The sequence below is a fragment of the Monodelphis domestica genome, chromosome 5 (genome assembly GCF_027887165.1).
Source record: "Monodelphis domestica isolate mMonDom1 chromosome 5, mMonDom1.pri, whole genome shotgun sequence".
NCBI classification, from domain to species: Eukaryota; Metazoa; Chordata; class Mammalia; order Didelphimorphia; family Didelphidae; genus Monodelphis; species Monodelphis domestica.
The window spans coordinates 59433197-59505285 of NC_077231.1; the positions used below are offsets into that span (position 1 = coordinate 59433197).

At 37.0% G+C, this 72089-nt stretch overlaps 1 long non-coding RNA gene across 1 annotated transcript; it reads left to right on the forward strand.

The window, feature by feature from the left end:
* Window positions 1-25526: 25526 nt before the first annotated feature.
* Window positions 25527-51436, forward strand: LOC130454498 (uncharacterized). Its single transcript, XR_008912094.1, has 2 exons — window positions 25527-27432; window positions 48111-51436. It is a non-coding gene; the product is annotated as an uncharacterized LOC130454498 (long non-coding RNA).
* The last annotated feature ends 20653 nt before the right edge of the window (window positions 51437-72089 follow it).

A 72089-nucleotide genomic window follows, 5' to 3' on the forward strand; every position in this document is an offset into this window, starting at 1 on the left:
AATTCAGATACCAACAATGTGAAACTGCCTCTGATTTTCTCAGCTACTAGTACCCTCCCTGAAAATAACCAAAACAGTCATGTATTTATTTTATGTATATTGGCAGGTTGTCTCCTCTAGGAGAATATAATTTTCTTAAAGGTATGTTGTGTTTATTTATTCATTTCTCTCTCTCTCCTCTCTTTCTTTCTCTCTCTTTCCTTCTCTCTTTCCTTTTCTCTTTCTCTCTTTCTCCCTCTCTCTCTCCCTCTCTCTCTCTGTCTCTCTTTCTCTCTTTCTTTCTCTCTTTCTCTCTTTCTTTCTCTCTCTCTCTCTTTCTCTCTCTCTCTCTCTCTCTCTCTCTCTCTCTTCCTTCTTCCTTCCTTCCTTCCTTCCTTCCTTCCTTCCTTCCTTCCTTCCTTCCTTCCTTCCTTCCTTCCTTCCTTCCTTCCTTCCTTCCTTCCTTCCTTCCTTCCTTCCTTCCTTCCTTCTTCCTTCCTTCCTTCCTTCCTTCCTTCCTTCCTTCCTTCCTTCCTTCCTTCCTTCCTTCCTTCCTTCCTTCCTTCCTTCCTTCCTTCCTTCCTTCCTTCCTTCCTTCCTTCCTTCCTTCCTTCCTTCCTTCCTTCCTTCCTTCTTCCTTCCTTCCTTCCTTCCTTTCCTTTCTTTCTTCCTTCCTTTCTTCTTTCTTTCCTTTCTTTCTTTCTTTCTTTCTTTCTTTCTTTCTTTCTTTCTTTCTTTCTTTCTTTCTTTCTTTCTTTCTTTCTTTCTTTCTTTCTTTCTTTCTTTCTTTCTTTCTTTCTTTCTTTCTTTCTTTCTTTCTTTCTTTCTTTCTTTCTTTCTTTCTTTCTTTCTTTCTTTCTTTCTTTCTTTCTTTCTTTCTTTCTTTCTTTCTTTCTTTCTTTCTTTCTTTCTTTCTTTCTTTCTCCCCTCTCAAGTTTCACTTCAAAAAACAATTGTTCATGGAGCCCCCAAGTGGAAATTTTCTCTCCCTTTTAACATTTCTTTCTTTCTTATAGAAGTTCTGCTCTTTGAGTCCTACTCAGTCCCAGACTCCTCTCACAGTCCATACCTATACCTATCCTATCTCTAGCATCTTTATCTCCTGGTACATTCTGTTTTGAATTATAAAAATTCAGGTACATGTCTTATCTCTCTTACTGATTTTTAGTTTTTCAATTTTAAAATGTGGGGTTTGGATTCCAGTGATGGCCTCTGAGGTTCCTGTTGGTTGAATTTCTATGTTTTCCATCCCAGAGGGCAGGGGTTGTGTTATTTTCACCTCTGAATCTTTTATCAAATCTATTCCAATGCAAAGATATAATAGATGTCCCACAAGTGTTTGTGTTCTAGTGACATTGGCCTACGTAAAGTGCCTTGAACACTATCCTGTATTTTTACATTAGGCATCCCCAGTACCTACAATGCTCTGCTTTTCTCATTTTCATTTCAAGACTCAAATCCCACCTATTCTAGGAGGACTTTTCTGGATCCTCAGCTACTAATGCTTCTCCAATCAGATTACGTCCCATCTCCTCTGTAGATCTCTTCTGTCTACCTAGTTGTTTACATGTTGTTTATCCCTTTAGAATGTGAGCTCCTTGAGGACAAGGACCATGATGTTGTCTTTCTTTATATACCATATCTTAGCACTATGTGATTGGCATATGGAAGTGCTCTCATTTTTAAACGCTTATCTTCTGTCTTGGAATCAATATTTACAAATCAGTCCCAAGGCAGAAGAGCACTAAGGGTAGACAACAGCCTAGTATTATTGGGGTTAAGTGACTCATCCTATCAGGGGGCAGCTAGGTGGCTCAGTGGACAGAAAGCCATGCCCAGAAATGGAAAAATCTTAGGTCTCTATCTGGGATCAGACACTTCCTATCTGTGTGATCCTGGGCAAATTCATAAGTGTCTGAGGCTAGATTTTAATCCATGACCTCCCATCTCTAGGTCTGGCTCTCTAGCCACTGAGCTACCTACCTGCCCCACTGTAGTAAGCTCTTTTTTTTTTTTAAACCCTTACCTTCCATCTTGGAGTCAATACTGTGTATTGGCTCCAAGGCAGAAGAGTGGTAAGGGCTAGGCAATGGGGGTCAAGTGACTTGCCCAGGGTCACACAGCTAGGAAGTGTCTGAGGCCAGATTTGAACCTAGGACCTCCCGTCAGGACTGGCTCTTAATCCACTGAGCTACCCAGCTGCCCCCTGTAGTAAGCTCTTAATAAATGCTTGATGACTGATTTTGTTGTTGTTCAATCATTCAGTTGTGTTCAATTCTACATGACCCTATGGACACCATCCACATCATTTTCTTGGCAGAAGTACTGGAGTGATTTGCAATTTCCTTCTTCAGCTCATTTTACAGATGAGGAAACTGAGGCAAAATGATTTGGCCAGGGTCACACAAGTTATTAAGTGCCAGGGGATGAATTCAAAGTCAGATCTTCCTGACTGAGCTTAGAACTCTATCTCCTCTACCACCTAGCTACCAATGGACTCAATTTTTCTAACTAGTAAATGTTATATGACTGAATTCAGTATCTTTCCCCTGAAAACTAGTTTTGTTGAGTTTTTCCTAACTGGTTACAAACTTTTTATTTGATTGAATCAAACTATATTTCTCCCTCCCGACCATGGTTTGTGGTTGTGAAACATCCTTAGAATATTTAAGACAAAGTAACATTGGATGCTGTGGGTTGTGGTAGGGGAAGAGCTAGGGAGAATGATTCATTCTCTTTTCAGTTACTATAGAAAAGTCAAATAAAATTTTTCATTCTTTTGTTTTTCTATTCCGCCCTCTCATCCCAGCCCCTCCAAGGTCTCTTATTCATGGGAAGAAAATATTATTTTTTGAATGTTGATTTTATGCCTTTTCAATTAATAACCACTTATTATTACGATTTCTTGATTCTCTTCTGATAATCACAGTGCCCTTTATTCAGCTTTTCTCTAGCATGGCTTCTGCATATTCAAGCACCTTCCTGTTTTTTGGTTTTCTTTGGCTTGTTTTTTTTATTTTAACTTTGTATTTTTTAACTGTCTACATTCTGAATGCCCATTAGCCCTGCATGGGTGCTGGCCCAATGGCAAATGATCATAGACAGCATGGGGAGCAGTTGGTAATCCTGGCATGCTGGGGAGGAAAACATAATGAATCTGGAAAAAAGGCAGGCCAGTCCCTCAGATTTTCAGAGCCTCCTCCTGGGCGGCATGTGTTTGCTTTCAAAGCCCGGGGGAACCTTTCCTCCTAGCCTTCTTTGGATTGCTGCTTTTCCTCCTTGAAGGGTAGACCTTAGCACAATCGCTTAAATAAAAGTGTGTGGTACAAGTTCTCACCAGCTGCATGCTGGGAGCTTCTATTTGTGGTGGCAGGCGGGTGGGTGGATTCCAGTGGCAGTTTCTTTAACACAAAGAACTCTCAGCACTTCAGAACTTGTTGCAAAAACTGAAGGAGTCAGAAGATTTTTTCTCTGAAAAGTTCTTTCTCCTCCATTAAGGCTCAGTGGGCTGCCAAATCTCAAGAGCCCAGTGTAGGTTGGCTCTCCTCATTCCTCTGCTGATGCTTTTTGTCCACTTGAAAGTACAAAGGCAGGAGATAAGGTTAACATTAAGTGATTGAAATAATAATAAGGATAGCCAACATTTCCACGGCACTTATTATAGTCTAAGTACTGGGCTAAGCACTTTGCCATTTATGATCTCCTTTAATCCTAAACCCAACCTAGGAAGGTAGATACCATTACCATCTCAATATTTACAGAGGAAGAAACTGAGTCAAATAGAAACGAAGTGATTTGGCCAAGGTCACACAGTTTGGTAAGTGTCAGAGACCAGATTTGAACCCAGGTCTTCCTGATTCCAGGCTTGGTGCTCCATGCAGTGTATGAGTGGAGGTACGCCATATACTTTAACATAGTCATTTGAGGGCAACAATAAAAGACCATTTATGGGTAAAACAGCACAGTCATATCACCTTAGAAACACAGAATGGCAGATTTAGAAGGAAGCTCAGCATCATCTAATCTAAGCAGTGCCTGAACAGGGATTCATTCATTCACAATTCATAGAACAAGAGCTGCAAGGGACCTGAATCTGTCTAGTCTAACTCTCATTTGCTTGAGGAGGAAAGTGAAGTCTCGGAGTGTTAAGTAACTTGTCCAAGGTCATACAAGTAAAAAGTGACAGCTGCGATTTGAATGGGATTTCTCTGACTCAAAAGCCAACACTTTTCCCATTGGAAAAATCTGGACTCTATTCTACAAGCATCTATCAGTTATATGACAGGCACTGTGCTAGGCACTGGGGATACTTTCAAGGAAATGACATGGAAAAAGCAGAGAGAGAGAAAGAACCCAGTTAATTAAATGCAAAATCTTATCAAAGTAAATATAGGATATTTTCTGATGGACTCTAGCAGCTAATTAGACCAGGATAGGTCTTAGAGAGAAGGAAATCAAGGATCAAGTCTTTTTAAAAATAAAATCCTCATCTTTTGTCTGAGATTGGACATAAAAATATTGATTCTAAAACAGAAGAGTGGTAAGAGCTATGCAATTGGCATTAAGTGACTTGCCCAGGGGTCACATAGCTAGAAAGTGTCTGAGGTAAAATTTGAACCCAGGACCTCCTAACTACAGGCCTGACATTCTATGCACTTCGCTAACTCACGATCAGAATTGAGCCTCAAGAGATCCATAAGTTATACTTACTAAAATTCTGACTAAAGACCTCCACATTATTCCCTGAAGTAACTCATTATACTTTTCAACAATTCTATTTTTTTTTAACATTTTGTAGTTTAAATCTGACTCAAAAACTTCTGCTCTGAATTGAACGTATTCTAAGTTTGTAAAATCCAAGAATAAATAAGTTTGGAGGAGGAAGGAAGTTCAGAGGTCATAGATTCCCAATCATTCATTTTTTTAAAATGAGGAAACTGAGGTAGAGTGGTTACACAATTTGCCTCAGCCTTACTCATTGGGGTCACGTAGAATAAGTCTGACCTTTTTTATTCATATGGCAACCAACACAACATTATGTATTGGACTTTGGACTTGAAACTAAGAAGATGTAGGTTCAAATCCTACCTTAAACACTTTCGTAGGTGGGTGACCTTGGACAAGTTATTTGCCCTTTCTTTGACTCAGATGTAAAATAATAGGTTTGGATTCCATGATCTCTAAGATCCCTTTCAGCTTTGAATATATGACCCTACAATCCTTCAAATACTGAAAAAACATGATCCTGCCTTTCCCTTCTTTCTCCCACCAAATGTTTTCTTCTTCATTTTAAGAATCACTCTTTCCTCCAGATTGTTTTCATCCAGCCTGGTCTTTGGACCTTTCGACATTCTGATTGCTCTCCTACAGATGCATTTCAATTTGTTAATTCCCCTCCTTAAATATGTAGTTTTATTCTTTTTGTTGTTGGTGGTGATTCTCTTTGAACCTGCCAGTACATCTGACTTCTTCAAAGAGAGAGCATGATGTAATTCTATAAAACGAACCTCTTTCTTTGGAAGCTAAGATAGAGTAAATTCCAAATTTTTGGAGATATTAGGAAGTAATTAATGTGTCTAGATTCAATTAGAGTCAACTTCTGTCCGTCTTCTCTTCTGATTTCTTCTTTGTGGTTTCTTACTTAGAAATGAAATAATCACATCTAAGTGAAAGGTAATGTATAAAATGTGTTTCAAAGTACACATTCGTGCTAGTCCCTTTTGGTGAAAGAAAAAAAGTATTAATTACTTAACCAATTTTGAACTAATAATATGTTCTAGATAGAGCTCTGATGAGAGATTAATTTTTAAAGTGTCATGGATTTTTCATATCTGCCTCATAAATTTCTGAGCTTCTTTCAAATCACAGTTCAAATGGCACCTCCTACACATGATCTCTCCTACTTCCCCAACAGTTTAGCTCTTTCTTACTCAGCCCTGAAATTACTTAGGATTTGTAAAGAAATGTATCTTCTCAGTAGGATGTAAGTTCCTTGAGGCTAGAGACTTTTCTTTCAGTTTTATAACCTGAGCACCAAGGCACTTTTAAAGTGCCTTGTAAATAGTAGGCATTTAATAAATGCTTATTGGATTGAACTAGATGAATTTTAGCAGGAATTTTGTATCTTGATCCTAATAGGCAGTTACTTAGAAGGAGAATTGGTACTGGATGGAGCACTGGATTTGGCATCAGGAAGACCCAAGTTCAAATCTTACCTCAGACACTTACTAGCTGTGTGATCCTGGGCAAATCACTTAATCTCATTTGTCTAGCCCTTGCCATTCTGTCTTTGAATTGTTACTAAGACACAAAATAAAGAGTTTAAAAATATTTATTTTGAGGGTTACAAGAAAGTAAAGGAAATAACTGATCTGTGTATGACAAAATTGGGATCCAAAAAAGGGCTCAGCAGGACACACAAAGAGGCTATATGTAGTAAGACTTTTCATTTTCCGGATTTGATCTGAGATTTTATCTGTAAAGGAAATTTTTGACTAGGAAACTTCCTTTACCAATCCAAATGTTTCTAAATCTTCTGAAATATACAGTTTCAGAGTTGCCTGAGGCCATTAGTAGTTAAATGACTTACCCAAGGTCAGAGAGCCAAGAAATGCCAAAGGTAGGACTTGAATCTAGGTCTTTCTGACTCCTAAACTAGCCTCTCTAAGACAAAATTAAATTTGCATAAATGTAAAGACCTGAACTTGGATTAAAAAGTCAATGGCATTGGCATGATATATTCTTACTAACAAGAAATTTCTGAATATTTTAGAGATCAACAAATTCAGTGTAAGGCAACAATATGATGTGATAGTTAAACAAAGCACTCTAATCTTATCCTGGAGAAATAGAAACATAATATCTTAAATGAGGGAATTTTCATTCTCTGGTCAGAGCACAACTGTGTCTTGTGTCTAGTTCTCGGAGAAATCACATTTTAGCTTAGGGATACTAACAGGCAACATAACAAGGTCTGTTTTGCAGTTGCCATTCCAAACAGACCCTATACCCTGGCAGGTCTTGGCTCAAGTGTATGTGTTCTTTATGACTGTCCTTCAAACTCTGACCCAAGTAAAGAAGATCTTTAGATTTGTGATTCCACTTAAGGCAGAAAAGATATTGGCTATTGATAACAACCTTAAAAGCATGATTAAGCCTGTATTTGAGCAATTGATTAAGGAAAAAGGGCTACATCAGGTTGTGGGCAAGGAAAATGGGCAAACAGAGAGTGTACCTAAGCAAAATGAAGGTGACAATGAGAACAAGCCTGACTGTGAACCTGAAAAAATCTGTCCACTAAAAGAGGTCACCAAATTATCCAGTAATACTGGTGTGTTACACTCCAAAGCTCATAGACAATTCACCCCACAAGAACTTGACTCCATAAAGAGACATTTCCCAAAATTTGTAGAAAATCCTTTCAAGTCTCAAAAAGAGTTGAAACATGCTTTCAGGATCTTTGATCCTGATTTTGAAGATGCCGAGTTCCTACTGTCAGAAGTGTTCTGCCCCCATGAACAGAGACAATTCCTGGAGAAGACAAGATCTGATAGCAATTTAACTAGTTGGCCTACTGTGGAGCAAAGGGAAGATATGGACTTTGCTAACCCTACTTGCATGTCCTACCTTAGAAAATGCAGGGAGGATTTGCTACAAGCCATAAAATAATGCTGTTTATAGAATCTGCCTGCAGTTCCTATATAATTTATCTGTGGGTGGTGACCTGAGAAGGAAAATGGATGTGAGATAGATAAGGCAGTCAGGGTAAGAGACGCAGGAATAAAGACTCAGAGACCACAAGTTAAAACACCAGGGGAATTGTGAGCTTCTCCGTAGATACCTCTCTAGTGGAACATAACAGAGTGGAGAAATAGTATGAGAAACAAGAGCACCTGCGTGGAGCTGAGAATTCTGGGACATCCCCCATGGACCAGGTGATCAAGAGATTAATGGGAGATGTGTGGGGCAGCTGCCCTGAGTAAGTCAGTCAGACATGAGGAGGTCATTATAGGCTATAGCAAGATTAAGAAGTGCAAGGAGCAAGAGCAAGAGCAAGGACTTTGAGAGCAAGAGGTGTAAGAGAAGAGGAGAAGAGAGGACGAGGCTCGCACATGTTCCCCAGCTTTCATTGGGGACCTTAGGAATGTCAAGTGGTAGGTGATTAATGAATGTGTGACATGATTTAGGTTTTGACATTGGTTGAATTGACAATGACGGAATCAAAGAGGAGGAGATTAATCCAACCCATGCTTTGTAAGGGAATGTAGTCCTAGCCAGGACACTATGGCTGTCAACGCCCAGCCCAGGAATTTGCTAGTCCTTTGCTAGTCCTTTGGACTGTCCCTTTCCATACCATGAACATTTAGTGATCTGCCCATGTGTCTGGTAAATGAATATATAGGATACAATATCAATACATCAATTATACTTCCAAGATGTTAACATGCCTGGTATGCTACACTGTTCAAAACCAAATGCATGGGCTAGGTTTGACAAGATCTTGCAGAATAAAGGAGAACATCCTGCTACATACATAGATCATCTGTCAGAGATGGCAGATTCAATCTTAGGTTTAGAAGCTGATAGTGAAGAGTCTGCTAGCCATGTCCGTAGACAATTTCTAAGGGGTTGCACACCTACTTTGAAAAAAAATTTTCAAGCACTAGTTTCCTAAGTATGTATTCAGTCACCCTGATAGAATTGTGTGAGGCAACAACTTACTTGCATGAGAATGAGTCAGAACAAAGTAAACAAGTTCAAGACCTTAAAGAAAAATGAGAAATGACAGAGAATAATTTTAAACAAAAGGAAATTGAAGAAGTCAAGAGGCTAAACATGGTTAAGACTTACACAACATCTAGTTACAAGGAAAAACCAGTACAGAGAGAAACTAGGGAATATTTCTTTTGTCACAAGAAGGATCACTTGATTAGAAATTGTTTTTTAAAGAAGAAATATGAGATTAACAATAAGAACACACAAAATTCACAAACTAGGTACAAGAAGTCCACTTGTTGATCACATTGCATGTTAAAATACTCAAAGCAAGCTAAGGATTTATTTATGGCTGTTCTTCAAATTCTGACTCAAGTAAAGAAGATCTTTAGATTTGTGATTCCGAAATTCTTTCGATTTCTTCAATCTCCTCTTGTTTAAGATTATTCTCTATCATTTTTATCTTTTCTTTTAGATTCTGGACTTGTTTACTTTGTTCTGAATTACTATCATGTAAGTAAGTTGTTGCCTCATGCATTCTATTTGAAATGTTCTTTTTTGATTGACATCAGAGGTCCTTTACTCTCTTGCACGCATGAAATTCTCTCTTCCTTCATGCCTCTTCCACAGTAGTAAGATAAAGTACCAGCACCTTATGGATAGGGATTTAAACTCTGAATCTTGCCTAATGTTGTGCTGATTGAAATATCTAGTCAATTGTCTTATTTAGAAATCATTAAAATTATTTTGTTTAAACCAGCCAGAGCTCAGTCTTTGCTGACTCACACAACCATTAAAATGTTATAGATAAAGAAGTTGAGACCTAGAGAGATTAAATAAAATTCCCAGAGTTCCACAAACAGTAGATTTACTCCCAGAGAATGAATGTCTGCATCTGAGAGACAGTGACAGTCAATCCATCTATCCAGGCTATTAGAACTCAGAAAAGACTCTCCACAAACCTAAGCACATGCTCTCTGACCAATGAACATTCACAGACCTTCAAGAAAACTTGAAGGGTAGAGATTTCTCTCTGTATAAACAAGAGCAGTCCAACCTCAAATTACATTGCTGCCAAACACTTATCTTTAGAAACTCACATGGATACTAGTGTTCATTCTTGGCATGGAGAAGGCTGGTGGCAGAAAAGAATTGTACCGTCCTGGAAGAATGGACTCCTCATTTGGTAGTGCCTGGTGAAGTACACTTGGAAGCACTTGCACCTGTTATTCATCTAAGATCTGACTAACTATAAATCCTCTCCGACAATAACTTTTATCCTTCAACAAACCCTTCTGAATTAGATGTGAATCAGGCTTTGGGTTTTGCTTTCACATTTTAGTAGTTGAGGTTTAACATTTACCATGTAAATTAATTTGAAGGGCATTTTTTTGAAAATTCTATTTAGTCAATTTAGAACATTATTCCTTGGCTACAAGAATCATATTTCTTTCCCTCCCTCCTCTCCCCCAACCCTTCCCATAGCCAACGCGCAATTACACTGGGTTTTATGTATACCTTTGATCAGAACCTATTTCCATGTTGTTGGTGTTTGCATCAGGATGTTCATTTAGAGTCTACATCCCCAGTCATAATCCCCTCGACCCATGTAATCAAGCAGTTGTTTTTCTTAGGTGTTTCTACTCCCACTGTTTTTCCACTGAATGTGGATACTGTTCTTTCTCATAGATCCCTCCAGGTTGTTCAGGATCACTGCCTTGCCACTAATGGAGAAGTCCATTACATTTGATTGTACCACAGTGTATTAGTCTCTGTGTACAATGTTCTCCTGGTTCTGCTCCTTTCGCTTTGCATCACTTCTTGGAGGTTGTTCCAGTCTCCATGGAATTCTTCCACTTTATTATTCCTTTGACCACAATAGTATTCCATCACCAACAGATACCACAATTTGTTCAGCCATTCCCCAATCAAAGGGCATCCCCTCATTTTCCATTTTTTTTTGCCACCACAAAGAGGGCAGTTATGGATATTCTTGTACAAGTCTTTTTCCTTATTATCTCTTTGGGGTATAAACCCAGCAGTGCTATGGCTGGATCAAAGGGCAGGCAGTCTTTTAGCACCCTTTGGGAATAGTAATTTGAAGAACATTTGCTGCTAAATATTGGGCACTTTCAGAGCCTTTGGTATCAGCTTTATGACACTGTAATGCCAATCAAGAATGACAGAGATAAAGGAAAGTAGAGACAGATATTACAGAGAGAGAGACAGAGACAGAGACAAAGACACAGAGACAAAAAGAGAGAAATAGAGATGGAGATGGAGACAGACAGATTTTCCAAGAACCAGAGTCACTGCCCACTTATCAAGGGTGCGTTAGATGGCTCTTAGCAGCAAGGGAAGAAAGTCCAAAGCATTGGAAAGGAAAATCTAAATGAAAAATTCTTTAGAGAGAGGGCTTGGGAAGATGTAGAAAAGATGATTCTCATCAAAATAAATGAGATATACTTACTGGATAACATAAATCCAACGTAAGCTCTCTTCAGGCAAAGACTGATTTGTTTTTATATTTGTATCTTCAGTACTTAACATTCAGTCTGGCATTGAATTAATTTTTTTTGTACCGAATTCAATAAATAGCTTGGTCTCAAAAGGTACTGAAAGAGAGCATAGATCATCTGTAGATACCAAGAATATTGACAGCTTATGCTCTTATTGCTAATATTTTGGGTATGGTTAGAACTATTCACAGCTGGTTGCCACAGTGAATGGAATGCCAAGCCTGAAGACAGAAAGACTCCTCTTCTTAACTGTTGTCAGACACTTCCTAACCATGTGACCTTGAGCAAATCACATGACCTTGTTTGCCTCAGTTTCCTCATCTGTAAAGTGAACTGGAGAAGGAAATGTAAAACCACTCAAGTATCTTTGTCCAGAAACCCCTAAATGGGGTCAGGAGCAGTTGAACACACACACACACACACACACACACACACACACACTTGTAAGAACAAATCATCACCAGAACTGTATAGTTCATTGTGTTATTAGTGTGAAGATTTCATTCCATGAGACTTCCAGTTTCCATATTTTTTCCCCAAGATGGCAGTAAATAGGGAACATTAAATAGAGACATAATGGTGTAATGGAAATAGTGCAGGCCTCAGAATCAAGAGGCCTTTATTCTAGTCTTAAACTCTTGACGAACTCTATTTGTAGAATCATGAACAAGTCATTTAACATCTTTGAGCTTTAGTTTCCTCAGATAATAATGTTCACACTGTCTATTTCAGAGGCATATTATGAGGAAAGGATTTTTAAACACTGAATCAGTATATAAATGCAAGTTATTAATACTAAATTTTCATGTTTTGGGCACTGTTAATCCAAGATTAATTAGTTATTTATTAAATTGTCAACTCCAGGAGGATAGGAACCATATCTCATTCATCTTGTATCTCCTTAATACCTAGCACAGTGCTATGGAAACAGTTTATCTCAATTAGTGTTCATGGGAATTGGAATTGGATTTTTGTTCATGACTTGTGTCAAGAGTGGATATGGTAGCGAGCACAACATTTATTAATAAAATCTTCATTTAGCCTGGAGGAAAATGGCTGGTATTTTTTACCATGTACTTTGTCAATGCACTTTTTCATGTACTTTGGCAATCTACTTTTTATCATACGTTTGCGTCTCCTGTTTGTCTCTTACAATCCCTTATATTTTAACCCTCTGGAGGAAAGAAGAACGGTTTTGGATCCAGACACAAGTTTGAGTTCCAGCTCTGCTGGTGACTCTCTTTATGGTCTGATGCAAATTATTAACCTTTGTGTATCTGTAAAATTGAGGATTGAATGGTCCCCAAGATCCCCATGACTCTTTGGTATCTTATTTTTGTGTCCCTCACCATACTGTCTATATACATCACATGCCCTCCATTCATTTTTGTCAAATGGAATTTCCCAATGGGGATTTTAAGGTCAGAGTCTGAAGTCATCTGGTTTGGAAGTGGATGGCCTGAGATGCTTGGAACCTAGACCTCCTTTCATCAGATTAAAGTGGCCTTGGCAAGATCTTTTGAGTGAGTGAGGGAATGTGAATACGCATGCCAGTAATTGAGCTTATCACTCTTATGTTCTGACAATTTCCTGTAAATTTATGCAATAAATTTCAATTATTTAATCAATTAGTCAATGAATAAGGTCCCTCTTTCCTTCACATTTTCTTTCTGGCTTTTGGTTAAAGGGTTCAAACTAGTTTTGGACTATCAGTCCATGTTTTACTAACACTATACTTCTCACTCCAGATCTATTTGTTCTAAATTAATTTGAGACTCAGGGAGGTTAAATAAATTTCCCAGAGTCCCACAGATAGTAGATTTACTTCCTGACAATGAATTGGAGTTTTTCTTGCTTCTTCTTCATCGAGATCTTCAACTATACATATTTCTTTTTTCTCCTTTTCCTAACATGGAATGTAATTTATCTAGATAAATTATGCTTGGGAAGTAACCATATCATAAAAAAATGTGTAATTGCTTTAAAATTTATGGGCAAAAGAGTTTCACATCTGTAGAGAGTATCTACCTAAAACATTGTATAGATCTTTTAAAAAACTTTCATTTTTAGCTTGGGGGTTGTATAATATTCTTTCCTTTTATTGGTGTCTCTTATATGCTAGATACAGTGTTAGGCAGCAGGGACAAAGACAAACAAAATAGTACCTGTCCCCACAGATCTTATATTCTATTGATTCTAGATGATAAGAAAATTATATATTTAAGGAAAGGAATAAGCATTGATATAGCGCCTATTGCATGCCAGGCAGTGGGTAAGCATCTTAAAAATATGATGTTATTTTATTCTTAGAACAAACTTGAGGTGCCATCATTATCTCTATTTAACAGTTAATAAAACTGAGGCAAATAGAGATTAAATGATGTGTGAAGGATTACACAGCTAGTGAGTGTAAGAAACTCAGGTCTTTGAACTCAGGTCTTCTTCAGTTCCAGCATTCTATTTACCATACTATCTAGCTGTCTCTGATCTAGCATTAAAAAGTACTCAATAAGGTCATCATTTTACAGATAAGTAAACTGAGGATAAGAAAGGTTAAACTCGTTAGAAAACAGATCAAATGAGTGAAAATCCAGGGTTCTTTCCACTGTACCCAAAGCATAAATAACTATGTATTTTACCATAGCACTTTGAGCTCCTCAGAGAAAAGGCATTTTCTTCCCCATACAATGAGGGAGTTGGATTGAATATTTTCCAATGAACTTTCTATGTGTAAAATCTTGATTCTAACAGTCAAAAGATATGTAAAAGACAGTTTTTGGAAGAATAGATCAAAGATAGGCATATATATATATACATACATACATTCATAAATGTGTATATATATATATATATAACTATCTAAAATGTTCTAAATCATTATTGAATAGAGAAATGCAAATCAAAACAACTCCGAGGTACTATCTCATAGCTATCAGATTGGCTAAAGTGATAAAAGAGAAAAATAAATATTGGAGGGGGTTGTGGAAAAATGAGGACACCATTACATTGTTGGTAGAACAGTGAACTGATCTGACCATTCTGGAGAACAATCTGGAATAATGCCCGAAGAGTTATAAAACTGTGTGTACCTTTTCACCCAGTAATAGCATTATTAGGTTTTTTTCACTAAGGTATTCAGGGAAAAAGGAAATTTGTGTTCTAAAATATTTACAGCTGCTTTCTGTGATGACAAAAAGCTGGAAATTGAAAGGATGACCAATTGGGGAATGGCTAAACCAGTTGTGGTATATGCTTGTGATGGAATACTACTATGCCATAAGAAATGACAAGCAGCTTAATTTTGGAAAAACATGGAAAGACCTACATGAAATTATAAAGAGTTGTGACAAGGAAATCACTTTAAAAGACTGATATATATTAATTTAAGGTCACCAAGGAATTTAGCTATGTAATTCCTAAATGAAAACTCAAGTCAGCAGTCAATCCTTTTATGGAGTTTAATTACAACAGGAGGAAGAAAGGAATTAGAGATAGAGAAAGAGAAAAGGGAGAGAAGGGAATAGGGCTTAAATATCCCTTCTGTTTAGGCTGGGCCAAAAGGCCCAAGCCCTTAGATAGCTGGGGCAAAGAAAAGAGATCAGTCCCTATTACTCACATGACCAAAATGGAGAAACAGTCTCAGAGGCCCCCACCTTCAGCTTCCTTCAGAGCAAGCTTCTCAGAGCACACTCCAACCACTCAGACAAACTCCTCAACCACCACCCTGAGTCTTCAGAGCCCTCTATCTTTAAGGAAACCATCCAAGTTCCCTCCCCTCAGTTCTCACATCTACCAATCACTGTCCATCAATTTCCCTGTGCCAATGGAGGCTCTAGCTTAACCCAGGACCGCCCAGAGGTCTCTGGCTTTGCACATGTCTGTTGAAGGTCATATTTTCAAATAATTAAATCTTTGATCCTTTGCTACAGCCCTTCCTAAATCCTGTTAACCTGAGTAGGGTAGAGATTGGAATAATGAAATTTTGATCTATGCTGCAGCCCTTCCTCAATCCTGTTAGGACTGAGTAGGGTGGAGATTGATTCCAAGTATCTCCATTGTATCAATTCTAAAATCAATCATGACTCAAAGAAATTCCTGTTCTATCCTTAAGCATAGGTCAAAGTCCTTTCCATTGTTCAGCAAAAGGTTTCTGTCCTAAAGTAATCTTAAGAAGGGAGGAGGAGGAAACTCTCATGCCAATGGGGTTCACATTCCAATAGCCAAGACCCACTATCAATAGGAAATTTTTCAAGTATGAAATTTCCCAATGGCGAAATTTCCAACATTTATAAGTCTAAGAAATTTTGAGGTTTACAGAGTGAAATGAGCAGAATTAAAAGGACATTATATATAGCAAGAGAAATATTGTTCAAAGTATGACTTGTGTATATTCACAACTGATAAATAGAAATAAGTAAGACATAGTTTTATATATACATATATATTTTTGTCAAATAATACCTTACTATGTGGTAGATACTGTATTAAACACCTTACAATTTTAATATTATTCGATCTTCGCAGTAACTTTGGGAGGTGGGTGCTATTTTCATTCCCATTTTATAAATGAGCAAACCACAGCAAACAGAAGTTAAGTGACTTTCCCAGAATCATACAGTAAATGTCTAAGATGAGAACTCAGGTCTTCTTGATTCAAGCCTCAGTCCTTTATCGGATGTACCACTTAGCTGCCAAGAACTGTGTTGATCCCTTTTTCCTTTGACGATTTCCAGAAAGGTTCAGAGAAGCTCTGGATTATCTTGAAAAGGAGGAAAAAAAACCTCATCTGGATCCTCTCTGAGAACTCTGAGGTGCTTTTTCATTCTACTTATTGTCACAAAAGATCATCTTTGAAAATATTTCTTTGGAATGCCATATGGCAGGAAATCATGAAACACTATAATCTCAGGAGAATCAAAATTGCAAATGATCCAAAGAGTGTTGGGAAAGTGATTTGGATGTAGGCAGAATGCAGCATACCACCAAAGATGGCTTACACGTAAAAGGTGAGATGAAAGACTTTACATGAGTGCAGAAAATGAGGTGAGTGGGTCACATAATTGCCAAAGTGAGGTCAAACCACCAATAGGGAGCCTGAGTGTGGCAGTGGTACACCCCACTTTTTCGAAGAACCACAAGAAACCCTTTTCTGCATTGGGGATTATCTGTGAGAAGATAGAGATGAAATTCGATGAATGAGAATAAATCAATCAAGACATTTATTAAATGTTTACTATATTCTAGGGGCTAAGCTTAGTGCTGGAAAATACAAAGAAAAAGAAAAAACTCATTCCTTTCCTTGGAGAGGCATGAAAGGACTGTTCTCTGTAGGAAGGAGTACCTACACCAAGTAAGGAGAAAAAACTATATGTATGTACATGCATACACGTATATGTGTGAAAACAACATGAATTGAGTGAGAGTAAACAGCCTTTCTCATTTTTATTAGAATGAATGAATTTAGTATTACTAAGAAGGATGTTTTGGATGATTCAGCACAAAGAACACTGAAGAGATTGAGCTCGAAGTAGGCATGTGCTGGTAAAAATTTAACAATTGGCTCTCTCAAAAGAAAAATGTGCCCATGACACATTTTAAAGATTAATATGCATTATTAGTGTTTTCTCCATCACTTCTCAAATCTAGTCAATTGAAAAGACAATAAATCAAGCCCTGATTTGAGTCATTTGCCAATTCATGAACTATTAATGCTCACACCGAAAATTTAATAATCTGCTCAAATGATCAATTAATAAAAATTTATTAGGCACCTACTAAGTGCCAGGCACTGTGCCAAGTGCTCCTCAATCCAAATCCTTACTCTTCTACTTACTAGATGTCCTCTTTTGATCAAGAATTTTAACTTCTTTCAACTTCATTTCCTTTATTTGTAAAATGGAGATAATAAAGGCCATATCTTGCCAGCTAATTGAATAATTGTGACATGAGATAACAGGAGCAAAGATTAGGAAAGCTATGACCCCTCAAACAATTGATCACATGTATCCATCCTGAAGATCTTTCCTGACTCCTGTGACACTGATTTCTCCTGATTTTCCTTCTTCCTGTCTTATTGATGTGTATCTATTTTAATCCTTATTTCATCTTTTTCATGCCCCTACATATGGCTACCTCAAAGTTTTGTCCTGAGATAGCTTCTCTTCACTCTCTATACTTCTCAACTTTAGGTGATCTAATTTGCTTCAATGACTATCCAGCGCCTGTCTTCTCCTGAGCTACCTTCTCGCTTTTCTAACTGTCTCCTGGATATCTTCAATTCATTTGAATTCATTTCAGTTCAGGCAATGCTCATGAAGTGTTTAATGTATGTGAGGTATTTGGGAAAAAAAACAAACCAAAAAGTGAAAAAAGTTCTCAAAGAGCTTAAATTCTACTTGAGGATATCACATCCACTAGATAAATGTCATGCATATATTTATCCCTTTCTATGTTCTAGGGATCAGGGATCCAAAAATACACTTTTCTGTCCACAAGGAGATCACATCTACTAAGGGATATACTATGGTCCCAGATAAGATGTATGTAAAAGAAATTCAAAATTATTGGGGTGATCAAGACAGGTTTTTTGATAGTGTTTGAACCTGAAGGGAGCTAGAGAGAGTTCAAAGCACAGAGATGAGAAAGGAGAACATTACAGGATGGGAAAAGGCACAGAAATGGGAAATGGGATGTTGTGTATGGGTAACAGTATAATGAAGGAATTTGCATTTTAGTCTAAAGGCAATAGGGAGTCACTGAAATTTTTTGAGTAGCAAAGTGACATAATTAGATTTGTTCCATAGATATATCAATTGGACATTTGTCAAATCCAAAATGGATTGGATAGGATAAGATGATAACATGAAAGGTCCCAGAAGATGCCTGAGCAAATATCTAAAAGGGAATGAGAAAGATCAATGATCAAAAAAAAATCAAAGAAAAATAGCAGTAAATTCCTTCATCCATCTGAGCAAAAAGACAGCCTGAAGCTGTGGGCGCTTAAAGGAGGATTGCCAGAGGGAAGGAAGAAGCCAGTATGAGCTCTGGGAAATGACCTGAGGTTTGTGGGAACTCTGAGCAGGAATTCCCAGGGAGGCCTGAGCACAGCATGATCTCACAGAGCTGGAAGCCTGTGGGTTTTCTGAGTGAAGAAGTTTCAGGGGAGGTGGAAGTCAGCACAGCATCCAGTCTTTGGAGCCCAAAGGGGGGACAGCAGTGCTGGGCCACTGGAACCTGCATAGGGTTGGATTAGATGGCCTCCAAGGTCCCTAGATCTATGATTGTGCTTTCTGAACATGATCCCGCCACAAAACCAGGATTTCTTGACTTCTTTGTGTGTGTCATGGACCCTTTTGAGTCCAATGAAGCCTACGAACCCCTTCTCAGAATAGCATTTTAAATGCAGAAAACAAAAGAGAGAGGATTACCAAGGACAACAAAAGTTAGTGAACACATAGGTGTAAATTTTGTCTCCATCTGAGTTCACAGGCTGCCTGAAATCTAGGCACAGACCCCAGGTAAAGCCCCCCTGCTCTACTGTATAAGAAACAACATAGGAGAGAAGAGCGTTAGCCCAGCTTTACATGATAAAGTTGACTTCCCCCAACCTGAAGTAACCAAAGCACAGTTACATTTCCACATGCAACCTTCTGCATATTGTTTCTTTGACTAATGAACACTGGGCTGTTATCTACTCCTAGTGCCTGCTAGGATTGAGTTTCTTGCCTTTATTTCCCCTTTATTGTTGCCTTCCTACGTGTTTATCTCCTAATTTTCCCTTTGGTACCTGATGCCCAACTCACGTCTTTTGGGAGCCAAGGATTAGTGGGTCAGTGCTAGAATAATACTGACTATTATTATTATTATTAGTGAGACTGTACTAGAATATAGTATAATTCAGCCCAGTATGAGAGCCAGAACAGTCTTGGACCCATTGAGTGGGACAGGGACCAGCAAAGGGAAAAGGACAATGAACCTGATCCAGAAGGGTCTTGTTTCCTCTGCTCCTAGAGCTACTTAGACCCTCTCAGCCTTTGGGTATAGAAAGGTCTTTTCTTGGCACAGAATAAATAGTAAGTCAGCAATTCTTCAGGGACAAACAGGTGTAATGCCTACTAACATGAATAATCTGGAAGTACTCAGAGTAGGAGAAATGGACTAGAGAAGGAGTCTAAATGGCTCAGGAGGTCCTGTGGCTGTGCTTGTAAAGCTGGAGGGGGAAGATCAAGGCTGATCTACAAAAAAAGGAGAATTGCTAGTATAAATGAAGTAAGGACAGGGACTAGACTTATGATTTCGTCGATAAATGGAGCTTCTATTACCAATGCAGGTTAGTACATTCCTTGCAGTTTGTATGTAGCCTCAGAGAGTTACATAGGATACATAAAGGGAAAATAACTTGCCTAGGATCGTGTGATCCTAGTCAGTTGTTGTCAGAATCAGCATTTGAATCCTTATCTTCTCCTGGTTCCTCTGCCTAGCTCTCTATTCAGTATGGGGCACAATGACTCTCATAATATAAATCAATTATCCTAATCATTTTAACTAAAATTTGTATATCACCTAAAGGCTGACAAAGGCTGACAAATCACTATAGTTGATCTCATTTCACCTCGCAGAAATCTTGTGAAGCCAATAGCACTGCTATTATTCCATTGAATAGATGAGGACATAGTGGCTCAGATGAGCTAAGTAATTTACCTCTAGTCATACAGATGGTGACTGTTGGAGGCAGGACATAATGAGCCATGAATCTGTCTACTAATTCTAGTAGCTAATAGCTTTCATCACATTTTTGATTTGGTGGTCATTGGTACAATTATTGGCAATAGTATCATGGCAACCATTAAAACAAGACTCAACTTATTTGGACAGTTACTTTTGTTCCAAAACACTAATTAGACAGAAATAGCTAATACTGAACATAAAGTGACATTCTCTACTATGAAAACACATTTTGGTAAGTAATAGGCTAGAGACTGAGAATAGTAATTCTCCAAAGTTAACTTTATCAGGCAAGTTTTTGTTCAGATGGAGTCTCCTAATCTACTTATCTAAAAAGAACTTACTAGTGGATCCATTTAAAAAAACCTTTGTGTCAAAGAAGAGCAGAAATCCTTTTTTTTTAACTACTGCTTTTGGAAATTAATGCAGATTTTTAGTTTCAAAGTAAACAAAAGGTTTTTTTGTGTTTTTTTTGTTTTTTATTTTACAGTAAGCTTGCTTAAAAGGAGAGAACTTGAGAATTTTGGCTTTTTCCTTTGGAATTTAAAATCCCTTTCTGATGGGAATCTGAGTGTGTGACAGTTTATACCCAACGGGGAAAAGTAATGTAATGAATAAAAGAAAGCAAAACTTTTTGCCTTTGTGACTCAATGCAGGGTTCTTGCCTACACAAGGGATAATAATGATCATAAAAGGAAAAACAAATTATTTTTGATATATAAAATTGGAAAACTTCTAAACAAGCAACATAAAACAGTGAATTCAGAAGGAAAAGAATTGATTTGGAAAAAATCTTCACTGCAGCTATCAACTGAAGAAATAAAAGCTATTAACAACCATGTGAAAAAAAGCTCCAAGTTATTAACAATAAGATAATGCAAATTAAAATATGTCTGAGATTCTATCTCATAGCCATGGAAAAGCTGACTAAAGAGGAAAACATCAATTATTGGAGAGACTAAGGGTAGACACTCTTTGTAAGGTTGTAAATTAATTTAATCATTCTAGAAAACAATTTGGAACTTTACCCCAAAATTTACTAACTATATACATATTGATCTGACCTACATGAAGACTAAAGCCATAATGTGAATGGAAAGAAGAATTGGCCACAATATCAAAAGACTGGGGAAGAAACATACTTTCCAACTGTTGGGAAAAAGTGATGACGTGGAAGTGTCAAGCCAGATTTTTATTCTCCTAAATGGCCATGATGATTTGCTGTGCCTGGATATGTACAGTTGTTCTAAGAGACCACTGCAACTTAGAAGCCAGAGTAGGGAAAAGATGGCTTGTCTTGATAGTAATAGTTATGTGTTCCAATTTTGTCCCTAATTTTGCGTAGAGTTTCCTCATCCAGGGGTTCCCTTCACTAATGAAATCACAGGCCAGTTTCTTGTCCGTATCTTTTCTCTCAGTGGTTTGAAACATTTTTTTTCCCGATGAGATTGTTTAACTTTACTCTTTTTGAAAAAAATTGTTTTTTTGAAATGGTTCTTATGATTTTTATATCAATTTTCCATATATTTCTCATGTTAACATGAGAAATTTGCTGCAATGATTACTTCCTAGTAAACTATTTCTTTTGTAATTCTCAGAACAGATTTTATTTTTTCAATATTTTTCTACAAATTTATTTTTCAGTTTTATGGAACAAAAATTGTCCATTTTATGTCCTGTTACAAATAGTTTATGTATTAGTTGTTCTTTGATAAATTACTTACACATCTATCTTTCCCTATTTTTTTTCAAATAGTTTGTGTATTAGTTGCTCTTTGATAGATTACTTACACATCCATATTTCTTTTTCATTTAGGAGTTTATGATTTTTTAAATTTTATTTTTGTCTCATTATTTAAATTCTCAATATTTTTTGTCCCTGAATTTGAGTATTTTATATTTTATTAAAAATTCAGTCATTTCACTTAAATGTTTAGTTTTATTGGCCTATGATTGAGGAAAATATTTTCTATTTGTTTCCTTTATTTCATTTTCTGTTGAAAATGATCCCTTTCATTTTTGAAACTGGCAATTCAGTTTAATTTTTAAAAAATTTCCTTCATAGTGGTCCATAGTTTTATTCAATTCATTGGATTTTTTTTCAATTTATTTCTTTGATTATCATTACTATTTTTTCTGCTTTGTTGTTTAGTTTGTTTTTAGATTTTTGGAGTAGATTTTCTAGGTTTTTATAAAAGTACCTCACTAAGCTCATTGATCTGTTCTCTTTCTCTTTCAAAAAAATTGATAAATTTCTTTAAATGTATATTTTCCTGAAGAAACATTTTACCTTCATCACAAAAGTTTCGTCATGCTGTCTCATTGTTGTCATGGTTTCTATGAATTATTTGACTCACTTTCTTTAGGATTAAATTACTTAGTTTCAATTTAAGTTTGAATTATCTCTTCAAACATCTATATTTGTCATAAATTTTATTGAGTTGTGGTTAGTAAAGTATGGGTTTCACATTTTTCTTTTCTGTATTTCTTTATTCATTTACTATATACTCTCAAATTGAAGCTTGTTTTGCTTGTAACTATTCCTCTCCAAATCTACTATTCCTTTTAAACCCTTCTTCCTAATTTCCCTATCCCAGCCTATTTTTGTTTTGAATGTAATATATTTCTACAGTAAGCTCTTTGTCTGTTTTCAAACTTTTTTTGCCTACCTCAGATGAAAAATAAGATTCACAAGAAGTTTCCTTTTCTCTTTCCTCCTTCTATTTGTATGTATACTCTTCTTACCCACACCATTTATTTGAAATAGTAAATAACTCTTTCCTCTTTCTCATTTTTTCCTTCGTATATTGCTTCCTCCTCACTCCATATTTTTATCTCTCCTCCTAAAACTAGCAATAGAGAACAAAACCATCTCTACACTTTGTGTTTGTCATAACTCTTTCTGTGGCCCTTCAAATAATAAGACGAGAAATATTTTTTTCTTTTCATATTATAATACCAGGACTTTATCCTAATTTAACCCCATGAAATTTGTCAAAAGTATTTGCCCTTTTCTTTAGGTTTTTCTTGACTCCTCTGTTTTAATATTTCTGTCTGCTTAGCACTGATCTTTTCCTCAGGAATAGATCCACTATTGCTTTAAAGGTATTCCCCCACCCCCCCCCCCCATCTCCCATCATAAGAATATGCAATTATTTTCAAGTTATGCTATTTTTAGTTGAAAGCTTTTATCTTTTGCCTTCTGGAATATTATAATCCAAGATTTCCCCTCCTTTAGAGTTGGAGCATAATCTTGTGTGATCCTATTTTGGCCCTTTCATGTTTGAATTATTTATTTTTGACATTGTTTTTCTTTGACATTGAAGCCCTGGCTCATGGTTATTATGTTTTTAGATATTGTAACTAGGTTATCTTTCAGAAGATAATCATCCAATGTTTTCTATTTTTACCTTGTCTTCTGGTTCTAATAGATATGGGCAATTTTTATAATATTTTAAAATATAGTATCTAGATTTTTTTGACTTCTTGGGGTTTTCAGGGAGTCCTATTTTTTTTAAATGCTTATTTTCTTCCTTAGAATCTGGTTCTGATAGACCAGACCAAGCCAGGCCTGGGATCTGACCTCAGGCTTTTTGGTAACTTGTGGTGGCTTGTGATCTTCCCTGGTCAGAGAATAGAGAATCATCTGACTTCAGGAATTTTTCCAAGAGCTCCTGCTGGTTTCCATGGAATGTTCTCTCTTAGGATCCTCTAATTCGAATTCATTTACTAAAAATTACACTGACGTCCCTAGTTTGATCTCTGATCTAGCCTTTGTTAGCTACTGGCCCTCTTTTTGTAAAGTTTTGAGGTAGATGATGGAGCCTATGTCTTTTTCTCTTCTGTTATCTTTATTATACCTTTATCTAAAGTCCTTTACAGATACTTACTGGAGTTGGTATAGGAGAGGTGGGATCCTCAATTGTCCCTCAGATCTGAATCTTACAGTCAATCAATACATCTATGTATTTATTAAGCACATAATATGTGTGATATGTTAGATGTTGGGAAGAGAAAGAATCTTATGTTCTTAAATATTTTTTTAGGGTGCTTATAATTTATTAGTGGAGATACCATATAAATCTCTTTCTCCATATGTGTGTGTATGAATGACAAATATAGAGTAAATATAAAGTAGTTTTAAAGTTCTAGGGGTTATGGGTGCTGGTTATAGTGCTGGCTCTATCCACTGAGCAACCCAGATGCCCTATAAACGGAATATTAAAAGAATTGGAGGTAAGGAGAGAATACACTTTAGGCTTCAGGGACAGCCAATAAAAAGTTATTGATATGGAGGATTGTTTGTGAGTAATAATAAATAAGCCAGTATGGGTGTCCCATAGTATGAATAGAGAGGAATTGAGTGTTTAAAGACCAGGTCATGAAGAGCTTGAAGAGCTAAAGATCTTATATTTGGTCCTATAGAAGTTATTGGAGGTTATTGAGTAGAGAGTGATATGGTCACTTAAACTTTAGGAACATCACTTTGGCAGCTGGATGGAGCATGGATTGGAGAGGAAAGATTGGCTTGATACATAGAGACCAATTAGGTGATTATTTCAATAATTTAGAGATGAAAAGGTTTAGAACCAGAGTATTGTTGGTATGAATGGAGAGAAGAGAGAATATATAAAAGATACAGAGAAAGAAATGCCAAGAATTGGCAACTGGTTAGATACGTGGGATGTGAAGAACTTATAAACCTGGGTAACTAGAAGGACGATAGTGCTCTTGAAAGTAACAGAGAAGTACGGGAGAGGCATGGGTTTGGGGTGAAAGCCAAATTTTAGATTAGTTTTGTCATTATAATCCAAACCTCTTAATTCTTGCCAGGGAAGCAAAGAATATTATAAAGGTCAACAATGAGAAATGACTTTTGCTGTTTCTTCTTGGGGAATCATAAAATAGTACTGCTCAAAAACTCCTTTTTCCAATACCTGTTTTAGGTAATAGTAGTATCTTATACATTTGGAAGGATAAAATAATTAATATGGATAAGGCAACAATACGTAGTGGTACAAATGAAGGAAGGAAACATGAGAAATTGAATTTAAGATGGACTCTGGCTCACTGTATGACTTTAGCATCTAACTTGTCAGAGTCACCAATGTTGAACAAATGATAAAACTTTAGAATTAGAAAAGATTTTGGAGATTGCTGTTATAGTCCTTTTCCTCTCTTATATTGAATCTATCCTTATTATCTATTAATTTCTTCCCCCCACTGATTACACGTTCAGATCTTCTACATCTTCTCTTTCCTTTCCTGCTAAGCTTCATGCCATCTGACTTCCAATTTTTCACTACATTGAAATGTATTTCCATATTGCTATAAAGCCACTAAATGACTTAAGCTGCTAAATACAATAGTGTTTAAAATATTGTAGTTTTCTTTTTTAAATGTTAAATTACATTCACTTCCCAAGAACTCTAGCCTAATAGAATGCTTTCTTGAAACATAGATGCGTGGTTAGGGAAGACCCACTGATTCAATGAGCATGTCTAATGTTACCTTTCTACTATAATGAGGGAAGTATGTTTTATCAACAGGCCTTGTTGGTTAAAATTGACCATTGTTTAAAATCTGGGTTATGATGCCTTTTAGTGCTCTTTTCCTTTAAGTATTTAGAGTCATTATCCATATTGTCCTGGTTCTACTGGTTCTGCTTGCTTTGGTCTGAAGTGATTCATGTAAATCTTCCCAAATTTTTCTGAATTATTATTTGCCTTTTCTTAGTGCATAATAATACTCTAGTATATGTACCATAATTTTCTAAACCATTCTTCCAATTGCTGGACACCCACCTTATTTCCAATTTATCCTGGCACCAAAGAAAGTACTGCTAAGAAGATTCTGGTCTACAGGGGATCTTTCCTTTCTATTTCTGACCTTTTGGGGGTATATACTCAGGCATAGTATCTTTGAGTCAATGGGTATTAATACTTTAGTGATTTTTTTCTAGAATAGATCTAAATCATTTCCCAGAAAGTTCACCCAAATTCACAGAGACACAAACAATTAATGTGTAATTCTTTGCCCACAGTTTCATTAAATACTGGCTTTCTATTTTCAGTTATCAGCTGGTTTATAGAGTATGAAGTAAAAGCTCAGAGATTTACAAATTTGCATTTCTCTTAATTTTAGTGTGCTGGAACATCTTTTTCTATAATTAGACAATTACTTTTCCTAGATAATCTTTCCTTCATTGATATCTGTTATACTCTTGGCTCCCCAAGTATTTGACACAAGTATATGGTTTTGTGAGTTGCTACTGCCAGAAAAAAATGCCTGGTGATGAGTCTTTGCAAATTGTGTTAATTTTGTCCTCAGATGGATAAGGATTAGAACTGTGATTTCATTGGTTTAGGAAACTCTATGGTGAGGATTTTTCTTCCACTAATGCCAATCTGTATTTTCTCTTACTTATATTCTCAATTTCCCAGAACACTGAGTGATTTTTGTCCAGAGTCACACAGACAAGGTATGTCAGAAGTAAGACATTGATAGAGGTCATCCTGACTTTGAGACCAACTCTCTAGCCACTTTTTTAGTCCTCCAACACATAATCTGGATATATTCCTGAAGCTGTAAAAAAGCTTACACTCTGTTAGGACAGTAAGATATATATACAAAAATAATTAAGAAGGTGGATTGTGGTAAGACTGAAAGAAACAGTCAGTTGTCAAATCATTGTTAACCTACCTCCGACTTTTGTAGCCGTGTCGCCTTCTCTAATCATATTCTTTCTAGGTTACTTGAAGCCACCATCACTTGTTTTCTTAACTTTTTAAATAACTTCCAAATAGATCTCTTTGCTTCCACTCTCTCAACTCTCTGTCTCATCCTTTACATAGTTACCAAAATAGTCTTCTAATGCATAGGTCCCATCATGTCATCTCTCTGCCCCAAAGCCTTCACAGAAACCAGTCTCCAAACTTCCTTTCCAGTCATTTCACATTACTATCTTTTGTTAACCTTATATTCCAACTAGACTGACTTTTAGTATTTTCTATGGTAAGATAATAGTCTATGCCATTTTTAGGAGTAACGACATGGATGAAATCCCAGATTTTTTGGAGTTTGAGTGTTGGTATTTTAAATGAAAAAGTCTTGATGAGATAGTCATTTAAGACTGTGAATCTTAAAGAGATTCACCTATAATCACGCCAGAAGAAATTAATTCAGTGACATGACAACACCTTCATAAATTTTAGTGTCTCTCTGCTCCCTTTTGTAGATTTCATCATCACAACCTGAAGAATTCAAGAGTTCTACAAGAATAAGAAAATAGCTGGGAAGGAAATTTGGGAGAAAAATGAAACTCATTACCCAAATGCAAGATTCTTTTAAAATTAATTATTGGCATCATTGTTGAATGGAAGAGGGGAAAATTCTCCTTATTGGTCAGGATGTGACAGGAGAAAATCCAGACACATATCCAAGAGATAATTTCTTTGCTGGAGTGCTGACTATGTTTACAGAAGCAAATGTCAAGGTAAGGTTGGCAGCGAACAAAAGAGATGAGTCATATTTCTCCAACCTCATTCCAGAGATGATATCTTTTGCCTTTTTGAGCATGCATAAATTGGATACTAGGTTTCTCCTTCTTTATGGGAAACAGTTTGCAAGGGCTTCACAAAGCCAGGAAAGCCATTTTCCACATACCCCTTGTTTTCATGATCAGATCTGGGAAGTCCCTTAAGATGCTGACATCAATACAATACTCCAGAAGTTTCTGCTTGCACATGAAACTTTTTGGATGGAGAGTGAAAGCTCTGAATTAAAACCTCTTTCCCCAGTAGATTGACCTTACTATAAACAAAACCAGAGTTCATTTGGAAAGAGCAGAATGCTGTGGACAAGGCTGCATAGTCACATAACCTGCTGAAGATCCAGATATATGACAGTGCTTAAAGTGTTGGACCTGGGTTTGGAACTTATCTACCATAACACTGGCAGCCAGCAGATGGAGGGGGTAAGAAATAGTGCCAGCCCATTTTAGAAGATTTCTCATTAAAGGGTGAAAATGCTGTCTCATCAGGAGTTATAAAATACTGTTTGGTTTGTGCAACTTAATGGTAGTTTACTGGTTAGTGTGAAAGGATCTTAATTACATCATCCTATCTTCTTTTGCCATTGTTCTACTTGTTTATTCTACCAAACGATTTAAAAAGCTTGACGCTGTTTTTTTTTTTTAGGACACACACATCTTTCAGATCTTGTAATGTGGTATATGTCTATTGAAACTGAATTCTCTCTCAGAGGATGCTAGTGACCCCTTAATACAAAGTACTACAAAGAATCCCTTTTTAAAATCATCATTCTCCTTGACCTGATACTGTCAGTTACTTCCTTTTTTATTTTTAAATAGTTAATTATTTTTATTTTTTAAGTAATAATTATTTTTTAAATTAACACTTCCATCCCCTAACCCACCAATGAACAAAATAAAAATCAACAGACTTACTCATTCTTTGGGGTTTGATTATTTAGTTTCCAATTAGCTTTAAATTTATGCTTTTTGTTGTTTTATTAAATGCCATTTTTATTGCATTATTTTATGAAAAGGATACATTTAATATTTCTGATTTTCTGCATTTGGACATGAAGTTTTTATGCCCTAATATATGGTAAATTTTTATGAAGGTCCCATATCCAGCTGAAAAAAAAAAGAAGCCAGGATACCTTCCATTCCCGTCAGTTTTCTCCAGAATTCTATCAGATCTGACTTTTGTAAGATTATGTAACTCTCCTTAGCTTTATGGGTAGGTTTACATAATTCTGAAGGGAGAAAGTTACAGATCACCACCAGTATAGCTTATTCTCTATTTCCTCCTGTATTTCATTTAAATTTTCCTTTAAGAATCTGGATATTCTGCCCTTTGGTGCATATATGCTTAGTACTGATATTACTTCATTGTCTATGGTTCCTTTTAGGAAGACAGTTTCCTCTCTTATTCCCTTTAATTAAGTCTACTTTGCTTTGCCCAAGATTATTACTATTACCTCTCCCTTTTTTTACTTCAGCTAATGCATAATAGACTCTGCTCAAGTTCCTTATTTTATTTCTCTCTGTTTCAAGTGTGATTCTTGTAAACAACATAATGTTGGATTCTGATTTCAAGTCTGTTCTGCTATCTGCTTTTATTATATTGATGAATTCATCCCATTCACATTCAGTTATCATTACTAAAGGTGCATTTCTCTCCATCTGCTTTTCCTCTGATTGTCCTTTTCTCTTTTTTATCCTGTCCCTCCTCTAAAGTGTATTTTGTTTCTGATCATTACCTTCTTTTAACTGCCCTCCCTTTTATCACCACCTCTTTTCTCCTATCTCCTTCCCCTCCTACACCCTGTGGGTAAGATAGATTTCTATTACTAATTGAGTGTGTATTTATATTTTCCCTTTTGTTGATGTGAGGGAAGTTCTGGTATTACCTGACACCCTTCATTTCCCCCTCCACTATAAAAGCTCTTCATTGTACACTTTTTTATGTGAGATTATTTGTCCCAGTCATCCTTTCCCATCTCTATTCACCCAGGGCATCCCTCTTTCTCTGCTTTCCATTTTTTATTTTATTCTAACATAATTGATTTACTCTTGCATCCCCTTTATTCCTTTTAAATGCTCTAATAATGATAACATTCTTAGAAGATACATAAAAAATCTTCTCATATAGAAAGGTTTATAGTTTAACTTTATTGAGCCCTCTATGATTTCTCATTCATGTTTATCTTTTTATGCTTCTCCTGAGTTTCATATTTGAAAATCAAGTTTCCTCCTTAGCTTTGGTCTTTTCAATAGGAATGCTTGAAAGTCCTCTATTTCATTAAATATCAATTTTCCCCCTGAAAGATTATACTCAGTTTTGCTGGGTAAGTTATTCTTGGTTGTAATCCCAAATCTTTTGCCTCCTAGAATACTATAGTCCAAACTTTCCAATACTTAAATGTGGTAGCTCCTAAATCTTATATGATCCTGACAGTGACTCCACAGTATTTGAATGTTTTCTTTTTTGCTGTTTGAAGTAGTTTCTCTTTGACCTGGGAGATCTACAATGTGGTTATAATATTACTGGGAGTTTTCATTTTGGAAGTCTTTCAGGAATTTATGGGCAGATTCTTTAAATTTCTATTTTATTCTATTGTCCTAGGATATCTGTACAGTTTTTTTCTTGATAATTTCTTTAAATATGATGTCAAAGCTCTTTTTTATCATAGTTTTTAAGAATTGCAATTCTTAAAAAAAAGCAAACTCTTGCCTTTTACTTTAGAATTGACTATGTACCAGTTCCAAGGCAGAAGAATATTCTTCTATTTTTTCCTTCTTTGACTTTGCTTTTATTGTATTTTTATGTCTCATGGGGTCATTAGCTTCCACTTGCCCAATTCTGATTTTTAGAAAATTATTTCTTCAGTGAGTTTTTGTTCCTCTTTTCTCATTTGCTTCTAAGGTGTTATCTTCTTTGGTATTTTTTTTTTTGCTCCTTTTATCAAGCTGTTGATTGTCTTTTGATAATTTCTTTCTTTGCTTTCATTTTGTTATGTAAGTTTTCCTATACCATTCTGATTTTGAAAATAATTTTTTTAGTTCTTTCAGGAATTCCTATTGGGCTTGTGTTACATTCACAATATTTTCTTTTAGGCTTTACTTGTTGCTGTTTTAACTTCAATATCTTTTGAGTTGGGTCTTGATTTTTGATGTCTGTATAGTAGCTTTTTGCAGTCAGGTTCTATTGTTGTTTGATGATTCTTCTACCCTCTTTCTTGATTTGGAACTTTATGTTAATGTTGTCGTGTAAGGGAGGAGGAGGTGGAAGAGGAAGGGTTCTGTCTCAGTCTTCAGGCTTTTTTCCACATTGCCATTTTTAGAGACTATTCTGGGGTTTGGAATGCTTTTGGTACTTCCAAGGTGGTATGATCTGGAGAGAGGTGTGGTCAATGCTCTCTTGGTCTGTTCTCTAGTCCTCACATAAGAAGAGTCCTTAATCTCTTGGTACTGCAGCTGATACTCCTCAGGGTCTCTTCTCCTTTGGGTCCAGAATTGATACTGTTTCTCAGAGTCTCTGATCCCTTGGGGCCAGATATGGTACTGTTCCTCAGGGCTTCCAGTCTCTTAACTAAAAATGCTTCTCTTTGCCCTTGAAATATGACCTAGAAGTGGGCACAGGCAATGGAACTGCAACTCTCTCCAGATCATACCACCTTGGAAGTACCAAAAACATTTGACTAAAAAAAATTGGTATAATTTTTTATGTATAGGCCATTTTTTTCTTTTTAAAATTTCTTTTGGGGGGTATAGGTTTATAATAACTGAGTTAAATGGTATATAGTTTGCCAACTTTCTGAGCACATTCCTAAATTATTTTCAGAATCTCTAGACCAATTCATAGTTCCATAAGTAGTATACATATTATCCCACAAATCCTCCAACATGTTTTTTCCCTCCATTGCCCTCTTTTCTAGTTTGATAGGTGTGAGGTATGGCTTTAAATTTGCTTTAGTTTACATTTCTCTAATTATTAGTACTTTAAAGCATTTTCCCACAGGATTATTGAGAGCCAGGATATCTTCCTTTGAAAACTGCCTGTTTATACCCTTTGACTTTTGTCTATTGGAGAATGATTCTCATTCTTATAAATTTGAATCAGTTTGTTATATATCCTAGAAATGAAAAATTTATTAGAGAAACTTGTTGCAAAGATTTTTCCCTGTCAGCTACTTCCTTATTATTTTATATTAGAATTATTTGTGTAAAAACTTTTAAGTTTTAAATAATCAACATTTTTTTACTTTATTAAACTATGTAATTCTATTACTTGTTTAGTCAAGAATTTATGTCCTATTCATAGATCTCAAAGGTAACTTCTTTTTTCTTTTAAGTTGTTTATGATGTGATATTTTATATCTAGATTTTCCATCCATTTGGAGTTTATGTTGGTATGAGGTATTGGTCTAACTCTAATTTCTGTCAGACTGCTATCTAGTTTCCCCAGAAGTTTTTATTAAATAGTAAGTCTTTCATCCAGTAATTGAGGTCTTTCACTTGGCCAAACACTATGTTACTGTGTGTGTTTGTTTTTGTATGCTGTGTGCCTTATGTGCTTAACTGATTGAACCTTGCTTCTTTCCTGAAATTCATTTATCCTGGGACTTTTATGATATCACATTGCATCAGTTCTCCTCTTATCTTCATGTGACACTTCTTCTCTGGCTTCTTTGTTGGTTCTATTCCCTCCCCCCACCCCATCTCTTAAAAAAACACACACAACCTTTACCTTCCATCTTAGGATCAATACTATGTATATGTTCCAAGGCAGAAGAGTGGGAAGGACAAGGCAGTGGGGTTAAGTGACTTGCTCAGGGTCATACAACTTGGAAGTGTCTGAGGCCAGATTTGAACCTAATTGCCCCTCCCCTATCTGTTAAGGACTTTTCTATTTTATTTTTCAGCAGGTAAATGAGTTTACTTGTCATGGTGTATAGAGTGCTACTCTTAAAGCCATGAAGCACTGGATTCATATCTCACCTTTGGCATATTCTGGTTGTATGATGCTGATCAAGTAACTTAACAGTGTTCTAGTTCAGTGGTGTCAAACTCAAATAGAAAAAAGGGCCATAAAACTGTAAGTAGAGATCCATGTGGCTGACATATATGGTTTTAAAATGTAATATTCTTTAAGTTTTATCATATTTTGCTAAACATTTTCTAATTACACTTTTATCAGGTTTGGGCCACACTTGGGAGTATTGTGGGGCACCTATTTAACATCTCAGCTCTGGCCAACTCTCTAAAACTATAAATTGCACCTCTTTTTGGCAGAGGGAGTTTTCACACCTGAGAGTTCCCTATGCCAATGAAATCACAGCTCTGATGTTTATCCCTATTTCTATGAGTCAGGAATGACTTAAAAATTCCATTTCTTTCCACTTATTGTCTCTCTTTTTTGAGATTTTTAATGAAAGAACACTTGTCTTTCATTGACATACATATTTTAAACTGGTGATAATGGGAACAATGATATTCAACTTGCTCATTTGAAATTGCCATTTTCAGACTCTAGCTACTTTATATGAACGAAGGATTGTCAATTGACTGACATCAGTACTCCTACGAATTAATGGGCTACTCATAGAACACCATTTATATTGCTTTATTGTTTTTGCTAGGAGTTTCAGAAACTGGATTTGATTCATTTAAACTCCATCAAACTTAAAAATTTCTGGTGGATTAGGACACACTAATTAAAAATATTAACATCTGAGAATATTTGACCTTTCAACTGAATTATGTTGTCAGCTATAACTCTCTTTAAGCCCTCAATCAGTACTTAGATGAAATGTCAGCAATCAGTACAATTTCCTATCAAAAAGCGTGTTGGGTATAGCAACATATAATTCCAGATATGGAGCCGAGATTTATGGTTTTCCAAAGTGCAGTTCTCCCTTAATTAATTCTCTGTTATTCACTGTGACTTGGTTTGGCACACTGTTTAAGTGCTGGATTTGGAGACAGGAAAATGAGTGTTCAAATCCTATTTATGATACTTAATGAATCAGTGGAGGTGACAGCATTTATCAGAGATATACTCTGTGCCAGTCCTGTGCTAGGAATAAAAATAAAAAAGTGGTTCTATTTCTACTGTCTCAAAAAATTTACATCCTAATGAGAAGTGAGAATATATTGAAGGAAGTGATGGCTAGAGAAGTTTTATGGGGTGGGGCAGGTTTACTGAGATGAACAGGAATCCAATTCTCAAGAGTGTTCACTAGACATGCCCTGTTTTGAAGGGATGTTCACAGAATAGGAGTTTAAAGTAGGGGACTGATATATGCACCGAGTACAGGGTATATGACAAAATGGACCAAACTGGATGACATAGAAAGTGTGGTCTCATCTGGGGTTGCCTGCATACATTGGACTAGACTAGGTTCTTTCCTTTTTCTATACCAGTTAAGACAGCATAACTCTGGATTAGAATTCCAGGATTTATAGATATTTACTGGTCAAATAGCCATTACCTGCTTTGCAGTCTGTAGCCTTCAGAAATGAAAATTGAGAGGTATCTGGAATGAGTTGGAGTGGGTTTGTTTTTGAGGACCCAAATTTCACCCCCAGGAAATCAAGTAAAAAGTAAATAAACCCAAGAGCATTAGTTTGCTGGGATCTAGCTATTTGTTCTAAAGATAGGGGTGTTTGGGGTGAAGAATCTTGTCCTAGGTAGATGAGTTGTTCCAACACCAAGATTGGAAAAGAAAAAAACTCAAAGGAAGACTTATTGTTGGTCTTAGCAAAGAGTTTTCACTTTAAATAAAAAATAAAGTCCAATAGATCTTAGTTCAAAGATTATGACAGCATCTGCTCTTCTATTTAGGAAGAAATAGCAAAGAATTTCAGCTAAGTAAGAAAGTGGAGATATTAGGGACATGTCCAGATATGACTAGATATATGTAGAAGCAGGATCCCACTAGGCAGCATTCAATAGAGCAATACCCATTTGGGGAGGCAAAGGGTCTGGAGAAATGGTGTCCAGTGCAGACTAATAAGCAGCATCTGGTGAGTAGTTTTCCGGAGAGCAGCATCTTTCTGACCACTGTAGAGGAAACTACATATCCAGTGAAACAGCATCCAAAGCAGTACCATCCATCTGAGAAGCACCAGGAGCAGGCTATGAGACTGGTAAGGAGAAAATCTAGAGGGAACAGTATTATGATAACATAGAAGATGCTAGTGTTCTGTAGTATTGGAGACATTAGCTGTTCCTTCACCTGGATGCTCTAGACCCACATACTCCTTTTAAATGTATCCCACCACTTGTGTACCCTGTCCACACATATCCCTAAATTCTGTCACTTCATTTTCCTTCCTTCCTTCCTTCCTTCCTTCCTTCCTTCCTTCCTTCCTTCCTTCCTTCCTTCCTTCCTTCCTTCCTTCCTTCCTTCCTTCCTTCCTTCCTTCCTTCCTTCCTTCCTTCCTTCCTTCCTTCCTTCCTTCCTTCCTTCCTTCCTTCCTTCCTTCCTTCCTTCCTTCCTTCCTTCCTTCCTTCCTTCTTTCCTTCCTTCCATTTGACCTCCCTTTCTCCCTCCCATCTTTCTTCACTTCTTCATCCCTCTCATTTTTCTTCCCTCCCTTCATCCTTTCCTTATGCTCCTTTCTGCCTTCTCTGTATCCTCTGTTTCTGATTGGTGCCTCCCCTTTCTTCCATTTAAGGAATATGCCTACTTATTCATGTCTTCATGCCTCCCTAGATTATACTCCTGATTTTTCTCCGACTATTTCTACAATGCTCCATGATTATTTTTCTTGAGAAGAGGGACTTTTTTCCTGCTTATATTTGTATTCCCAGAACTTAACAGCCAAGATGATACAACATGGAACATACACAATGATAAGCAAAATTCTTGGTATGAATTAAATGTATTGACTTACACAGTAAATCTTACAATTTGTACATCTTGAAAATTTTAAAGATGTGCAATATGCCCTTATTTTGCTCAGTTACTTGTTTTATACTACTCATCATTGAGTTGATCAGATTTTGACATTCCTTAATTTTTTATCATGATACCACACAATCTTTATTAAAGATATCTTTTAAAAAAACCCTTACCTTCTGTCTTAGAATCGATGCTAAGTATTGGATCCAAGGCAGAAGAGTGGGGTCCAGCAACTTTCCCAGGTTCACATATGTAGGAAGTGTCTGAAGCCAGATTTCAACGCAGGACCTTCCATCTCCTGGCCTGACTCTCTATCCACTGAGTCATATAGCTTCCTCTTTTAATATATTTTTGATGAATAGTCTGTTGTGACAGATTGTACAGGTCTCCCTTCACATCTTCACAGAACAGAATCTGTCCTGTACCTGGGTTCCTTTCTTTCCAACTCTTTACCTTTTAAAATTCTCATTAATATCTTTTTTTTAATGTCAGCCATTTCCCCATATACTCCCAACTTGCTCTTGTTTGATTTTTCCTTGTAACTCAGAATAATACTTAAGCAAAACTGATGGCTTAGTACATATGACCAGCTAGCTCCCTTGCTTAAAGTCTAAATCTAAAGGTATAGCTCAGCAGTTAGGTGTCAATTTATTGATCCCCATTACCTCTATAATTCCAAGGAGACAAGCTTCTGTCAAAGTCAAAGAAAGAACTAGCCAACCCAGAACACTATGGCTTCACATTTTCTGAAAGAACTCACAAGGTACTAAGGATACAGGGGGGTTGGGGCTAGGGTTAAGATTTGGGTTAGGGGTAGAGAGGTATGCCATATGATAGGAACAAAGGAGAAATTCAGATAAAGTACTATAAGATGATTGGAAGATGAAGACATTACTTTTAATAAAGGGGATTAGAGGAGACTTCTTGAAAGAGGTAAAACCTCGGATGAGCCTTAAAGGAAGAGAAGGATTTTAACAAATAGAAGTGATGACAGAGTACATTTAAGGTTTAAGGAATGGCTTATGTATATTCTTAAAGCTATGGTTTTAGGGAATTCAGATCTATGGCATACTTTGAACTTGCTGGAATGGACAAGAGGCAATGTATTGCAGTGAAAAGAATGTTGGATTCAGAATTTGAGAATCCAAGTTCAAATCTTGGTTCTACCATTTGCTGATTATGTGACCTTGGAAAAATCACTTGACTCATTCTCTGAGTTTCAAATGTCTCCATTGTAAAGTGAGAGGCTGGGACCAGATGAACCTAGATCAGTGATGGCAAACCTTTTAGAGACCTCAGAGATTGAGTGCCCAAACGACAATCCTCACACTGCATGTTAACCCCCTGCCTTACCCCAAAAGGGGGAGGGAGAAAGTGCTCCCATTGGGCTGCTGGGAAGAGAGGTGGGTCATGTGAAAAATGTCCTCAGGTACCTGTGGAGAGGGGAAAGGAGCAGCCCCCTCTGGCATGCTCCACCATGCATGCCATAGGTTTGCCAGCATGGACCTAGATCATCTTTGGCTTCAAAATTTATGATCCAAAGATGAAATCAAAGTCTAAAGAGGAACAGTGTGAAATGGAGCTAGACTAGAGCTACACTGGAAAGGACACAGTACCCATCATCCCTAGGATAAGAGAGGAAAATTTTGTCTCTATTGGTACATGAGTTATTCAGCTTTCTAGTACCCTTTTTAGTTATACTAAAATGAAAACATTTCACTGCCTACCATTGCATACTGTGTATTTAACTTACATAGCAAATCATTTTTCAAGTGAACAGTGGAATGTTTCTACCTCATGACAGGGCCTATTAGAGTCATCAGAGAATATTCTTACTTCCATTTTGTACCACTGTTTGCTTAACCATGGTTCTCTTTTTTAAAAAAAGTTACAAGCCAAAATTTAAAAGCACAAAATAAATTAATAGGAATTCTGCCCTTTGAAGATTCATTTTCTATTAAGTAGTGCTTAAAGAGAGACACGGAGCTTAATTAAACTTTTAATAACAGGAACAACATTATGTTTTTTCTACAACATAGCATTTGACTCCAGTTGAATATAAATGGACATGTTCCTAATATCTGAATAGCCTTTAGCAATCTCTGGGAAACACGAGATCAGGTTTTAGAGGGAGCTCTTCAGTGTTCCCTGCCAGAACTATAACTAGTATGGGATCACTAGGTCTATTTCCCAGGTCATAGAAATTTAGAGGGTTCTGATGACATTGAATCTCCATCAAAGAGGTGATCATCAATTGAGCTTAGTACATAGTTGGCAAGAGTAAATAATTCAAACAGGGTGCCAACAGATGGTAGCTTCTTACCTGACCTTCTAAATGAGCTCCTTGCCAGTCCTGCCCAGCTCCTCTAGTGCTTCCATCAGCTTCCTCCCTTTAGCTAGCTCTACCTACAATGGTCAGTTTCTTAGGTCTCTTCCCACTGCAAGATCAGCTGAAGGGGGCAGCTGGGTAGCTCAGTGGATTGAGAGCAGGTCTAGAGATGGGAGGTCCTAGGTTCAAATCTGGCCTCAGGCAGTTACTAGCTGTGTGACCCTGGGCAAGTCACTTGACCCCCATTGCCTAGCCCTGACCACTCTTCTGCCTTGGAACCAAGACACAGTATTGTCTCCAAGATGGAAGGTAAGGGTTTAAAAAAAATAGATCAACTGAACTTTTTTGATTGAGAGAATGTTTCATGCTTCTCAAGCCAAATGGCTAGTTATAGCTCTATGCCTAAGCTGTATTTTTCTTAACAACTTACTGTAATTAGAGTGGACCATGAACTCACACCATATTGATATAGCCTCTTTCTACCTTAATTTCTTCTTTTCCAAAATTCAGATAAAACTATTTGAATAATCTATCTCTCAGGGTAATTGTGAACAGAGTAACCTTTGAAAACTAAAGGAGGAATATAAATGAATTATAATCATAATACTTAGCATGGTGCCTGATTCAACATAGATGCTTAAGAAATATGTTTTCATTCATTATATGCCACCCGGGGCAAGCCCATACATAGCATTTGATGACTTATAATGGTTTTATTTAGCACTTATATCTTAACTGTGCTTTAAAACACTATTGCTGACCACATTTCAGGAATGCATTTTTAATCCCTATTTTACAGATGAAGAAGCAAAAATAAAAAACAAATGAATAACTTTCAGAAAGCTGTATTAAGAATCAGTGGCAAGAAATAAGTTCTTATTTACTTATAATATTTCCTAGGTCATGTTTTCATTTTGATCTTATCCTCTGTAAATGGTGTAAAATATTGGCCTATATCTCGTTTCTGCTTGATTGCTTTTGAGTTTTCCCAACAATTTTTACCAACTAGTGAATTCTTATTTCAAAAATTTGAATCTTTACTTTTTATCAAACACAAGGTTCCTCTAATCTATTACAACTGTTTGTTGTATGTCTATCCTCTTCCACTTTTCTATTTCTTAGCCAGTACCAGGTAGTTTTGATCATTCCCTGATAAAAAGAAATAAGTAAGACATATTTTTATATATACATTTTTTTTGGCCAAATGATGCTTTCTCTAATGGGGAAGGGGAAGGAGAGGAAGGAGTCGACTGGGTATTTTAATGTAACAAATAAACAAATTTTTAAAAACATCAACAGAAGTTGGATATTAATTTCAGAAGTTATTGGTTTTTTTTTACCCCATTGTCATCATCTTGACCTAATGTTAGGAATATTATAGACTGGAGGGAAAAGAGCCACTCCCAGGTGGGTAACATGGATCAAATTGACTTTTACAGAAATTTTAGCCTTTTTTTAAGGAACTAAGTCATGTCAAGAATTTTGTACTAAGAAGGATCTAGGCTGGGTGATGAGTCCAAGTTCTGGACATTTAGTAGGTGCTCAACAAATGCTTATTGAATAATTTATAAGGAAGATTCAGAGATTAAGCTAGATAATAGTACCAAGGGTGTTTAGGCACAGTGGAGATTGGATTGGTTTATAATAATAAAATTTGTTTTTCATGCATATTTGTTACATGAGTTTTAGATGTGGAAGGAAAAGAAAAAATAAATACATATTAGTTAAATAAAGTAAAATTAAATTGAATTTTAAAAAGAATTGTGGGAATAGGTTAAGGTATCCAGTCTGATGAATCCAGGGAACAGGAGAATGAGGCAAATTTAGACATCAAACAGAGGAGTAACCATAAGATCTAGGACATGTGTTCTGATACTTGTATTGACCAATATACATGCCTGATATCTTATAGAAATACTTCAGTGGTTCAGAGGATAAAGTGCTGATCATGGAATCAGAAAGATGAGTTCAAATCCAGCCTCAGACATTTGCTAGTTGTGTGTCCCTGAGATAAATCAGTTAAACTCTGCCTTCCTCCATCTCCTCAACTATAGATTGCAAAATTGTAATCTCCCCTACCTCCCACAGTTGTCATGAGGATTAACTAAGAGGATATTTGAAAAGCATTTTTAGTACAGTACCTTTTACAAAGTATATATGTAGTACATTCTCATTTCCTCTCCTTCCTCATTAAATCATCAGAACTTAGAGTTGGAAGAAATTTCACAGTCTATTTAAAATAATCTAGTACAATTCTCTTGCCACTTCAATCCCCTAAATTATTGTAACTCAAGTGGTCTATTCAGATCTGATTTCCTACTAAAGTTATCCTTCCCTCTCAAAATATGAATTATAGCAGAATGAAATAGTCTGACTCTTTTAATTGTATACCAGTTTGGATCTTTTATATTGATCAAGCCAATAGGCTTTTTCTCATTTCCTAGACTGAGCCAAAGAACATGCCACCCACAGGATAAATTAGCTCATTATTAAAGGAATATTGTGTCCTCTCTGCCAACACTATCACTTCCTTGGGTCTCTGGGATACGAGGGGACACACACATTGCAGTTTTCACAAAGCAGGAGAAATTCAGGCACCACTCAGGATTAGCCCTGGATAAGGTGATCCAACAATGAAGGAGGATGCAAGTTTTTTCTCTAATCATCAGCATTATTCAGTGGCCCAAAGACAGATCTGCTTGTAAATCAGTTTTCCTAAGCAACTGAAATCTCTTCCTCTACAAAAGAAGTTTAGGAGCATTGTATCTCCTGAAGATCTCCTCCTGGCACAAACATATTGGCTTATGCCATGTGTTTCTTTGGGCAACTATCAGTGCCCTCCCTTGCTGTTGACCTCTCTTAGACTGGGAAAAACCACGTTTAGGTAGTCTATGATTAGGCCATATGCAAACACATATCTAGCACTGCCATATTTTTTATGCCATCAAAATTCTGTAGGTGGGGGAGAAGGGGGTAGGGATTCTTTTCTCATTGCCCTGGAGGCATAATGGAAAGACAGGGAAAGGGAAAAGGGAAAAGACAGAATAGAAAATGGGGTCCAGTTGAGAGTAAGCTGTCAGTCTCCTTTATAGGCTGGTTCAAAGGTGTTGGTTCCCACGATAAGAATACATTCTCTTGAACATCAGCCAAATAATCCTCCTGGGGAATGGGACAGGTGACACCTTGAAAATCACTCGGGTATTGAATATTGTCTTCTTAATTAGTTTCCAACCCAAGTCTACACTCTATGGGGAAGAGATCTGCTCAGATTAATGGAGGAATACTCTGATCAGTCCTCTATTTCACATACATATATCTATCAGTTACAGAATCAGAGAATGGTCCAATAAGAAAGACGTATTGCAGAATATCAGAGCTTGCCCAGTCTCAGAAAAGTAATTCAGTAATGTAACACCTTGATAGTATGAACTCTTTTGAGATAACAAAATCAGGCCAGACGCTTCATAATTTAAAAGTTGGGAAACAGTACAAATACATGTCTATATTGTACTAAGGAAGCCCCCTGGATCATAATCCAGAATAAAGGAATTAAAGGAGCAAAAATGATTACAAAAAAGAGCACTCTAATGAAAAAGTAATTCATTATTAAACTCTAAATTTTGAAAGCTGGGCTCCCTTTATGAGCCAGCTCTGTAAGTTCAAAGTAGTTTGTTTCTGCCTCTCCGCAGCCTGGCTCTCTATTAGGAAAGCAGAGAATTGATATTGCTCATAGTTTCTATAAAATGGGCATTAACCCTTTCCGCAAGCTAAATTGGCATCACACTTGCAAATAACTATCATACTTGCCAATGATTATGCCCCTAGGTTTGGCATCAGGGTCAAGAAGCAACATTTTCAAGGGTTTTTCCTGTCTCTCTTCTTTCTTTCATTCATTCTTCTACGACTACAAGGTTAGCCATCTGTGGACATAGGTCTACTCATGTTGATTTATTATAAGAAAACCAAACAAAAACAGAACTTCTGAGGCTCTATTTTTGCCAGCTGAGTCCAAGTTCCCATTCCTCTGTAGATTCTGATATGACATTATTTTTCTTGTCATCCTCCTTTACTCTTCTCCTATGATTCTATACTGTTAGAGAACCCTAGATCAAAATGTTCTCTTTTCTGAGGGGAAGATGGGTTCTGCCAGGAGGTAATTAGGGAAGGCTTTATGGTAGGAGCAGACATGAGCTTATATATCTCGAGTTAGAAGGTCACGGAGCCCAACCACCTCATTTTATGGATGGACAAACTGAGATCAGTTTGTTCAGGGTCTAGAGGTCAAGAACAAACTTGACCAAAGAGGTCAAGTGACTTGTCATAAAGGTCACACAAGTAGAAAGTAGCAAAAATAAAATTCACACTCAGATGTTTTTGACTCTAATTCTAGTACTCTAATCTCCATTCTGCGCAGCCTCTATCAAGCGTCCAAATAAATCTGCCTTCAAATATGGTTTGCAGGATGTGGGGTGATATTTATATGTCATGTATTAGCTAAATAACAAACTCTGAAAAATGTCCAAAGTAAAAATAGTAGCTTAAAAAAGCTTTCAGATTATTGGACTGTAATGCAAATGCATCCTTCCCATTTTTAGACCCAGGATTTCCCATGATTTAGACCCAGGTTTCCTTGACTTCAAGTCAAATATACTATTTTTGTCATTGTTTAATTGTTTTTCAGTTGTGTCCAATTCTTTGAGACCTCATTTGAGGTTTTCCTTGTACAGATACTAGAGTAGTTTGCCATTTCCTTCTCTAGATCCTTTTAAAGATGAGGAAACAGAGGCAAATGACATTAAATGACTTGCCCAAGGTCACATTGATAGTCAGTGTCTGAAGTTGGATTTGAACTCATGAAGATTAGCCTTCCTGACTCCAAGTCCAGGGCTTTATCCATTGCATCACCTAGTTGCTGGCTAGGAAGTATCTGAGGCCATATTTGAACCCAGTCCCCTCTATTTTTGGACCTGGCTCTCAATCCACTGAGCCACCTAGCTGTTCCTGAGAAAGGGATTCTTAATGATGGAAACAGAACCTGAGAAATGTGGGGGTACAAGTGAAAGAGTGCTAAATATGTGTTCAAATTCTGCCTGTGATACTACATATGTAATCATGGCCAAGTGATTTAATATTTCTAAGTCTTGGTTTCCTCATTTGAGTATAAGGGAGTTGGACTGCATGAGCTCTTACAGTCCTTTCCTGATCCACATCTATGATCCTATCAATGTTTTCTTTTATTAAACCCTTATTTTCTGTCCTAGTAACAACTCTAAGACAAATTGGGTTAAGTGACTTGTCCAAGGTCACACTGCTTGGAAGTGTCTGAGACCAGATATGAACCCAGGTCTTCCAGACTCCAAGCCTGGCACTCTATTCACTGTGTCACCTAGCTGTCCTGATCTGATGAATTTCCCATCCATGTTTATTGTTTCAGTAAAATCAATGTGGACCTCAATGTTCTTACAGACTAAAGTCTTGCAGAATTGCACAATTTAAAGTTTGGTAAAAAGAATACATAATGGTTCTCTAGAAAGGCTCCTGAGTATGTGCTGGCTGCAGAAGGAGCACTTTTGGAAGGAAAGTTTAAGGGGCATAAAGTCCCCCCCTAACCCTTCAGCTGGTATTCTGCTCAGGACAAACAGTTCTGGGAGGCAATGATATGGAGGGTGGTGGTGGTGGTGTTTGGATCGCCATGGTTACAAGAGCACAATTCCCATGTTGAATGGGATGGGAGGGCTATCTCTATGGTTTTCTTCCATGGGGACTCTCTTGCCTGGGATGAGACATTCTAGTAATGGGGTTTTCTCCTCCCCATCCATCTCTGACTGCTCCAGAGACCTCCTTCCTGGCACACTCCTGCTTTAAATGCAGATTTACATTTTAACTGAATAAAGGAAGATGGCCCTGGGGACTTATATTTAATTTTTAAAAATAGCTTTGACAATAGGTGGCACTTACAAAGTGCTTTACTTACAAAATACTTTATACATTTTATCTAGTTTAATGTAGAAAAATCTTGATGGAAAGGTTCCTCTGCCTGGATGTAAGGTAAGCGGAGATGCCTCCTTTTTTCCCCTAAGGAAGGATGAGAGCTATAGTTTTGTGTTGATCATAAAAAGCTCGACAACAACAACAGAATGTTCATATGACATTAAATATTGTTTCATGCCCTCTCTTCACAATTCTGGAAAGTAAGTGCTCTATTATCATTACCATTTTACAAATGAGGAAACCGAGGCATAAGGTTCTATATACTAGAGATCACGAAGGCTTGTAGTCCCTGACCAGATGAATACTGGACCCTCCATGTTGAAAAAATATGAATTTTCAGCTCTGGAGCTATGAAGTAATGCAGAGACATGTTTCTTCTTTGAGAAAACCCGAGGGAAAGGGTCTTTCTGCCATGATCTTAACCACTAGCATTATGCCTCTTGATACTACTTGTATCTGTCAATGCTGACACTGACAGCGTCTAGATGCAACTGAGGGAAAGGTTGCTTCCTTCTTTAATCCTTCCCTTCCTTCCTTGGTCTCCACCACCCAAATTCAGGACCTTTGTGACATCCCAGTTTGAGATTCCAATTCTAACAAACTGGGTAGGCTGAAAGCTGCAAATCTCATGCATAGAGAACATAAGGTAGACATTCTTCCTTTCAATTCCCTGTCCCTCCTTTTAACATTCTAGAACATGGGTTCATAGATCTAGGGCTAGAAGGTATTTTAAAGTTCCTCTAGTCCAAGTCCCATATTCTGCAGATAAGATAACCAAGGTTCCTAAGAGTTAAGCTGCAGAGGAGGAATTTGAACCCAGGTCTTCAGACTGGAGAGTTATTTGTACTTTGTTAACATATATCATGACAAGTGGGCATTTTCTTGGGGTTAAAATACTTCTGGAGGGCAGCTAGGTGTCTCAGTGAATAGAGAGCCAGGCCTGGAGATGGGAGGTCCTGGGTTCAAATTTGACCTCAGACACTTCCTAGCTGGATGACTCTGGGCAAGTTACTTAAATCCCATTGCCTAATCCTTGTCACTCTTCTGCCTCTGAACCAATGCATCAACCCTATAGCAGAAGGTAAGGGTTTAAAAAATACTTCTGATTGAATAGAAATGCCAAGAGGGCAAAGATCATTTCATTTTTGTACTTATACTCTTGGTGCTTAGCACAGTGCCTGACACATATTGGGTACTAAATAAATACTCATGGATTGATTGGCCAATTGATTGAAGGACTAGAAATACCTTTGTCCAATGGCATAAAAGAATATTAAGCTATTAAACACTGCTTAATAGCCTATCCTGTACTTACTTCATTAGCTCTTGGATTTGTGATTTCATTAGCTCATTACTCAAGATTACAGCCTTTCAACCTCTTAGTAAATCATCTTTCAGAGTCAGGTGACCAAACATATACCAGAAATTGTAGCTCACCTGGTGAAGAGTCTCTCTGATGTTGGAGAGTCCTTGGGCCACTACTGGCCTGAATTTGAAGGATTCATGGCTTGTCAAGACTGGCTGGAGATCTTATTTCCCTGTAGTAGATGGAGAGTCTGGAGTCAGCTCCATGTCACAGGGAGGGATTGGAGTGGGACTTTTGCGCAGGGACTGTACTGTAATTTACAGAAATGAACTTTGATCAGCTTTAGGTCCCTTTCTGGAGATTAATTTCAGAACCAGACAGATTACAAAGAGATCTGGAATGTGGATCAATCCAGTGGAATGATAAGGGACCCTGCCATAAAGACTCCAATATTTCCTTGGAATTATAAATTTGTTCTGAGCTTTTTATGATGGATGGAGGTCTTGATTTGACTTTTATAAAAGAGGGATGATTTCACTAAAAAGCCTTGAAGAAAACATGCATAAGTGGCTCTTTTGTTAATGGAATATTTAATTTATGCATGGAGACACATTTATTACAAATGGTGCCCAAAGAGTTATTGCAATGCAACCATTCACTGGGGCAGCAAATGCATAAATAATTATAAGAAAAGAGGAGGATCTAAAACCACGTGTCTGGTTATTTGCATCAATTCAACTTCGTTGAGATCAATTAGACATTAATGTCTTGGAAGATTTCTTAGAAATGAGGAAGCATCTTGCAGTATAGCAAAGTTCCTTGGTTATCACTGAAACTTTCAGGGGAATGGAGCCTCGACCATGGTCCAATTTCTAGGGTTCCTTGAACTTGAGCTCCAGTTGGTTCCTATCTGCTCTGCCAATACTTATTTTGATTCTACGGTACAAAGTGAGGGTTTTAAAAATTACAGAGAATAAGCATGACTACAAATAGGGTCTCAGTGGGTTTCCTACCATCCTCTACAAATCAGACACTGTGTAGAATAGCTTATTTCGTGTCTCATTTGTTCTCTTTCCTCTAAACAACTGCCTTCCTACCACGGAGAAAGCTCACCCCTGAGACCACACCTTCCCTCTCTCTTGATTTGGGTATTTCAGGAAGGATCAGAGCCACGTTTCATCAGACTGCAGAAGGGTCTATGATACAAGACAATTAAGATCCCCGATCTATCTCAAGGATACTTTATGTATTATTATAGGGAGAGATTGGCACAAAGAATGGGCATTCCATTAGAAAAAGGAATGAAAGCAGAAATCTGGGGTTGGTCTTTTGTAAAGGCAGAATAAGCAATGAATTATCTGATAATTGTGTTTAGTATAAGGGGAATGTCAGGGGAAACTTCTGCACCAAAGTTCCTCTTTCACACTACTTGAAATTGTTCTTTTAATTTTCTTTTCCTGACTTGGAATGGATTCCCTCCTTTCAGGTCACAAAGGCAAGAATTGACTAAAAGAGTACTTGAACTCAGATCTGTAGGATCCTCGATGTAGAGAAGGAAGGAGCATTAGAGGCCCCTAAGTCCAATTCCATAATTTTTCAGATGAGAAAAAGGAGCCCCAGTGAGATTAAATGAATTGCCTAGGGTCACATGGCTAGTAATGTTTGAGGAGAGATTTGAACACATTTCTTCCTTACTGGACATGCAATGTTCTTTTCATTGCCACACCATGAATCTCTTTTCCTTCAAATATGGAATCTTTTGCTTGCTCTATGCATTGAGTCAGTGACCAAAGGTAAATTGTACCCTATAAATCTCTCCTGCATATCTTTTGTGTTTATCCTTGGGTGCCAGACTTCTTTCAAGAATCATATCTCTCTCCTATGCGATATTTATTTTTAATATGCTATTTTTCCTATGCAGCTGGGGGAGAATAATGTGTTCCCTGCTGTACAGAATGTAGAGTAATTTCTTGTCCAATAAAAGTTAAAAAATTCATCTGTTCTAAAATAATTCCCAAGTCATTAGGCCAAAGGAAGTTGCAGAGAAGCATTTTAGCACTAATCTGGGACATCAAGGGAGATATTCCAAACTGTCTGGCCATGCATTTGGGCAATGTCTAATATTCCCCAGAAAGAGAGTTTTTACCTTTTCTGCAATATGAAACAAGTACTCCCGTCACTTACAGTTTGGGAAAAGATAAAAATGATACAAAGACATGAACTCAATATTGTTAATATGTGTAAAAGAGATAAAAAGGCAACTACCTATGAATTATGGTATATACGGATAACTATAATAGAGAGAGAGAGAGAGAGAGTGAAGAAAAAAGAGACTTTTGGCTGAGTTCTTCATTCAGATGGTTCTTAAAATTGTCTTCTGTTGAGACCTCAAGGGACTTCCTTGTTCGTGACTTCTATCTGATGAAAACAATAATAATATGAATGAGAATCCTATTAATGATACATATATAATATAGTAACCATATTATATTAATAATATAACATTGTTAATATTATAACTAATAATCTATAAACATGATATGTCATTAATTACTTGTAATTAATGTAATAACCAATATAATTAAGACATTAATATTGATATTTTAACATATTATTAATATAGAATTATAGTATTAATAACAAGAAATGTAATAATTATTAAATTTAAAAGGAAATTTAATTCTGATAACTGTCATAGTAAAATTATTAAAAGGGAAAACTATAAGACTAGCTTTTAAAAAGTATTTTTTGTTCATGCTTTTTCCTTTTTTACATTGCTCTCACTTTCCCCCTCTCTCCCATCCCAAGCTTTCCTTGAAACAAAAAATTATAATTAAGCAAAAAAAAAAACCCTCCTCATACATTGGCCAGACCTGATAATGTATGTCTCATTTCACATCTATGGCCCACCACCCTCTGTTAAGAGGCGGGAACTACGTTTTTTTTCTCAAATCTCTGTAGTCCAGATTGGCCATTATATGGATGTCACTTGTAAAGGTTTTCAGTGTTTTCCGCTTTATATTATTATGACCACTATATAAATCTTCTTTGTTCTGCTTTGTATCCTTTTCTATATCTTCATAATTTTCTCCGATTTCTTTATATTCAGGCAAACCACATTCAGTCTGATTGGAATTATGCATAATTTCAGCACTATCATCATGGGTGAAACAAAATGGAAGAGTGATTCCCAACATGATTATGCTTTGCAATCTAGTAGATGAAGAAAAGCCAATGAAACAAAACAACAAAATTCTATGAGGCTACTAGATTTTTGAGAAGAGAATGACAACAAAATGTGGGTATTATTTGGAAAGAAGAAAGATCCCTGAAAGACACATCTAAAAAGGCAACCATCTTAAACGAAATTCTGATGACTTTGAGTGCATTTTTCTTCATACTCTTGTAATTGTTACATATTATCTTTATTCTGCTTTTTAAAAAAACGGCATCATTGCATATATCTTCATAATTTTCTGTGAATCCCTCACAGTCAGACCAACTCACATTCAGTGGAAATGGAGTCATGAATAACTCCAAGAGTATCTCTGAGTGAAAAAAATGGAAGAATGATCTCAACGTGAATACATTCTTCATTCTGGTGGACAGAGAAAAACAAAGAATTCAGAACATAATGGGGGAACTTAATTTTTGAAAATGGAATGAGAACATAATGTATACATTAGTTGGAAGAAAAAACACAGTGAAATGATTTCCTATCTTGTCCTTCTTTTGAAGTAGCCAATATAAGCATTATTACAGCCCTTTTTTAAAGATGAAGATACTGAGTGTCTCAGATTAAGTGGCTTGCTCTTATTCATGGAGTCTAAGGCAGAGTTCAGGCTAGAACCCAACCCTTAATCCACGTCGAATGCTCTTTTTTCATACATTAAATAGTTTCATTTATTCCAAATTCTTCAAGGATCTTTGATTTTGTTGTTTTGGATACTGCCTCCACTAACACAGATTGCACATCCTTTATGACTTAGCTGGTAGTCTAAAAAATGAGCGTGGTTGAACTTGCTGACCTTGACGATCTCTTTCATCTTTAAATCTACGTTTTTATGATATTTTGGCTAGAGTGGCCATTGAGGGAAAAGTTATACGATCCATCACCCAGTCCCATAGTTGAAGCCATTCTTATTTGTTAGGGTCTACCTCAATTTGTACCCATTTGGGTACCCATATGTCAAGATGGGGCAATGAAACATGATGTGAATAGAATGTCTTCTCTCATTTTGTTAACATGTTCTAATGGATGAGACATGGGAAATCAGCCCAGCTTTGGGTTTGGGTTTTTTATTTCCATGGCCACATAGAGTTTACAAATTTTGGTCCGAGAATCAACATTTTAAATAGAAATTCATTTATTAGAATGATTTCTTCCACAGCAAGAGAGGCACCAGGCAATTTGAAAGTTGGGGCCTGTCTCAGAATAGGCTTGCTGGAGAGCATAGGAAGAATGTGGCCCTTGCTTCCCAGTTTTCCCTAAGGCTGCTTTTTGTGAGACCACTCACTACATCATTAGCTACAAAAAAACTTTTAGAGATGATGAGATAGCCGAGAGGCTAAATCAATTCCTTCCTTCAGCCTTTATTAAGAAAGCAGTTAAGGAGATTCCCTCTCCCAAAATGGTTTTAGAAACTTGAAGGTCAAATGCATTAGAACAAATAGGGATGAAGGCACAGCATGTTCTAGACCTAATTGACAAGCCTGATGTAAATAAATCACTGATCCTAAGCGGCTTTTGGCCAAGAGTTCTGAAGGACCATAAGGTGAAATTATGGAACCATTAGCCAAATGTTCAAGATGCTCAAGATGTTCAAATGCTCAAGATGATGCTAGAATGTGCCAAGTAACTGGGGGCAGGTAACAAAGTCCATCCTGTGCCTTCCATAGAGATCATGGCTTTGTCATCCATCTGCTTGTCACATCTATTCTGGCTTTTCATCTTCATTACTTTTCTTGGGCCATAGCAGAAGAACTCAAATGGCCCCAGAGCATTAGTATAAGCTGACTCGTGTAGAATTGCAAGCATCTACGTATAGTCAAGACTTAAAAAACCTAAGTGCTCACTAAAAAGACAACATAAAAGAATGCTGGACTTGGACTCAGGTTCAAATTCTATATCTGTCACTAATTATAGGCAGATTGCATGGTGGATAGTGTGCTGGAACTGGATGCCAGGAAGTCCTGAGTTCAACTTCATCCTCAGACACTTACTAGCTGTATGACCCTGGGCAAGTCACTTAACCTTTGATTCAGTTTCCTCATCTCTAAAATGGGGATAAAGAATTATTGTGAGTACGGAATATTGAAGTGTTTTTTTTTCTGCAAACCTCAAAACTCTGTAGAATGCTGGTTACTATTAATGTTGTTATTATTATGATTCTTAATTGTGTGAACATCTCCATGTCACTTATTTTGGGTGTTTATTGGACCTGAGTTCAAATTTGATCTTAGACATAGCTTTGTGACCTTGGACAAGTCACTTAACTGAAGATGTGTGTAATAATAGTCCTGACCTCACAAGACTGTTGTGAGGCTCCAATGGGATGATATCGGTAAAAGCACTTAGTACAGTGCCTGGCACATAGTAGACACTCTATAAATACACATTCCCTTCCCTTCCTTTCCTTCCTACATTGTGGTGCCTAGAAATGAACTGATGCAATAGGAGTATAGACTCCTACCACTTCATTCCTGGAAGCTATGCCTCTCTTAAAAGCCCAGGAATGAGTTCCATTTTTTTTGGTTGCCAAATAAGACTCTATAGACTCACCATGGACTTTCACTTTTCACTTTGCTAAAAGTCTCAGATGTTTTTTTTTCAGATAAACTGTTGTCTAAGTATGCTTCTTCCATCTTGTGCTTATACTTATGATTTTTTGAACCAAACTGTGAGTCTTTACATTTAATTCCCATTAAGTTTCATCATACCAGAGGGAAACTAGATAATTCAGTGGATTGAGATCCAGGTCTTCAGCTGAGAGGTCCTGGGTTCAAAACTAGCCTCAGACATTTCCTAGCTGTGTGATCCTGGGCAAGTCACTTAAACTTGATTGCCTAGCCTTGTCTTTCTGTTCTAGAGTTGATACTAAGACAGAAAGTAAAAAGTAAAAGTTAAAAGTGTGGTCTTAGTGGATTTACTTCAGTATTGTAGTCTTCAGAGGTTTGGAATCCAAAGGAGAAAAAAAAACATTTTGGGAAAATCTATGAGAAAATAGATAAACAGGGTTTAAAAAAATTACTCTTTTCCGATATTGTTAATATCAACTGAATCATACAATGATCGTGTTTCTCATAAAACTGGTTTAGGAACAGAACTGATATCTTCTGTAGTAGTAAACCAAGTCATTTCAAATTTTCATTTTATTTGCTGTCTAATTTTCATGCACATGGCATAACAATAAAGCCACAGGGGAATCTTTGAAAGTTTGTGTGGAGGGGTGACGGTCTTCTCTTCTGCAAGTATGGCCCAGTCTTGGCTGCCTCATCTGTTCTTTCTCTCAGTGATTTGGTTTCCTCCTAGTCCTTTGACTCTGATTTTGTTGGCAAAAGCAGGGCAAGGAAACTGAAGTGCTTAAAGGGAAATTACATGACCTTCCCAGGTGCTGCTCCCAGAAACCCAACAGATTGTTTCTTTTTATAGGCAGGAAGTTAAATGGAGATTTTCTTACAGATGCATATAAATCAGTGTCAGCCAGGAAGCAAGACACTCTTTAGAAGCAACTGCTTCTGCTTTGGCATTTATTATGCAGAATCAGACTTTAAGTCTAACTGTAATATTAAGATGAAATCAATGGCTTTTTAGAGTATCTCAGAGATCTTAGGGTAGTTTTAATTTAATAAAGCTTAAAAATGCATGAAGATGTGAGGGCAGCTAAGTAGCTCAGTGGATTGAGAGCTAAATCTAGGGATAGGAAGCTAAAATCTGACTTCAGACACTGACTAGCTCTGTGACCCTGGTCAAGTCACTCTTCTGCCTTGTAACTAATTCGCAGTAAGGGTTTAAAAAAGTGTGCCAAGATTTTTGAGACACTCAAATAAAAATTACTGACAATCAAAAGAAGATCAATGGATATTATTATTATTTTTAGAAGGTACCTATACTATTTGTTTCAACTAATTCCCTTAAAGCCAAATCTGGTTGAAGTTTTTGTTTATTTCTTTGTTTTGGGTCTAGACCTGTCATTTTGCTAATGTAAATATCTTCTTATGTGTAAATTTCTAGATTATGATCAGATCCCAGCCCTAATCTCTGCAATCTCTAGTCCCACTTTACCAACTGCCTTTTGGGCATTCCAAATTGGATGTCTTGTGTACCGTTCAAACTCAACATGAGCAAAACAAAACTCAATCTTGTTCACCCCAAACTCTTTCCTGAACTTCCTTCTATTTTCTGAGAGTACCACTGCTGTTCTAGTCACTGAGGCTCGACACCTGTTATCCTTGTCTCAAGTCACCAATTGTCTCAGTCTTGTCCTTTTTGCCTTCACAACATCTCTAGCATCCATCCTATTCTCTCCATTCACATAACCACTGCCCTAGTTGAGACCCACATTGCTTCCTGTGTGGACTATTGCAATAGCCTTCTAATTTGCCTCTCTGTAAAATGAGAGAGCTCAATTTGATGGCCTCAGAGGTCCCTAAGCTCTAAATCTGTTCCCTCAAATATTTCCCCTTTCCAATCTGCTCTACACATAACTACCAAAGAGATTCTCCTAAAGTACAAAACTGAGCATTTTATACTCCTCAGTGAACATTGATGGCTTTCTATCACCACTGGGATCAAATAGGAATCCCAATGTCATTTAAAGTTCTTTACCACTTGGCCCCAATCTAACTTGCCATTCTTCTTACATAATATCTTCCTTCACATTATTTACAGTTTAGCCAAACTGGTTTTCTTACTAGTCCTCAAATCCAACATGCCATTTCTTCCTTTCTTTTTTCTTTTTTTTAGAGAGAGACTGGTTTCCCATCTACTACTATGAGTGAAGGAGAATGTCTTTCCTAGGTTGTCTCAGAGGATCAGAGATGAAGAGTTGAGGAAAAATATAGTCATTTCATCAACTTTGTTTCATTCATTCAGATGCTTTATTAAAGATAATATCAAACATAGACACAATCAAATTTACTTATTTTGTTTAGTTGATTTTTGGATAGTGTCCTACTCTTCACGATCCCTTTTAGGGAATGGGGGTGTTTCTTTCTTTCTTTCTTTTTTTAATTTTATAGTATTTGATTTGATCATTTCCATGCATTATTCATTAAAGACAAAGATCATTTTCTTTTCCTTCCCCCCACCCCTCTTAGCCAACGTGTGATTCCACTGGGTATCACATGTGTTCTTGATTCGAACCCATTGCCATGTTGTTAATCTTTGCATTAGAGTGTTCGTTTAGAGTCTCTCCTCTGTCATGTCCCCTCAACCGCTGTAGTCAGGCAGTTGCTTTTCCTCGGTGTTTCTACTCCCACAGTTTGTCCTCTGCTTATAGATAGTGTTTTTTTCTCCTAGATCCCTGCAGATTGTTCAGGGACATTACACCGCCACTAATGAAGTCCATTACGTTCGATTATACCACAGTGTGTTTGTCTCTGTGTACAATGTTCTCCTGGTTCTGATCATCTCGCTCTGCATCACTTCCTGGAGGTTGTTCCAGTCTCCATGGAATTCCTCCACTTTATTATTCCTTTTTGCACAATAATATTTCATCACCAACAGATACCACAATTTGTTCAGCCATTCCCCAATTGATGGACATCCCCTTGTTTTCTAATTTTTGGCCACCACAAAGAGCACAGCTATGAATATTTTTGTACAAGTCTTTTTGTCCATTATCTCTTTGGGGTACAGACCCAGCAGTGCTATGGCTGGATCAAAGGGCAGACATTCTTTTGTCGCCCTTTGGGCATAGTTCCAAATTGCCCTCCAGAATGGTTGGATCAATTCACAACTCCACCAGCAATGAATTAATGTCCCTACTTTGCCACATCCGCTCCAGCATTCATTACTTTCCATAGCTGTCATGTTAGCCAATCTGCTAGGTGTGAGGTGATACCTCAGAGTTATTTTGATTTGCATCTCTCTGATTATAAGAGATTTAGAACACTTCTTCATGTGCTTATTAATAGTTTTGATTTCTTTATCTGAAAACTGCCTATCCATGTCTCTTGCCCATTTATCAATTGGAGAATGGCTTGATTTTTTGTACAATTGATTTAGCTCTTTATAAATTTGAGTAATTAAACCTTTGTCAGAAGTTTTTATGAAGATTTTTTCCCAATTTGTTGTTTCCCTTCTGATTTTAGTTACATTGGTTTTGTTTGTACAAAAGCTTTTTAGTTTGATGTAGTTGAAATTATTTATTTTACATTTTGTGATTTTCTATGTCTTGCTTGGTTTTAAAGTCTTTCCCCTCCCAAAGGTCTGACATGTATACTATTCTGTGTTTACCCAATTTACTTATGGTTTCCTTCTTTATGTTTAAGTCATTCACACATTTTGAATTCATCTTGGTGTAGGGTGTGAGGTGTTGATCCAAACCTAATCTCTCCCACACTGTCTTCCAGTTTTCCCAGCAGTTTTTAGCGAATAGTGGATTTTTGTCCCCAAAGCTGGGGTCTTTGGGTTTATTGTATACTGTCTTGCTGAGGTCGCTTGCCCGAATGGGGGTGTTTCTTAGCAGGACTACTGGACAGGTTTGCCATTTCCTTCTCCATTTCATTTTACAGATGAGGAAACTGAGGCCAACAGAATTAAGTGACTTGCCTGGGGTCAAACACCCAGTAAGTGTCCATGACTTTTGCACTGACTATGCTCTCTGTTTGGAGAGATGGACTTCCTCTTTCTTTACTTTCTAGTAGTGCTAGTTCCTTACAAGACTCAGATCAAGTGCTACCTTCTAAAAGGGCAGCTAGGTGGTACAGTGGTGGGCCTGAGGTCATCTCATCTTCCTGAGTTCAAATCTGGCCTCAGATATTAGCTATGTGACACTGGGCAAATCCTTTAACCCTGTTTGCCTCAGTTTCCACATCTGTAAAATGAGTTGAAGAAGATAATGGCAAATCAGTATCTCTGCCAAGAAAATGACAAATGAGGTCCCAAAGATTCTAATATGACTAGAAAAAATGAACAATAACATCACCTCTTATACGAACCCTTCCTGATTCATCCTAAGCATTCGTGCCTTTCCTCTTAAAACAAAGTTGTATCTATTTGTTATATATCTATATAAGTGTCTACATGTTATCCACTCCAAGAGAATGTACACTCCTTTGGGGAGGAATTCTTTCACTTTTGTTTTGAATTTTCAGTGCTTGACACAGAAGCTTATATGGATTCATTGATGCATTCAGACCTAAGCTTGTGATTTGCCTTAGTGACAACTTTTGCCAATATCTATTCCCTCTCCAATGGTATGGAAATCAGTATTCTTATTTATGAGGTGTAAAAATTAAATTAGTTTCTAGTAATAGAAGTATTATATTTTTGAGATTTATTAAAGAGTATTAGAAATCAAAGAATAAAGAAATACAAAATAAGAAAACCACATGCCTAGGGCTGATTAGCCCATTCACAGCCTACTCAATACATCTTGCAATGTCCTAGTAGAGGAAGAGAGAGGGTAGAGGAAGAGGCTGAAGTAGGCATTACAGCCAATTTAAATACTAATTGTGATCTCGCCCATGTGGGGACACAGGTGAGATTATAGGGAATTCTGGGAAGTACCAAGGACTTCTGGGAATTGAAGTCTGGGGTTCCAATCTCCATTTTTACATAGGGTAATTTTTCTTTTCTTTAAAAAAATCTTAGTTACTTAAATTCTTTATTTTTAAATTAATGATCCTTGATCTTGTTATCCCTCACGAATCTTCCACCTCCACAATTCATAACTCTGAAGTTCCTTTAGCTGACCATAACCTCCTGTTTTCCAGCTTGAACTGTGACTCATCTCAACTAATTTTATTTTTTGTGCTCACCACAATCTAGTTTGCTCCTCCCTCCTTTCCTAGGCAATCTCTCCTGCTTTTCTCCTTTACCCTTTAGTTAAGTAATTCAGCCTTCTACTCTCATTGATCTTTGACTCCCTTGCTCTAATGGCCTACGGCCACTCATCCACTTCCAGACCCAGAGGTCTAGATTATTTCCATCACCTGCCTTCTATTCTTCTGTTTTCATGCTGCTTGAACTCTGCTGGAGTGATTGAGTTTACAACAAATATGTTTTATTCTATGTCCCTCGCAGCATTAAAGCAGTATTTTTACTCCTCCCTGATTCTCTGTTCTGTTTGTCTAGCAGTTCTTCCAAGCTGTCCCTTCCCTTCTCAAGTTTCTTACATTATCATCTCGTGCTCCACTCTCAGCAGAAAACCTTGCCTCATACGTCACTGCAAAAAAATGAAGTCATTTGTCATGAGCTCCCTCTTCTCTAATTCCACACTTTAGTCACTTTGGCATCATCTTCTATTCTTTTCTCTTTTGTTCCTGGGTTGGAGCATAAAATGGCCTTTCTTACTGCCAGCACCAGTGCTACCTAACTGTCAATCTCTTCCTGTCCACTGGCTCCTTTCTGACTGTCTTCCAACAAGCTCAGATCTTCCACATTCTAAAATAAGACAAAACAAAACAAAAGAAAGCCCCTTTTGTTTTACCCTGTCATACCCTTAAAAAATCAGCACAAAGATTAGCGTACAGCAGGCACTTCATAAATAAAGGACTTGTTTTATTGACTTTAGTCTTAGATTTTTCCACTTTTTAACAGCCAAAATGAGAAAAATCTATCTCTACTTTCTGCCTTATTTTCTCACTTCTCAGTCATTTCTCATCACTGTGAGAATCTTTCTTTCCTCTGTACCACTTGACTGAAACTTCTTTCTGCAAGGCCACCTATGAGCTCTTTACTGCTAACTCCAATGACTTCTTTTTTTCATTCTTCATCATCTTTGAGTTCTATGCAGTATTTGACACTGCTACCCACAGGCTCTTCTTGGATACTCCCTCATCTCTGGTTTTTGTGATACTTCTCTGGGATTTTCTCTTTCTGCCCATCTGATCGATCCTTTTTTAAGATTTTTTACTTTTTTCAATTAAAATATAATTTCTCTTGCTTTCAACCCCTATCCCATTAAAAGTAGTATGCTAGTAACAAAAATTTGTAGTCAAGCCAAACAGATATGGTCATTGGCCATGTCCCCAAAATGTATGTCTCCTTCACCACCTTAAATCCATCACCTCTAGGTCAGGAGGAAAGTCTTGCCTTCAGGAATGGAAATTGGCCATTATGTTTCAAAGTTGTTTCTTTTTATTGTTGTTTAGTCTTTTTAGTTGTGTCCAACTTTTTGTGATTCTGATTTGGGTTTTTCTTTTAAACCCCTACCTTCCATCTTAGAATCAATACTGTGTAGTGGTTCCAAGGCAGAAGAGTGGTAAGGGCTGGGCAATGAAGGTTAAGTGACTTGCCCAGGGTCACACAGCTAGGAAGTATCTGAGGCCAGATTGTTGGAACCTAGGATTTCCCATCTCTGGACCTGACTCTCAACCCACTGGGCCACCCAGCTGCCCCCTGGGATTTTCTTGACAAAGATACTAGAGTGGTTTGCTTTTCCTTCTCCAGCTCATTTTACAGAAGAGGAAACTGAGACAAACAGGGTTAAGTGATTTGCCCAGTGTCACACAGTCAGCAAATATCTGAGGCCATATTTGAACCCAAGTCTTCCTGACTCCAGGCTGTGCCACCTAGATGTCCTATTTGTTTTTACAGTGCTATTGCATTTTCTCCCAGTTTGTTGCTTTCAGTCTTCATCCGTTCATATGTTTTCTTGGGTTTCATTGTTTTCAGAAAATTAATTTCTTATGGTACAAGACTATCCCATTACATTCATATGCTATAATTTGTTCAACCATCTCCCAATTGATTGGCACCTCTTTCTTTGCTACTACAAAAAGAGCAGCTCTTAAGATTTTTGTACAAACGAGTCCTTTTTCTCTCTTTTAATAACGCTCTTTGTGGGAGAAGCCCAGGCGTGCCATTGCTAGGTAAAAGGTTAGACACAGTCTGGACATAGTTCCAAACTGTTTTGCAGAATGATCTAGCTTACCTCTCCAGATTAATTACAAATCACTTCCCCTCCAGGAAAACAGACCTACTTGGTATGTCTTTTAGGCTTTCATTTCCCAACTCTGCCTTTGCAATCTATTCCAGATGCGTGGAATGCTCTTTCCTTGTTCCTACATTTTGGAATCCCTTCCTTTGTTCAAGGTTCCACTCGGCTGCTATTTCCTTCAAGAGATCTTTCTTGATGCCTGAAGCAGCTAGTGCCTTCCACCCCCAACCACTGCTTACTTATTTTGTATTTATCCTATATCTATTCTTCTGGGAATCATGCTACATTTCCCCCAGTGGAATGTCAGATTCTCAAATATTAGGTCTATCTCAATTTCATATTGGCATACCTGATGCCTGGCACAGTGTCTGGCATGTAAGTATGTGCTTCATGGATGTTGTTCAATCATGACCAACTCTTCATTATCCCACTTGAAGTTTTCTTGGCAGATACTGGAATGGTTTGCCATTTCCTTCTCCAGCTCATTTTATAGTTGAAGAAACTGAGGCCAACATGGTTAAATGACTTACCCAGGGTCACACAGCTAGTAAGTGTCTAAGGCCAGGTTGGAGCTCAGGAAGTTGAGTCTTCCAGACTCCAGGCTTGGTAGTCTATCCACAGCTCCACACAGTTGCCTCATACATGTTGCCAATTGATCAATCTCTGTTTTGGCGTGATGTGACCTAGGAATGGGGGCTCTTGAGCTATAGTTTCTAACAGATAGTTTACCAAATGTGCTTCCAATTTAGACTTGTGTGTAGGGGTCCATCTTTGAGAGAGACTTAGTCTACAGCTATAAAAACTGTATTATGACCTACTGTCCTCTCAGCCATTTCAGAACAACAGGTTCCTAATTTGACTTGCCTTCAAGGTGTATAGCTTGGAGCAAAGAGTAGGACTTGGTTGTTTGTTTGTTTGTTTGTTTTTGCCTTCACTCCCTTTTAATTTTTTTATTTGAGATTGATGGAAATCATGGGAAAGTAGAGAGAGAGAGAGAATGATGTATGTGTGAGATAACTTAATTTTCGAGAATTGCCCCAAATCAAAAAGGCACATCTATTTACAAATGAGCCAAAAAAATTCAGCTCAAATGAAAAGGAATCTGTCTGTAGTGAGAGAGTTAGTATAGCGTGCTGAAAGAGCCTAAATTTGGAGTCAGAAGACCAATTTTGAATTCTGGCTCTGTTCCTTCCTTAGGTCTCAGTATCTTTATCGGTAATATTAGGTCTTGGGGGGGGGCAGCTGGGTTTTCAGTGGATTGAGAGCCAGGTCTAGACATGGGAGGTCCTGAGTTCAAATCTGGTATCAGATACTTCCCAGCTGTGTGACCTTGGGCAAGTCACTTTGCCTAGCCCTTAGCACTCTTCTGTTTTGGAACCAATACACAGTATTGTTTCTAAGATGGAGAGTAAGGCTTTAAAAAAAATTAGAACTTTGACCTCTAAGACTCTTTCCAATTAAAAATCTTGTGATTAGCATAAGTAGAACAAACTTCTGATCTCTTATCCTTAAAGAGGTGGTAATGGTACCAAGAACTGGTAACATACTGAAGCAGACCTCATAGGAGTACAGGGAGGGATGCTCCCATGGAGACATCAAAAGAGCAATAGAGCTAACTCGTTCAGGTAAACTTGTAGAGGATTCTCTTGTTGAAACCAAAAAAGGCACAGAGAAACAGTATGGGGACCCTGTGGGACATGTGGACATTGATAATTTGTCTCTAGAAAATTTAACTTTTTTTGAGTATTTATTCTTTCTTTTGCCATATTATGACTGAAAGAAGTTAGTGCCAGGCTACTGAGCTGCCCATGGTGAGACTTCTGCAGGTTTTGGAGGAGAGTCTTGACTCAAGCAGAAGTACCCCCAACCCTCTCCAATGTAACCCAGACCCTTCATGCCATGTGGCTCTCTTTTGTAAGGTTTAGAGGTCTCCTTAGCCTTCTTTTGTGTCATGGACTTCTTTGGCAATCTATTGAAGCTGATGGATTCCTTCTAAAGAGAATGATGAATTAAATACATAGGATTATAAAGAAAACCAATGATATGTTAATGCAATTATCAACATATAAAAAAAGACTCATCCCCTTCATGCCCATTTCAGGGGAGGTTAAGACTGATGGATTGCTTAGACTCAAGAGTTTTGAGTTGCAGTAGACTTAAGCCAATCAGATATCTACATTGTCTGGCAATGATCTTGTGACCTCCAAGAATGGAGGAAGAAGCTACGAGGCTGCCTAAGTAGGGGTGAATTGGCCCAGGTTAGAAATGGAACCCGTAAAGTTTCCTATGGGGATCAGTAGGCAGAGAGGGGAGAGACCCAATCTCCAAGCAAACCAACCAACTAATAAAACAAACAAAAATAAGTTGGCGAACTCCAGCTTAGACACATATGCCAAAGTTCCAATGAGAAGTCTTTTAGTTTTGCACCATGTTAACTCCATCACACACACACACACACACATCAGTTATTTTATGTTCTTGACTCTTAGTGTCTTTGGAGCTATGATTCTGCATTTGACATTAAAATTCTCATTCTCTAAAAATAATTAAAAAAACCAGACACAGCTATCCTGGTCCTTCCTAAAATGCCAGTCACAAAACCACAGCAGTATTGTCAGCCCCAACATGGACAACTGGAACTGCAGTGTCATGGAAACAGAGAAGATCTCGAAATAGAACAGCAACCGAGTCCTGTTTATGTGTAAACAGGCTGTTCAAGTTGAAAAGGGTTTTATAAAAAATAATCCTCATCCTCTTCTTAGTGAGGAGGGAACTGGTTGTTGTTGAAGTAAAAAAAGAAAAACCCTGGACCCCCTTCCTGCAGAAGATGAAAGGAGAAGGTTTTTTCTCCCACCCACTACACCAGAGGTAGTATTTTAATTCAGGTCATCTGTTTGTCTCTTCATCCATCCATATGGACTGCAGGTTGGCTTCTGATAGTTCTTTCAAGGAGAAAAAGTGCAAAATTACTTGATACTTCCCTCCTATTGAAGAAGCAAATCTGTCCCTTAGAGAATAAAACATAAATTAAAGAAAAATAATTAAACAAAATAATCTATTTAAGGGAAATATTCTAGAATTTACTAGAAATTTTCCAAGAATACCTAACCAATTCATACTAATTTCCTCCCCCGAAAGGGTTTTTAGCACAACGAATGTGTATGTGTGTATATATGAAACATATATTCATGTTTTCAATAAAGAACTGACAGAAACATTTTTGAGTGAGCTATAGAAAAAATTTAAAATCTGAAGCTATTAACCACCAAAATATTTCAAATATAACAAAATAGAACCATGATTTTTCCAATTCTATTTTCTTAACTCAGCATCATTTGATGTTTTCCTATATCTTTGAATTCTTTATCATTTCTGATGCTCTCATTTTCATTCATGTACGATTATTTGTTCAGCCATTTCTCAGTTGCTCAAAACACGAATTCTTTCTAGTTCTTTATACTACAAATACAGATAGGTCTTTTTTCTTCCTTTTTCAATACATCTTTACATTCTGAACAGTGGGATTATTGGGTCAAAGGATACGAACTGCTTTGTAGCTGTTAATATACAATACTGTATTACTTGGACAAAGAGGTTGCGACAATTCACAAATTCATTAGCAGTATAATAGGATATCTGTTTCTCCACAGCTTCTCTAGCATTGAATGTTATGATTTATAAATATTTTTGCCAATGGGATGAATGTAAGAAGGCATTTCAAAGTTGTTTTAATTTGGATATCTCGGACTCTTGGAATATTTAAACTTTTTTGGTTCCTAATGATAATTTGTATTTCTTCTTTCAGTACTACTGGTTCATATCCTTTGCACTTTTTTCATTGGAGAATAGAGAATTCTCTTAGAAATTTATCTTTTCCTCCTAGATTTTAATCAGAAATATTTAGGGTAAATATTTTTCCCCAGAAGCCCCTTACCTCTTTTCCCCAGATAAAGTGCTCCCCAATGTTTTCTCCTCTGTAGGTCAAAATTCTCCAGCTTCTTCAAATGATCTTTGCTTGCCATGAACTCAAGATTTCACCATCCTAATTGCCCTCCTTAGATCTTCATTCTATCAATATTCTCCTTAAAAGTGTCATCCAGAACTCAACACCAATCAGATGTAGTCCTTTTAAAAAACCTTAACTTATATAAGTCTAATGTTAGTTCTAACAGAAGACTGGCAAGGGCCAGGGTTAAATGACTTGGTTGGGGTCACACAGCTAGGAAGGATCTGAATCCAGATCTTCCCAATTCCAGGTTTAGCAATCTATCCATTGGGCTACTTGGCTGCCCCTTATACTCTAATTTTTTAGCCCAATATGAGAGAATTTTGATAATAGCTACTTTATAATATAAATTGGGATATGGTGATAGGAATCCGGGTCTTTTTTTAGTATATTTCTTTAGATATTCTTTTATATTTTTCTTCATATAATTAATTTTTTTCTTATAACATGAAATAGTTTGCTATTGAATTAAAATGATTAATCTTAGTCATAGTGCCATCTTTTATCATGCAATATTGGCATGGTCAAATATATTGTATCTCTCCAAGTATCTAATTCTTTCACTATTTCCATCCCAACAATTATATAGCTTCCCACAACAAGCAGTGTAGCATAGTGATTCTTGAATTTGAACTAGCTTTGGAATCAGGAAGATCTCATTTCAAAGTGTCTTCTGTCTCTTCTCTATGTTACCCTTATGAAGTCATTTAGACTATGATCCCAATAGTTCTTTAGAGAAGCTGATTTTCAGTGGTACAGTTAAGTTCTTCACCATTTAATTAAGAAGTCTGCTCCAAAATCAACAAGCAAGTAAACAAAGAAATAAATGTGTTTACATGGGTTTTGTGCCAATCTTGTTAGGTTAATTCTCAAGTCATTGACACATTTTGACATTTTTGCAAATGATTTTTCTTTTTCTTTTGCATTTTGTTAGTGACCTGGAAATGATGGCTTACAAGGTTATTTTATCTGTTTATATATCATTAAATTTACTTAATATATTGGCTAATTTTTGTTGAGTCACTTGAGTTTATAAGAGAACAAAGATAGAGAAAAAAGTTACATTACGTCAAATGTACATCCAGGAAATCTGTGTTGCAGGAGAAATAATAAGTAATGTATTGAGGTATCAGTTCACAAAATGTCTGAAGAAGAGACCAAAAGAATGGAAAAAAATCTTGGACCTTATAGGACTAAAAAGTTGATTGAGAAAACATCTTCAAAGACCAGCCTTTATTCCTAATTTTCCACTTAAAATGGAGAACAATATTTATCTGATTAAGAGAATCTTTGTTCTTTTGAATTTTAATAAAAAATAAATAGACTTTCATAAGCAGTATTTTATAGCAGACCATTTCCTTAATTTTCTATTTTATAGATCTCTCCTTTTATGTCACAGTTTCCTTCTTTGTGTTTTGTAATAGAGGGTGGTTTGAGGATGGGATTAGATGGTTCCGAGGGCCAGTATCAGAAGATGTAACTGATTTGGGAAGACAAACAGAACCTGTGTCAGTAGGCTGACGGTGAGTTGACAAACTAACAGACCCAGTCCAGGCAGAGCCTGTTCTGAGGTAACAAACACAGACCACTATATAGCAAGGAAGGTAAAAAGGGAATTTGGATAATTCTAAGCTAATAACAACTACCTAAACCTCCCCCAGATCTAAATGTCTCATCACTGAGAGTCTTCACAGATTCTGAGCTAACCTAATCCTTGCCTATCTGTCTAAAGACCCCAGTTCCTATTAGATATAAACCTAAACTTACCCTAACCACACACCTTAGGAAGGTAATAGAGGTCGTGAGTTTTGGCAGTTTGGCAGGATAGGACCCAGGGAGGGGTCCTGGCTGGATCCAGAAGGAGCCCAGACCTAATCTTATAGACAGATGGCCTAGATGGTTCAGGATCACACCAGAAAGCCAGCATGTAAGCAGGTAGGATGGGAAAGACAAGGTTGAAACAGCCACTAAGGGAAAGCAGCCAGTCCCTCTAGGTCAAACTAGAGAAAAACCTCAGTTTACTGTCTCACTTCCCCACATTCTAGAATCTTTTCCCTGCATCTGCATCTCCTTGCAGACCCACCTCATCTGCTCAAATCCTTTCTTCCTTATAAAAGTCTGCTTTTTGATATTAATTTGAATTTTTTTGAAGTTTGTTATTAAAATTCAAGTCTTTGATTTTGTCTTTTTAATCTATGTTTAGGGACATAAGTTTGCTTCTGATTACTGCTGAATTTGGGACTCAGAAAGGTTGAGATCTGATTGTATTATATTCCTCTCCTACTATTCAAATCATTGTCATATTGTTGTTAGTGAGTCATTTCAGTTGTGTCTCTTTGTGACCCCATTTGGGGTCATCTTGGCAAAGATACTGGAATAATTTGCTGTTTTCTTCTCCAGCTAATTTTACAGATGAGGAAACTGAAGCAGAGTTAGTTAAGTCACTGATCCAGGGTCACACAGATAGTAAGGGTGTGAGACTGAATTTGAACTCATATCTTCCTGATTCAAAGCCTAGCACTCTATCCACTGTGCTACCTGGCTGCACCTTTCATTGCCATAGTTTACCCTAATCTCCTCCATAGCTCTCTCCATTCCAGTCTTGGTGACACTGTTTTTGAGAAAGGAACCTCTCTTCTGTGAATCATATGACTGATGGCTGCTCATGTACCTTTCTTCTACTTTTCTGCCTGTTAATTTATTATTGTTTTTCTCCCTTAAAATTCAATTTTTAAGATAGTAATTTTATTCTAACTTCTGTTAATAAACACAACCATTAAAATATTTTAAATTCAATTCAACAAACTGTAGGGTATTTGGGGTTGCTTGTATGAAGCAGGACAAGCTTCAAAAGCTTGTTGCAGACCTTTTCAGTCCTGTTCCCAAATTGATTTGCAGAGCAACCAGGGACATTTCAGGGACTGAGAAAAATCTCCTCATCCCAGCTCCTCTCATCTCCTTTAGGATTTTGCATGAAGAAGATGACTGTTTAAGAAATGCTGTTTTCTCCTCTGTGATACTATTTTTTATTGTACCAACTAGCAGAGGAAAGGAAGCCTAGTGGATAGTGCTGAGTTTGCCATTAGAAAGACCTAAATTCACATTCTCCCATGAGTACTAACTTACTGTGTGACCTTGGGCAAGTTGCTTAAATTCCATGTTAAGGCAATTGCAGAGAGCTGATGTACAGTTATAAAAGAGTTACTTAGCACTCTATCCTGATGACAACAATAGTTATTTTTGTTATTGTTTGCTATCAATTTTGTATTTTCCATTTAATTTCTGAAAAAAAAAAAAACTAGGGCTGACCCTTGCTTAGCAAGTAAGACAAAGGCTTTTACCTACCATTACCTGTTGTTTTATATCATCTGTGCTTAGAATTCCATTGAACAAAAGCCAAAGGTCTGGCCAGGGCTGCAGGGACTGGAACGTGGTGGCCTGTCAGGCAGAGAACATTCTCAAAAGCTAATCATGTTAATAGTTATGACTCTTTCATACTTCACATTTTCTAATACTTTTGTTTATACTTAGACTGGATGATAAGTTTAGAGCTAGAAGGGAGCTTAAAGATAATTTATCTTCGTGCCAGCTGCTCATTTAACAGAGGAAAGAACTAAGGCCACATGATTTGGGTAAAGTCACACAGAAACCAGGGGAATCCAGACCCTCTGACTTGGAACCTGGTCCTCTTTCTTGTACATGACATTTCCTTCCAAATCTCTCAAGAAAGAAATAGATTTCAACTTGCAATTAAGAAAATGTCGTCTTGCTACTTTGAAATTCTACTTTATATATATATATATATATATATATATAATATTTATATAATTCTACTTAATAGCCAACAAAAATATAGTCAGGTAACATAAGATCATAATTCTGGAGCTGGAAGGTACCCTAGAAACCCTCCAATCTAATCTCATTTTAAAGATGAGAAAAAAGAGACCCAGGGACTTAAGAGACTTCATCAAATATTGAGTTCATTAAATACCAGGTTACTACAATCTTTTACTACTGTTTGTTGAATATCAGTTTTGTTCCACTGATCTACCTTTCTATTTTTAGGTAGTTATGTATAATTTTGATAATTACTGCTTTGTAATACAGTTTCAAATCTGGACTGCCAGCTCTCCTTCTTTTATGTTCCCCCGCCCCCCATTAATTCTTTGGCTATTCTTGAGGTTTTGTTCTTCCAAGTGAATTTTATTTTTTCAACCTCAGTAAGATAATTTTTTGGTAATTTGATCATATCATCAGGATTCTTCAGTTTGATTTTATTGGATGGCATTGAATAAGTGTATTAATTTAGGTAGGAATGTCATTTTAGTTATGTTGACTCTGCCCATCTATGAACAATGAATTATCCTCCAATCATTTTGATCCGACTTTGTGTAAAAAGTGTTTTATAGTTATGCTAGTGTAGTTCCTCTGTTTGTTTTGGCAGGTATACTTCAAGATATTTTATTCAACCTGAGGTAATTTTAAATGAAGTATCTCTATCTCTTCTTGTAGGATTTTGTTAGTAATATATAAAATGTTTGTGATTTATATAGTTTTATTTAATATCCTGCTACTTTCCTAAAATTATTGATAGTTCCAGCTATTTAGTTGAATCTTTTAAAATTTTCTATGTATAGCATCATATCTTCAGGATTTCTTCAGTTTATTTTTCTTCTCTTATTGCTACTGCTAACTTTTCCATTACTATGTTAAATAACAATTTTGGTTATAATGGACATCTTAATTTCATTCCTGATCTGATTGGGAAGAATTCCAGCTTCACTCCATTAGAGATAATACTTGCTGATGGTTTTAGGTAGATTCTTCATCATTTTTAGAAAAAAAATTAGTTAAGCATAGGCTTTCTAGTGTTTTTAATAAGAATGAATGTTATATTTCATGATGGGGTTTTTTCTGGATCTTTTGATAGAATTATATTATTTTTATTACTCGTGTTATCAATATAATCAATTATGTTAATAGTTTCACTTTTATTAAACTCTCTGCATTTCTAGCTTAAATCTGTTTGGTCACAATGTATCTTTGTGATGTACTGTTGTCCTATCTAGCATTTTATTTTGGATTTTTGCATCCATAGTCATTAATGAAATTGGGCTATAATTTTCTTTCTTGTTTTTGCTCTTCTTGGTTCAGGTATCAGTACCATATTTGTTTCATGAGGGGAGTTTGGTAAACCTTCCTCTTTACCTATTATTTAAAATAATTTATTTATTTATTACTGCAATTAGTTGATCATTAAATGTAAATGTTTGGCAGAATTCACTTGTGAATCCATCTGGTCCTGGTCATTTTTTTAAAGGGAAGTTCACTTATGGCCTATTCAATTTTTCCCCCTAAAATTGGTTTATTTAGAAATTCTATTTCTTCCTACTCTAGCCAGTTTCTATTGTTGTAAGCACTCTTTCTGAAAATATCTGAAGTTGTTATTATTATTATTATTAATTTTGAACCATATCAGCAGTTAGATGACATGAATAGGGCACTGGAGCTGGATTCAGGAAGACTTGAGTTCCCAGCCCCAGACACTTAATAAGCCGTGACTTTAGGTAAGGTACTTAACTTTAGCTCTTCGTGCCTCCTTTTTTCCTTCTGTAAAATGGGGGTAATAAGAGCTTTGACCTCCCAGAGTTATAGTGAGGATGAGACAAATAATTTTAAAGCTTTTAGAACGCTGCCTAAAATCACCATATAAGTGTCCACTACAACCATTGTTCCTAGCTGCTAATGAAGAAACTACCCCTACCAAGGCAGAAAAGTGTCTGTGTGCTGGGCAAGTTCCAGTTTCAGCCCTGAGGAGAAGCGCTTGCTCAGGACTGCTGAGCCACTACGTAACGTATAAGAAACAGGCTCTCTACCCACTGTTCCACCTGCTCTTTGATATTCGATGATCTTTGAAGTGAACATTCTCTTCCCGTTAGGTAATTATTATGTACAAATACGAAAATCATTGACAGTCTCACTCAGGAGCCAGCGTCCGTCTTTCTGGGCATTTACATGTTTAGAAACGCGCCCCCGGATGATGGTTGGGGCATTACTTGAAACCTCCTCCCATTTGCTGCCTTATCTGGCCAAAGCCTTTTTCCTGTTTCGCTGCAGCGCTCAGCAGGAAACAGCTCTCGCCCCCGCGCAGCATCTCCCCGGGAGAGAGCGACGACAGCAAAATCCTAACAATATCCTGTGAGGAGCTCCAGCCCCTGAAAATGACCACCGGATATTCAGAAGGGTACTTTCTAAGGTCCCGCCGAGCCTCTCTTCAACCCTAATAAGGCGAAACAAGAAAGCAGAGGGCGCGTTGGGCTCTATTTTCTCCATTTCGTTGACTTGGCAACAACCTTTGAATCGAGAAAGCTATTTTAGGATCCAAATAGTTATTAATCTATAAGCAGTTAAACCGGATCCTCTTCTGCTAGCCAGAAGATTGCAGGAAACGTTGATAAATTCCTCTGCACACACAGATCAATAGACAGGCTTCTTGACTTAAATAATACTCTTCCTTCAGAGTCTCCGTGGAACTATAGTAGGTGGCAAGTGAAGAAAGTGCTGGGTCTGGAGTCTGGCAGATTCATTGCTAGTTCAAATCCAGCCTCAGACACTACCTGTGTGACTCCGGGCAAGCCACTTAATCCTGCTTGCTTCAGTTTCTGTAAAATGAGTTGGAGAAGGAAATGGCAAACCATTCCAATAGATCTCTGTGAAGAAAACCCCAAATGAGGTCACAAAGAGGGGGACACGAATAAACAGCAGCCCAAACCATGGACCGATGCTTGTATGTGTTTGTCCTTACTTGGGGAGATGATTAGTAACTTTGACTCGGGCAATGGCCTGGAAGGAGCTCGCCGAGGAACCCTTCAGGGTGATTTTCAGTCCCAGGCTCTACACAGAGATAGTTTTAAGGGCTATATTCCTGCTTAGCCTTAGCGAAAGGAGAAATTATATTCTGCAAATGCTTAGAAGTTGTTTAGAATGTGCAAACAGAAGCAGAGGAACCGGGAGTGGGCTGGATGCGTCTGGTGAGAGAACAGCGCCTTGTGGGAAGTGGAGGGTTGAAAGGAGTACAGATCAGGCTTTATGTAGATGATGGGAGATACTCATAGGATGCTTTGGAAGTGTCCGGGCAGAATGAAACGACTACGTAGATTTGGAAACTTCCAATTGCATTGTTGATTGACAGCTTTCCAGTCTGATGTTGGAAGGGGGGAACTAATCAGAACTACCTGGACAGGACTCCACTCTGTCTATAATATGCCTGTGATGCCTGACCCTGGGAATGCCCCGATCTTGGATTTCCCTGACCAAGATATTGGCTACATTTTCTTGAAGGAAGAACTGAAGATGGATTCAAGGTTTCCCAAGAGAGCTTGATGTGACCATTTGCTAGGTTGTGGCAGCATAGTCTTTTGTAAAACCATAATGACCTCCCTCCTCTGGTCACTGGCTGAAGACCACAGACTTAGAGGTTCACTGATGACATCCCTGATTTTCTTGTCTTAGTGTTTGCCCCTGAAGTAACTATGGAGTCATAGAGGGCATGACATGACATCAAATCCCACTGTTGATGCTTATTACTTATTAATTATTATTACCTTTCCCTGAAAAGGAGGCAAGTAATTGGACTTCCCAGGGACCTCAGTTTCCTTATCTGTAAAATGAGGGATTTGGTCTAAATGGCTTTTGAGCTCCCTTCAGCTATCCTACCCTTCCTAGACTTGAATCAGATTGGAGGTATCAGTACTAGCCCTAGTGTGGGGTTAATAGTTTCATTGGATTACCAAACTCATTATTTTACAAATGAAGAAACTGTGGCCCCTATTGATTTTATACCGGTGCCTTTATCTTATTGCCTTCACATTCATCTGCCCTTTCCTCAAGTGTACCCAGCTAGTTAAGTTATAAGGTCTTCCCTGAAACCAAGGAAAAAGGGCCTATTGCTCAGAGCACTGGCTGACTCATTCATCTCATGGGATGCCTCTTAACAAAGAAACTCAACAACTTCATATAACTTCCATTTCCTTTCCATTTTCATTTCCACAACCCTGGGGTAAGGCTTTCGTGACCCTATAAACTGGACCAGGGTCAAACCCAGGCCAAAATAAATCATTAAGATGGATCTTTAATAGGGTCTCTCCATAGGAAGACATAAGAAATCAGTCTTCATATAAAAAAGTACAAACAAACAAGAATTCAATCCAGAACTTTGAAAAGGGTCCCTATACTATTGAAGGTTTCAAATGAATCATTGAGGAAAATCTAATTTCTTTAGGAAAGTGTTTGAAGATGAGCTTTTATAATGTATTGCATCTTTACAAGTTGCATAAATGACTGAGGGTCCTTTGTTTTCTCTGCTTATTTTGTAGTTACATATATGTGTATGTATATTTATATACATGTATATGTATATACTCACATATGTGTATACCTTTACATATTTATAAAATATCTTCATAAATATATAAAACAAAAATATATACTATATACATATAAGTATATAACATACATGAACACAAATACATTCTACCTATTGCATGTATTTGTATTTCATATGAACATATACATATATACACATACATACATATATTTGCATATACACATATATTGTATCACCTCAGTAGGATGTAAGCTCCTTTCAGGACAAGATTAGCTTCCTTTTTGTCCTTGTATCTCCAAAGACAATTCTTGGAACATAGTAGGTAGTTAAAAATTTGTTGAGTGTGGGTGATAGGTCTAGAGAACATGAGATCCCCTTGTATTTTGGTGTTGATCTTTAAAAATTTTCTAGGCAGAGCACTATGTTAAGATCCTAAAGGGAAGAGTACAAATGAAACATTTAGAAAATGACCAATAGAAGAACTCAGAAGGAAGTCCAGGATGACACAGATGAGCTAGGCCATTTTGTTGCTATATTAAATTTTATACATATTAAGAAAAACAAATAATATGTACATTCTGTTTAATATACAGGTCAGCTTTTCTGCTCTGAGTATATTGAAATATTCAAGTTTGTTGATGTTTAAGTTCATAATTTAAAAACATTACAAAATATTGTTATACAATAGTTCCTGACAGATAAGACCAGGATGAGAATTCTTGACAATTTGTTGAACGTCAATGCAAAAACAAGGCAAAAAACCCAAAGAAATATATGTTTGCTAAAAGTTTTTACCTTCAACATTGTGGAAAATGTTTTGAGCAGGGTCTGAATAAAATAGGAGTTCTCGGTTCCCAGAAAGGTCTTTCGAGGTACTCCATCTGGTGAAAGACATTCACGATTATTTAAAAAGATAGGCAAGCCCATCCAAACTAGAAAAAAATGAATAAATAAAGAATATTGTTCATATTATTGCATTTGGTTGGGTGGCATGCCCATGGAGTTGTCCATTTTTATAAGTATCTTGGGTAGACGACACAGATGGACCCTGATCCAACTTCAGAACTGAAGAGTTAAATCTTAAGCTCAATCAAATTTCAAAAACTGTGTAGCCATTGCAGGATATGATTGTAAAGGAATACTATGGCATCATAAGGAATGATGAACAGGTTCATTTGAAAAAAATACAAAGACCAATATGAAATTATGAAGCAGAGCCAAACATCAGAAACAGAAACATCATTTGAAGAATAGCTTGTTTATGTTCATCTCCAGAGAAAGAAGTGATAAATAGGAACAACAAAGACATAGTTATATCTGTATCTATCTATTGACATATTGATAGATCGATAGATAGATCTTTTGGTCAAATGATGCCTTCTCTAGTGTGGGGAGGAGAGAGAGGGAGGGAAATACCTAGGAATTTTAAGAAAAATAAATCCTTTTTTAAAAAGAAAGAAAAACTGTGCACCCTTAAGAAAACCCCTTATTGTCTGTCTAAAAATCAATACTGAAGTATTGGTTCAAAGGCAGAAAAGTAGTCAGGGCTAGGCAATCAAGGTTAAGAGATTTGCCTAGTGTGGTAGA